Raw genomic sequence first — 72,089 nt, 5'->3', positions numbered from 1 at the left:
TTTAGGTACCTACTTACGGCCCAGCCACGACATTCAATTGGTCTAACGCCGTGGCTTGCGTGGGCGACGGTCGCGCGATGGTCGCGCGACGGCGATGCGACGCACACGAAATCAAACCTTATCGATATGGAAGTATGAAATGCGACGGCGACGGTCGCGCGACGGTCGCGCGACCGTCGCCCACGCAAGACACGGCGTAAGCGCGACAGCGAGGAGCGGCGGCCATGCATTGGAGCGAGACACAGCGATGGGACTTTTCACTCGCACGTATGGCTGCCGCTCACCGCTGTCGCGCTTAGACCAATGTCGTGGCCGGGCCGTTAGTGTAGCGGGGCAGGGCGTACGGCGTGCATGGTACAAAATTAAAGTTCATACAAGTGTCCTCAGTTGACGATGCATACGGTGGACGGAGGAACGCTCGCACGCCCCGCCAAACGCTCCGCTCCGACCCACTCAGGTGACTCAGGTAATAATCTAACCACAAAATTAAAATTTAAAAAAGCCCCCGACCGCGACATAGTGGACCGATTTTCATGAAACAGTGCTAAGAACACTCCCGACTAACTCAGCTTTCATACAAAAAAAAACCGGCCAAGAGCGTGTCGGGCCACGCTCAGTGTAGGGTTCCGTAGTTTTCCGTATTTTTCTCAAAAACTACTGAACCTATCAAGTTCAAAAAATTTTTCCTAGAAAGTCTACAAAGTTCTACTTTTGAGATTTTTTTCATAATTTTTAAACATATGGTTCAAAAGTTAGAGGGGGGGACGCACTTTTTTTTCCTTTAGGAGCGATTATTTCCGAAAATATTAATATTATCAAAAAACAATCTTATTAATTTTTAAATACCTATCCAACAATATATCACACGTTGGGGTTGGAATGAAAAAAAAAATCAGCCCCCACTTTACATGTAGGGGGGGTACCCTAATAAAACACTTTTTTCCATTTTTTATTTTTGCACTTTGTTGGCGTGATTGATATACATACATATTGGTACCAAATTTCAGCTTTCTAGTTCTAACGGTTACTGAGATTATCCGCGGACGGATGGACGGACGGACAGACGGACAGACAGACATGGCGAAACTATAAGGGTTCCTAGTTGACTACGGAACCCTAAAAACTAAATCTAAATCGGTTCATCCGTTCGGGAGTTATGATGCCACAGACGTCTGTCTACACACACACACAGACAGACACGTCAAACATATAACACCCCGTCGTTTTTGCGTCGGGGGTTAAAAACTGAAAAAGAATAGAAAATGAATAGGTATCACTTCTGTGCATCCTTAAGTGTGCTTCCTAGAAACACCGCAAGTCTGGCATGTCGCTACAATCTACCACCGTTAAATCTTTTAAATGACGTATAATAAACCGTATTACAAAGTTATAAAGACTACTTGTTGTCAACTAAGAGTGTTAATAGTATGATCTTTGTTTAGACCGGCGAGAATAAACTATGGACTAAACATTACAGAGTTTGAGTAATGTGTCTCCTATTCAACAAATCAAGGCAATTGCAAGGAGTGTACAAGTTTCTAATGGGTCGGCAACGCGCATGTGACACTCCTTGAGTTGCAGGCGTCCATAGGTTACGGTGACCGCTTTCCATCAGGCGGGCTGTATAATAAAAAAAATTGTACTAACTTTAAGACTCTACAGGAACGAAAATGCTAAAATGGAAAGGAGCCCCCCTTTCAATTTGGGAATTCTAGTTTAATATACTAGTGTTACTAGATTTATCGAAAAAATATTGTCCATTAAGAACAACTCAGTTAAAAGATATTGCAAAAAAATCTTTGAAATCGAGGTTCCGCTCTCGACTGTTTCCTTTTTCAAAACTTATTCAATCGTATTTGAGAATCTGAATAACATTGAAATGATCTGTGTCGTTTAGTTTTTTTGGCTAGTACTCACCAATTTTGAATACCACACCTTTTTGACGCCGTAATCAATAACGCCGTTTTTGGACATTTTTGATGGGCGTTTTTAAAAACAAGAATATCAAAAAAATCAAAACGGTCTGACATAGATAATAATCTGTGTTGAAAAAATCATTGCTCTATCTTCAAAAACCAGGGAGGAAATAGTCGAGAGCGTTTGTATGGACAATTGGCCCCTCCTGTATCGCCTTAACATTATTTATGAATACTCTTAGATACATTTACTAATCCCCACAGCTCATGAAGACTTGCCTTGCCGAAATCGTTCAAATTAATAATCAAGACTAAGTAAAAATAATGAAAAATACACGCACAAATGCTTTTTACCACACAAACTGGTAAAAGCGCTCTTGATACTTCAAAGACGAATAGCAAAGTTGCTTTTTATCCACAAGAGTGCAAATTAATGTCATACCTACAGATTTTAACTTGATGTCCAAAGCTAGTTGTTAGAATTCACGTATAAATTATGATTTTGACTCATAAATGTCAAATGAAATTGAAGTAACATTTGATTTAGTTTGATGTTTTACAGTTAATCATTTTCATAGTTTTTGTGTGGTGAAAAAATTGTATTTCAAATGGTGGCAAAATTAGTTTAACCTACGTGCCTGGAAGTGGCTTAAAATAGAGAAAAGTGGTCAGAGCTGGAGGAGGCTACACCCTGAAAGGTGTTCATAACTAAAGAAAATAATTAAGAAGGAAATGGAAAACTCAAAAACATGTAAAAAAAAATGGTTATGAATAAAGGGCTTTATAATAATTATAATAACGTGCCTTGAAACCACACAACGCTCAAAATACCACATTCTGAAGCACTCGTTACTCTCTAGGTTCATATTTAGAATCTTTCACTTACTCAGGTATCAATATTGGCACGTGCGGTCAAACAACAACTTGTAAAACAAATAACGGGAGTGTCGCAACAATGTGGGTATTAATAACTAGGTACTATTATTAATAGCCAATCTCACTATTAATAATTATGATCTTTACCGATGATGCATTACGTGCTCTGTCAGGCGTTGCGATTAAAAGGTGTAGATTTATCGTACAGAATATATCATCAGAGTAGATTATCTACCTATACATTGCAACAAGTAAGTAGTGATAGGTCAGCAGTTCTCAAAAAGTGTGCACATAGCCACGTCAGCAAATTTTAATTGGTCCTATTTTGTTACCAACATTTAGTGATATATGTCGACAATCGCAAGATATATACAGGATAATTGTTATAATTAAGAAAATATAGGTACTAGAGACCTTAATGACGAAATAAGACTTACTAAAATCTCAATTCATCAAAAAAATCTTGGTAACAAAATAGGAATAAAAAAAAACAAATTTAACTTTTTACTTAATTTTTGTATAAACTTTTCGAGAACTGCTGTGGTATTTAATTTGTTTACTATGCGGCAGATTCATTAAAATGTGTCATTTGGCAAATATTTTAAGGCTCAGGTAAGTGAACTATATGAGTATTAATAGTACTTAGACATAGACATAGACATTTTATTAATAATATTATAAATATTACACGTTCATCAATAAAATTATTAAAATATAATAATATAGTGTTATTGCTGCAGTTTTCTGTAAGGTTGAGGTACTTCGTCAGTTGCCCCACGTAAGATCTCGTAAGTTTAATGTTTGTTTAAATATATGTACTGACACGATCTCTTGGACAGGTCTTCATCGAAAACCAGCGTTAAGATAAGAGTAGGTAATTTGACAAAATGCAGAGACCTTTTCAGTGACGGTAATATCAATACCTATTAATGTGTATCATAGACATAAGGAAGGGACTTGTTAACGAACTGAATAAATTTGTTTTCGTTCTTTCTAAAATCTACATTGACATCCGCTATACTGTGCTTTACCATAAGTTTTTTGCAAAAAAATCATTTTTGGCACAAGCTATTATCGCTGACTGTACCTTTCTTTCAACAGTCATCTATTGCTCTCCGAGACATTTCTAAAAACGCCTTACTCGATGGGATACCAAGTTTCATGACAGAGTTCCTATGACCACCTTTTTACTCCATCATCAGATCAGCTCCATGATACCATAATATTGCATTGTCACGTTAATTTACATATGTGTGCAAAATTTCAGCTAAATCGGAAACCGGGAAGTGGGTCAAATTTAGCTTCTTCGTTTTGATGCACACTAACATACTAACAAGGCAAGTTGAATTAAAAGCTGGTAACAAAGAGTAAAATGTTATTTCCAGTTCTTTCAGCTCCCTTAGTATTATAACAACATACGCTCCCAAGAAGCGTGATAACGCGTGACCATTCTGTAATAGTACATTACATCAGAGGCCGGGAAAATGAGGATTTCCGGCCAAGTGGGTATATACGGATAGGGATACGAGGCCGGGAATCCGTTTTCACGCCGAGGTATGTATAGTGCTTTTCTCAAACATACAATGAAATAAAAAAAAATGCTCTAAAGGACAATATTTTATAAAAAAAAGTTACTTTGCAGGCCTAGGCCTAAAAAATAATATGAAATCCCTTTACAGTCCTCTCGAGTTGTTGCCCCCAAAAAGCGATACTTCCCAGCCCATTTTAAGGAACGTAAAGACAATATTTCATTGCATGTTTGAGAAAATAATAATTATGATTCGAAAGACCCGTATATTGTGAGTAATTTTATAAGATAAAAGCCTAGTCTATCATATCCACCGATGAGTCGACAATCTTACCAACACAAAACAATAAACATTAACTACAAACGCCAATTAGGTGCCGCATCATTCTAAGCCGTCCATATCCCAATACTTCAACGTCAGCAGCCGGTCTAGCCAAAATGACAATTGTTGACGCTAAACGCCGATCCAAACGCAGTCTGGCTCTGTCGCGCCAATACGAAAGAGCGGGATAGTTAGTTGGGCATTTCTTTTTTATGTGCCACTTTTATGGAATGTGATATTTATGACAAATTTTATCTCATTTCTACTCAGAATCACGAGCTTTTTAAATCCTAATAAGTAAAGAAAATGACCCATACGATTTTTTTCTTATTTTGTTACCATTTTCCAAACACTGATTTAAACTTTCACGATTTTTACACATATTTTAAATTGTAAACGGGACTTGCGTCCCTCCCTAGTGCACAAACTGTACAAGTGGGTAGTGATGACCGAATGCGGGTAGTTCGAAAAACTCGTACAGCTATATGTTGATGTTAATAACTTTAGCCAGTCTGCTCCGAGACCACGGGGACAATAGCGTCTTTGAAACGTCGGAGGTTAGTGTTTAAAACATAGTACTACGCGCTTAAGTGCGTTTTCACATTATTTTGTGTGGGGTAACAAAAGAGGAAAGTAAAAAATGGTATAGAAATTCTGGGTCACTTTACCCATTGAGATAGGAAGTTCACGTGACTTTGTGTACAAGTGACCTAAAATTCCCTAAAAATATAAAAATAAAAAAAAAATGCAAAAAAAGAAACGCTCAGTTACGAAATGAAATGAAATGAAATGAAATGAAATGAAATGAAATGAAATGAAATATTTATTTTTCAAGTAGGCATATTACAATGCGCATATGAACGTCAAATAAAGCTACGCCGGCTCTAACCCTACGCCTCAGCCTCGAGAAGATTTCAGTCCCCCCTCAGTTGGGAGGGGGGTATCCACTATGGGACCGGCAAGAAACTCGGCGGGCAACTTCTTTTCAAAACATTACATCTTATAATTAACATGCATTAAATAACAACATACAATTTAACATGCAAAAGTATTCATCAAAGAATATGAACAGACTAGGTACTCTATGGAAATCAATTTCAATAAATTATATTATTGCTTAATAATACGTCGTTCTTCTTCAGAGAAAACATATCAAATTGTCATAGAAGAAAAAGATAATATGAATCTCAATATCATTAAATATGTAATTTACCTACACAACATAAAATATAAAATATTTGATGTGCTTTCTTATCTGAACTGTGTCCTCTATACATAATACAATTATTTTAATTGCTATTCGTTTTTTGTAGTTTCTGGTTCGGGCCATGCATGTTTTTCTGTCAAATAGTCCTCGACTCTGTAATAAGCCTTTAACATCAATGATTTTTTTAAGTAGTTCTTAAGAGCTGGGAGGGGTAATCTCAAAGCAGTGTCAGGTAACTTATTATAAAAATGAATGCATTGCCCAACAAATGACTTCTGTACTTTACGGACACGAAACTTCTTTATGGCAAGCTTATTTTTGTTTCTAGTGTTATAATTATGGATATCAGAATTCTTAGTGAAACAGTCTAAATTCTTAACAACATAAATTATACTATCATAAATGTATTGGGAAGCTACAGTTAAGATATTAATTTCTTTGAAGAGTTCTCTTACTGATTCACGTGTTCCTAAGTTGTAAATAGAACGAATGGCTCTCTTTTGTAATACAAAGATAGTCTGTATGTCAGCTGCTTTGCCCCAAACCAGAATACCGTATGACATTACACTGTGAAAATAACTATGATACACTAGGCGAGCTGTCTCAACATTAGTCAGTTGCCTGATTCTCCTAACGGCGTATGCGGCTGAACTTAATTTGCTTGCTAGTTTCTTTATATGAGGACTCCATTGTAGATTTTTGTCCAATGTTAAACCAAGAAACAGTGTTGTATCTACCATCTCTAAGCATTCATCATTCAAAAGTATTTTTGTATCGATTGGTTTAACATTCGGCAGAGAAAATCGAATACATTTGGTTTTCTTAGAATTAAGAAGTAAATTGTTGACAGTAAACCACTGCAGTACATCAGCTAACGTGCTATTAATTACATTGTAATCCGTAGATTTTCGGTCAACATTAAAAAGCAGTGATGTATCATCAGCAAAAAGTACTATTTCACAAAAGTTTTTCACTATACATGGCAAATCATTTATATAAACCAAAAACAGGAATGGACCTAAAATTGAGCCTTGTGGCACTCCTAATTGGACTACAGTCCCGCTAGAGCGAGTTTTGTTAACAACTACTGTTTGTGTTCTATTGCTAAGGTAAGAAGACATAAAGTTTAGGGCATTTATAGACAAACCATAGTGTTCTAATTTCAAAATGAGCGTTCCATGATCCACACAATCAAAGGCTTTTGAAAGATCACAAAATATGCCAATTGCATCACAAGAATTTTCCCAAAAATTATATATATGTTTAATGAGTACCGAAGCAGCATCGGTCGTGGAACGGCCCCTTGTGAAACCGAACTGTTTGCTTGTAAGTAATCTATGTCTGTTGAAGTGTCCCAGTAGATCATTTAACATTAGCTTCTCAAAGACTTTACTTAGTACAGGAAGTATTGATATGGGACGGAAATTGGTTATATCACTCGAATCACCCGATTTAAAAAGCGGTATGACTTTGCTACATTTCATAAGATCTGGAAAGGTGCCTTGTGAAATTGAAATATTATATATTACGGCCAAGTAAGGTGCTATTATATCTATGACATGACTAATTACTTTAACTGATGTTCCCCATAAGTCTTCCGTTTTCTTTAAATTGAGTGACTTGAATGTTTTAACAATATTTACAGAGTCTACTTGACTAAATTCAAATGAATTATTACATTTCTTAACATTAGCACAAAGTAATGAATGGGCTTGAGCCGCAGAAGAATGTAAACATTTTGTGGTGTTAACGGCTATATTTGAGAAATAATCTTCGAATGCCGAGGCAACATCGCTGTTCGACACTATTTGTTGATTATCTGATACAATGTTGACTTGACAATCGCGTGATTTACATTTACCAGCTTCTTTATTTATAATACTCCAAGTTGTTTTCACTTATATTTCACGATAACGATATTATAATAAGCGTTTGTGCATTTGGCTACATACAGGATTAATATTCCTCTGTTACCTTGAGATAAAAGGGCTTATTCACTCGTGAAACAGGTTGTCTTAAGTTTAGCTTGACAATAATAACATGCATGTGACATACCCTTTAGTAGTAAGGGGGAAGGTCGAAAATGGAAGATGTTAGGGTTGGGTGGGAAAGAATAAACAGTGGAGTGTATGGCGGGTGTGTGCTCGTTGTATAATTTCGTTTTGTGACAACCCTGATGGCTTTGTAGTGCTGTACTTGTGTCGTCGATTAGAGACATTTCACTTAATTTTATTTTATTTATTTAAATAACTTAAATATACAGTTAAAACAGACATGTAACGACTATATGTCTGAAATAATATCGTATTCAATTCAGTATGTTTTAAAAGCTTTTATTTATTTTATTCTGAAAGCAAGCAATCTTGGTCAGTTTAAATTGTTCTAAACGATATTACTTAAAACAAAATATAAATGTTTGTAGATACTTACATGTAAGTAACTAGACATATTCAAAAATGAAATGGTATGATTTTTACCGGTATAAAAACATACTTGTTTAATGTATTAGTTTAGTTGTGTCATTTAGTAAATAATCTAGACATAAAAATATTGTATTATGTAAACTGACAAATATTATACATTAAAATGCTTTTAAATGAGTCTAAAAATGCACATTTCTTCCAAATATTTACCTTTTGTCAGCTACCTCCTGTTTACCGGATCCACTGATTTATGTTTTACAAACTGCACGTCAGCTGTCATTCAAAATTCTCCATTTGCGAACGGATGTTGTAAAAATCACTGTAAAATTATTTTAGTTCGTTGTGTTGAATTCGTGGGTAGTGAGAATCTCTAGTAGTCTATTTTAGTAATTTCAAAGATTTTAAAAATCGCCGTCAATAGAATTTGTGAACAATGCAAACAAACCTTGTAGTCTAAATGTCTTTAATTTCCATTTGAACTCATCAGATACTGGCTAAATCCATCATCAATTCATATCAAATTATGATCCTCAACCTTTAAAAAACTGAAATTGTGCAAGAATATTGATATTTTATAGAATGGTTTGTTTAAATTGTTGACAATTTCTATTGACGGCGATTTATTGTAAAGCATCGTAAAATACAATAGTGAAATTAGCTGAATTTTGATACGTACCTAAACATATTAATTCCTAATGGAGCCAGCAGGGACTGTGTGTAGAATTACATTCAATTATTTTATTAAAAAAATTATTGAAAAAGTGACGTCTTCGGAAGACTCATTCTGAATGGGGTTTTTGCACCAAGCGAGACGTTTTGAAAACAAATGAAATTGGCACTAGGGGTTCGGTTCTTTGTGTTGTACTTACGCTCCTTTGATTTAACACGAAAAAAATGTTGACATAACTTGGAATACTGTATAACGTAATATTGTTATTAATATATTACGTATAAAATTACAAAGAAGAAAACTACGTTAAAAAAGTGTAAGTGTAACTAGATTTCTTATTACAAGTAAACGATACGCTGTCATTTCCTTTTTGGTTTCTGTCGAGCTCGAATTTTTTTTTCTACGTCGGTGGTAAACAAGCATACGGTCCGCCTGATGGAAACCGGTCACCGTAACCTATGGACGCCAGCAACTCAAGGAGTGTCACACGCGCGTTGCCAACCCATTAGAAACTTGTACACTCCTTTTTGCTGTGCTTTTTGATATATATCTAGTATCGATATTTCTAATCGACCTAGCCCCATCACTACTAGGTTCATTAAGGACGCAGTGCGGAGTGCGTCACATCACTCGCGTCTTGTTTTGTTTTGCGAGAAACGCTTCAGGTAATTGATTCTGAGATAAGTAGTTACAGTTTTCAATTACATTTACTATTGTTTCAATCCTGTTCCAGAGCTTCTGTGAGTAGGTTTATCTTTAGGGTTTCGTGCCAAGAAGGTACAAAGGAAACCTTGTTTTAGAATGGCGAAGATTAAAAAACATTGATATCAATTTAATTTTCAGTCTCCAATTCAATTCAATTCAAATGATTTATTCATATTTACATTTTATACGTCAATACTTCAATAGGTACATCCAAATTTGGATTTGTGGCCACCTGATTGTGTTTTGTGTTGCGGATGAATTTTCGCATGGGAGTAAAGTGTTAAGTACTGTTTTATTTTAAGGTTGGAAGTGTAATTTTTGTACATGTATTCTTGTTTGACCCTAATAATTTTTTTTTTACTGTATTACACTTACAACTAGGGAACACCCCTGGCTCGGCCACCAGTGGGCCTTGCCGTTTTTTCTTTCGTGTATGATATCTATTTCAGTTTGTATTACACTTAGTTAGGTACATATTTATGTTAACATCTTTGTTCAACATCTAATGTTGAAGCTCTGGAACAGGATTGAAACAAAATTAACTTTGCAATTCTCATTTCATTTATTACTAAGGTATATTTTGACACAATTTGATTTCATGAAAAAGTCAACCAGAAAGATTAGTTTCATTATATTAATTAGAGACAATTTCTAAAGCTTTGTTTGTATATACAGCGTGTGGATTCCATACGGGCGAATAATGTACCCAGTTATAGTATCTGATGGTACGAATCGTGTAGGATAATCATTTTGTTTAAAAGTGTTATTAATTAAGAGTAATTAATTTTTGAAATCTGGCCAAGCACCAATGTACACCATCCAATTAATTTGACATGACATGAACGTCATGTCGTAATGACATTTAGGTAGGTACGCTAATTGATGTGGACATAATACACTGCGTGCTGAATTATTATGTATGAAAAAATATATCTCATCTATTCAAAAAAAAAATCATGGTTGGGTTCCTTAAATCCGATACTAATCGTCATTAAGATATTCGCCCGTATGGAATACACACGCTGTATATAGCTGTAAGTATATTTGCTCACCTTCTTTATACCATTAAATCCTACTTAAATAATATTTTTTGGTTGTCTATTGTTTGCCCGACAGTCATTTAACATAATATTCATTTGCCCGAATCTAACTTGCCTGAATTTCATTTGCCCGAATGATTTGTTTACCATAAAAATCATTAGACATACTCGTTGTTTATCCGAATATTACCTTCCATAATCATACAATGCCATACTATTTGTTAGCCATATTATTAAGTGCAATAATATGGTTTCATAGAATATTCAAACGCCATAAGCAATTATTGCCATATTAATTGTTGCCCATATTATTACCTAACCTAACCTACTTTCTGATAGCAGTTTCATTTTCCAGGGGTCACAGTTCTAACCTAACCTAACCTACTTTTCCAGCAGTTTCATTCTCCAGGGGGTCACAGTTCTAACCTAACCTAACCTACTTTCTGATAGCAGTTTCATTTTCCAGGGGGTCGCAGTTCTAACCTAACCTAACCTACTGTCTGAAAGTATTTTTATTTTCCGGGGGGTCACAGTTCTAACCTAACCTAACCTACTTTTCAAGCAGTTTCCTTTTCCAGAGGTTCACAGTTCTAACCTAACCTAACCTACTTTCTGATAGCAGTTTCATTTTCCAGGGGTCACAGTTCTAACCTAACCTAACCTACTTTCTGATAGCAGTTTCATTCTCTAGTCCTTCTAGTACCTATTATAGTAGTTTTCGATTCTGCCAAAGCACATTATGGAAATTGACTTTTCTGGACGCTAATTTGTATGACAAATGATGGTATGGAATGTGGTAATTACGGATTTCGATGATTCTGACAAATGACATTATGGAAACTGACTTTATGGGAAACAAAGTTTCTGGCACTAGATTAATATAGTAAACAATGATTATGGCATAAGATGTTATGAAAAACAATATTATGATTGTTGAATAGGATGGCAAATAAAATTATGGCAAATGAAATTCTGGCAAATGGGGGTATCCCATATTTTTTCAGTACAAGATATGGTGATTTTTACTAGTTTGTAAAGGAGGCCATTTCTTATCTGGTCGCAACTTCAAAGGGGCATGTGTATGCAACCTACTACAAAAAGTCGTACGATAACGTAATAAAAAAAAAAACAATTATCTCACTTGATATGATACTATTTTCAATGCTTCTTACAAACCAGACCAAGATTGCGAAACGTTTAAAAAATATTAGAAAATTCTCTCAAGTCAGGTTTCTCAATATTTTTGTTATGGCATACGCTGAAATAAAAGCTAATCAGACCGAAATATCGCACACGAAAATAAACACCCGCCGGCTGTGAATTACCTGGCCGAGCTGATCGACAGCTCAGGTCGAGCCTTCTTGATACTTGACGAATATTATAATATGAACACTGTTAAAAAACTGTAGCCACATGACATTAGACTATTATGTTGGGTCCCTCTGTGGCTAAGGTTGCTCGAGACGACATCAACGGAAGGCTCGGCATTTTAGGATCAGCAATGCGCGTCTGGTGTTGCAGTGGTCTATAGGCGACCATCGTAAATTTGTTTGCCACCGACTAAGTATAAACACTAACTTAACAAAAAAGTTTGCAGTACCAAAGTTTAAAAATGCCATTTTAATCAACTGAACGCCGACACCATCAGCTGTGGTCGGGTATCCAACTTTTTCTAACCGGAATTTATTTACCTACCTACATTATTAATAAAACAAAAATCATTTAATCATTTATTCATTTCATAAATAATTACTTTGCGTTATAACCAAACCAAAATATCTGCAAGACGCTTCGTCAATACACAAAAACTGGCCAAGAGCGTGTCGAGCCACGCTCAGTGTGGGGTTCCGTAGTTTTCCGTATATTTCTCAAAAACTACTGAACCTATCAAGTTCAAAACAGTTTTCCTAGAAAGTCTTTATAAAGATCTACTTTTATGATTTTTTTCATATTTTTTAAACTTATAGTTCAAAAGTTAGAGGGGGGGACGTACTTTTTTTTCCTTTAGGAGCGATTATTTCCGAAAATATTAATATTATCAAAAAACAATCTTAGTAAACCCTTATTTATTTTTAAATACCTATCCAACAACATATCACACGTTCGGGTTGGAATGAAAAAAATTATCAGCCCCCATTTTACATGTAGGGGGGGTACCCTAATAAAACATTTTTTTCCATTTTTTATTTTTGCACTTTGTTGGCGTAATTGATATACATATTGGTACCAAATTTCAGCTTTCTAGTGCTAACGGTTACTGAGATTATCCGCGGACGGACGGACGGACAGACAGACATGGCGAAACTATAAGGGTTCCTAGTTGACTACGGAACCCTAAAAAACAATAACTATATCTTAAATAGGTACACATTCGGCACTACGTAAAATTATCGTCATAACATTCTTAACCCAGCACGAAGTCACTCCACTATTTTTTTTCTAATTATTTGATATGTATACTCAGCTCAAGTACCAAGACTGTTGTAGTCGCTATGCTAGCCATCTGTTTCTCGTCGCACGCGCACGCCGCAATCACCATTACCTGTGTGTATTTTTACACGCTTGATCTCGAGGTAAACTCATGTTCGATTACTTACGAAACTGCTCTAATACACGGTGAAATTAAAAAAAAAAAAACGGTCAAGAGCGTGTCGGGCCACGCTCAGTGTAGGGTTCCGTAGTTTTCCGTATTTTTCTCAAAAACTACTGAACCTATCAAGTTCAAAACAATTTTCCTAGAAAGTCTTTATAAAGTTCTACTTTTGTGATTTTTTTTATATTTTTTAAACATATGGTTCGAAAGTTAGAGGGAGGGGACGCACTTTTTTTTCCTTTAGGAGCGATTATTTCCGAAAATATTAATATTATCAAAAATCGATCTTAGTAAACCCTTATTCATTTTTAAATACCTATCCAACAATATATCACATGATGGGGTTGGAATGAAAAAAATATCAGACCGCACTTTACATGTAGGGGGGGTACCCCAATAAAACATTTTTTTCCATTTTTTATTTTTGCACTTTGTTGGCGTGATTGATATACATATTGGTACCAAATTTCAGCTTTCTAGTGCTAACGGTTACTGAGATTATCCGCGGACGGACGGACGGACGGACGGACGGACGGACGGACGGACGGACGGACGGACGGACGGACGGACAGACAGACAGACATGGCGAAACTATAAGGGTTCCTAGTTGACTACAGAACCCTAAAAACAAGCTTATTCTGTTACCTTGTAGCTGACAAACGTAGATTTAAAAATCGAATTAAAAAAAAAAAAAAAACTTTAAACTGTTTATTTCAAATTAATAATATTACAGTTTCTTAAACCTAGTAGTAATCTTTAAAATCTAAGATTGTAGTAACTAGGTAATACATACTATATTATAGTAATTATTATAATTAGTCTATATCAGTGCTTCTTCATTGATATTTTTTAGCATAAATTTTTTTATGATATGTTTTATTTGAATAGGCTTCTTATCTATATCTTTTACTACTTGATTAGGAAAGCTGTTTAGTGAAGTTGGTAGATATGAAGTCCAGACTCTATTGCCATATACGTTGTTTGTTTTTGGGACTTTAAAGTGAGGTTCATTTGGCAAATGGCGGAGATTGGTCGGTCTATTGTATCTATCCAGCTTTCCTAATACGTCTTTATATTCTAAGATCACAGCCAGTTTTACTTTGTTAAATATACTTAGTACTCTACAATGTTGAAATAGTCTATTATAATTGTGCTTATATTTATGTTTTATTTTTAGCGGAACTATAGTTTTTAAAATTCTTATTTGTAAATTGTAAATTCTGTGTAGATAAGTATTGTAAGTTCGTCCGTAGCTGGATACCCCGTAGTTGATTATAGAGTCTGCAAGGGCCATATAGAGCAAGCGGAGAGTAGCGTACGGCATTTTATGTTTGAGTATACTTAAATTGCTGAGGATTCCTCTAAGTCTGTTGCAAATCTGGTCAATATGTGGTCCCCAGTTGAATTTACTGTCAATTTTTAGGCCAAGGTAGGTATGGGTATCAACTACTTCTAACGAATCACATTGACATTGTAATGGACGAGAGTGCATGCAAGAATGTTCGTGAGCTATTATTCTAGGAGTGGATGTAATCCTAATATATGGTGAGTGAACATACATAATTTTAGTTTTTTTATAGTTCAGGGATAGTCCTACGTCGTGTGCCCATTTACACAGTTTATCAAATTCAATTTGCATTTGATACTCTGCAATCTTTATATTAGTATTGGCTGTGATTAGGCAAGTGTCATCCGCAAATTGGTATACAGAGGCATCCTGAAATATGTTATTCATGTCATTTACATATACTAAATACTCAGTAGGCCCTAATATAGATCCTTGCGCTGTGCCATGAAGAGATTGTATAAGTTCGCTCTGCTCTCCTGCTATGCTGACAGTATTATATCTCCTTATATGATAGTTTTTAAACCAGTTTAGTGTCGGTCCCTGTATGCCACTTTGGTGAAGCTTTTCATAAAGGGTTTCATGATTCAGAGTATCAAATGCTTTGCTAAAGTCTATAAGTATTAATATTACGTGTTTTCTGTCATTGAGGTGTGTGTTTATCTCATCAGTGAATTGTGACAATAGCTGTGTTGTATTTTTACTTTTTTGGAATCCAAATTGTCTGTCATGAATTATGTTGTTACTTGATAAGAAATCATTCATTTTTTTCCCAATATATTTTTCAATTATTTTATCTAAAATGGAAAGAATTGTGATTGGTCGGTAATTATTAGTGTCTGTATAGCTTCCTTTTTTGTGTATTGGTCGGATTAATCCTATTTTTAATTTATCTGGATATGTAGAATGGACTATGCACTGGTTTGTTAAGTGGGTAAGTGCTGGTGTTATTTCCTTACTAATAAATTTAATATCTTTTGCTCTTATGCTATCAAAACCCGCGCTTTTCTTTTCATTGAGGTTGCTAATAATTTTATGCATTGTGTGTTCATTTATTTTATTCATTTTTAGTGATACCTTGGGAGTGTTAGTATATGTGTTCCTATCAAGTAACGACATACCGCACGAGCTCATTACCTTTACTACGTTACTTTCAAAATCCCGAGCAAACTTATTAGATAAATCTTTAGCTTTCATTTTAAATGACTTAATTAACATATCGTCTACAGCTTTAACAAGTCTCCCCGTTAACCTATTTATTATTTCCCACATTTTCTTGGGGTTTTTATAATTATCACATATTTCTTTTTTTGTATAATTATTTCTAGCTTTATTCATAAGTCTATTTGTTTTGTTTCTATATCTTTTATATACTATTTCATTTTGCTTATTATTTGTATCCTTGAGGTGTATTTGTAATAGTTTATTTTTGGTACTCGACATTTCTATTAGCTTATCAGATAGCCAGGCTCGATTTTTTACAGTGCTGTTAACAATTGGTTTCTCTATCGTACATAACTCATAAACCTTATTAATCTCATTAGCTATAAATTCGTATAATTATGTCATTAGGGTTTTCTATTTTGATAACTGGTGTCCAGTCAATTTTGGCAAGTTCCTGTCTCACTAGACGGTTATCTATATGCTTGTGCACAAGGGTTTCACCCATTTTCGTACCCGAGACAGCAATTCCGATGATAAAATGATCAGCTAGGGCATCTTGTACTACTGTAGCGTCTATAATATGCATGTGGGTATTACTTGTTCTCTCAACGAGATCTCGAATAAATATATGGTCGATACATGATTTGGACGTACCTCTATTTGTAGTTTCGATTCTAGTATAATGTGATATACAACGGGCAAAACCCAGTGCTGCCAGCATGTTGAGATAAGAATTTGAGACAGAGTTTGAAATTCTTATATCTAAGTTTATGTCACCACAAATTAAAAAGTTAGTATTAGATGGGTATTTATACAAAAGTTGCTTAAGTTCACTTATAAACTCAATGAGATTAAGATTAGGTGGCCGGTATATTGCACACACACGAGTTTTATAACCACTAGGCAGTAACACTTCACCAAGTAGACATTCGAAGCTTTTTACATTAGTTTTATCCCGGAGCAAGGTGACACTTTTGTGGCTGTAAACAATAATTCCGCCTCCTCTTCTATTATGTCTTAATTCACTATTCATTGTGTAGTTTTCTATGTCAAATAAATGTTTAGTTGTGTCGTTAATGTTTACTTCAGTGACTACAATCAAATGTATAGTTATAGGACAAGTCATAATTATTTTTTCTAGTTGAACATGGTTTTTTATTAGTGATCTGATGTTTGTGTGAAATAAGAGAAGCTTATTTTGTGAATGTGTCAATTCAGATATAAAATCGTTCCACGTATTATGTGTGCTTTCTATTAGTGTGTTATTTGTGTTATCCATAATAGGTATAATAAAAGTAGTATATAAGACGTTGTTATTTAGTTTGTATTGTTTTGAGTTTTAAGTGTTTCGATGTCACTCTCAGTACGAATGTAGAAGATTTTCTTGGTTTTCTCATCAGTGCGCGCCATAATCACGCCATCCCGACTCCAAACAAATTTGCATATGTTTTTGTCTCGTAGTTCCGTTTTCGCCTTCCAGAGTAAGTATGCCGTAACAGGAGTTAGTGCTGCTCGTACATATATTTTTGAGTCGGCCCCTCTCGTGCCTCGCACGTTTATGTCGTTACTCGTTATGTTAATACTTTTCGAGGCCTCAACCCATGAATTACGGCAGCCCTCTCTGAGGGTTACTTTGATCGGCGCGTCATTATTAGTACGCGCTGCCTGTGCTACGCCTGGGCGTGCTGGTTTCTTCTTCCGATAAACTTTCATAATTTCATCTGGCTTTTGGTGAAGAATTTGACCCACTTTGCTCGCTATTGATTTTAGATCCTCACCTTCCTCTTCAGCGATTCCGCATATTTCAATTTCGTTGTTGATATGTGCCTGCTCTATTTTATTAACCTTTTGCTCAAGGGCTTCGTTTTTGAGTGTTAGGTTTTTGCACGTGTTGTTAACATTTTTGAGTTGGTTTTCCATGAGTTTTACTCTACTTTCGTAGTTCTGTATTTTTTCTTCATAGTCATCTATTTTATCAGTATAGTACTTGAGTGAGTTCTGGAGTTCTTCTCGTATGATGCTACGGACCGTCTTCCTCATTTCGCGAACTTCATTTCTTATTTCGTATAAGTATAGGAATATTATAGACGGTGTAAGTATAAGAATATTATAGACGGTGAAATAATAAGGTTCAGCTAAACTTTGCATAGAGACTTTTCAGTACATAATGAACAACTTTTATCAGGGAACCAATATCGAAATTTAATTACCCAGAATCGCCCAGAATTTAATTCTTTCTGTCCCCTCCTCTACTTCAAAATTCTATAATCATTCTTTTACTTTTCAAGCTGTGCGACTTTGGAATTCCCTACCAAGACGTGCTCAGTCTCCTAACTCTTTCAAGAGACTACTTAAACTCCATTTTTTATCTCTTCCGTAATATTTTTGTCTGACTACTCCTTTTAAATAACCTGCACGGGAAGCATGGTCGCGCGATAGACGATAAAATAGCAGGCCGTCCCTATCGCACTATTTGTAAGTGCTGGTACTGTTATATGTGTATTTATTTATATATATTTTATTTATATATTTATGCATTTAGTTATTTATCTTTATATATGTATGTTTATGTATAATATATTTATTTTTTTGCCTATATTGTGCGATAAGTTTATTTCTTCGAATTTGCTGACACCTACTGACATTATGTAAATTTATCAATTTCCGCTACCTTAAGGTTGTCTGGAAGAAATCGCTCTTTAGCGATAAGACCGCCTGTTGTTTACCTTTGTTCGTGTTTCTTCCTTGTTTTGTATTGTTGTATTTTATCAAGGTGTGCAATAAAGAGTATTGTATTGTATTGTAATATCGAAATCGCAAATAAAATGGCTGTTCCGTAGAATGTATGGTACAGTTAATTTTTTTTCGCGATTTCGGTATTGGTACCATAATAAAAGTTGTTCATTATTTATGACCTCAAAAGTCACCATGCAAAATGTGACTGGTCCTTTTTTAACCGCCGCACTCAAATCTCAAGGAAGGTGGTTCTCAATTCGTCTGTATTTTTTTTTATGTTTGTTCCACGATATCTCCGTCGTTACTTTTTTTTTTGTTCTAATGTATATGCATACAGATTGGTTCCATTTTATTTCACCGTGATATTAAATTTTGTTTTAAATTTAGACACTTGTTTGATACAAGGCAACAACACTAGATCTGTTGATGGTCTGATCCATAAAAATTGCAGTGAAAAATCGTACCTCCCGCGGTGTGGTGCCAAAAGTGTACAAGGCATACAGAATCCTAGAAATATGTTTTGAATTTGAAGCGCTTGATTTCGCCACTTCAAAAAAACTGAAAACGATGAAATGCTATTACCGAAATGCGAGCGATAAATTGAATAAAAAACAAACAAACAAATCTAGTTGTAATGGGCACTTCTTTTCAAATAAATTAGAATTATAATACCTAGTAGCAGATTTCGGGAGATCGCGGATTTAATCCCGGTTCGTACCACTAACTTTTAGGGCCTGGTTTTCCCTACGGGTTGAATCAGTTAGCAGTCGCATTCTTAAAAACTAGTATCTTCGTCAAATCCTGGGATAAGTTGCCAAAGTGGACCCAAACTCTCAAACCCCGTGGCAAATTGCCGAGATTACGGCAGGAAGATTCAACGTATGAATCGTTTCAAAAATAGACCGCTGCTGTATGCAATCAGCTCACCTTAGCATATAATTGCCAGAGCTGACACCGATCACTCGCTCCTAGCGCCGGACACCAATGCCTGGTATTCAGGGTTGGTACAGGCACATTTCTTTTAATATTATTGGTAGCGAACAAGAATATGGGCAGCCTGGTAAAGCCCATATTATCTTTATAATATAAAAAATAATCAACTAAATTTCGAGGACAGTGGTGTTCATGGTCTTCAAGAAAATTCACCATCATCAGGATGTTTTCGAAAACACGTGGTCCAAAGATCTCCATGGGTCAGTGTATCTACGGAGACCTTTAAAATGGATACACTGACCCATGGAGATCTTTGGACCTATTAGAACCGTGGAGATCTCAAGGACGGCGTTGTCCACGTGTTTTCGAAAAAATCCTGATGATAGTGAGTTTTCTTGAAGATCATGAACACCACTATCCTCAAAATTTAGGCGATTAGTTTTTTCATCTCACCACTGGTAAACGGCAGGTCGGCCCAGATACTGCTGGGGAGATAGTGTGATGGCAGATCACGGAATTATCAGCTTGTACCTGACACAGGTCAGTTACAAGCCCATTATTGGCAATTGGCAGGATCGGGATAAGTGGCGTGCTCTCGTTTTGGAGGCCAAGATCCTCTTAGATCGCGGAGCCATATTAGTTAGTTACCTGGTAAATGCTCTCTTGATGATTATTTGAAAACGCATGAGACAGATGAATTTTATTCACAAAAGTACAAAGTAATTTCATATGAGTAATACCTACTGTTACTGCTACCCCTAACCACCTAGCGCGCGGCACTCCAACTACGCACGTGGCTACCGCAGCAGCACGCAGCCGGCACGCAGCCGGCACGCAGCGAGCACGCGGCGCGCGCGACGACAGCACGGGCGTCCTGCGATTTATCGATCGAATGCCTCGGTAAAGGTGAGAGTTAAATCGGCTGGAGAATCGGAGTGGGAACGATTGATTTAGTGCTTGGTAATTGATGCAGGTGGAATGCTCGCCCTGTGGCAGGAATGAGAGCACCTGGGACTATTTGTGTGGGGATCAGGTGACGATGAGCTGTTATAGCACAGGGCACTGTTACATGTAACCAAGCGTGCAACCGGTCTATAATACTTATTTATTAATGTTAAGTAGGATAAGTTTATTTCAAAATCCAATATTGTACACCCTAGCAGGGTAATCACATACCTACCTGACCAAATGTAAGACCAAACTGTACAAATGAACATGATTTACAATGGAATAAATGAATAATGGAGTATAGATGACCTGACTAGTCAGTTAAATTCTTCTTTTTAGTTTAAATATCTCTTGAAAATCAATGTCTGCGAAACTGAATAATATATGCATGTTTTTTTTCGTAGGTTTATATTAGGTACAAAAACAGAAACTTAGCTACTTTTTGATCTCAAAACTCTCAGGAGGTCTAAAACATCCACATTTATTTTGATCATAGTTTCTGATTTTGGTAGAGGTCCAATTCTCATCATACAGAGAGGGGCATCTTAGGGCGCATCAGAGAGCGGAAAAGAATATGAACCCAAATTAGAGACTGCTTGCACTAGAACATACAGTCGCTGTGGCCAAGATCAGTCAAGAGGTATACTTATCATAAATATACTTATCAAAGATATTTATCAGGCAAAATAAGAGATTCATTAATTTGGAGCTTATAGGAGTGTGCACCTTCCTTACCAGTTTGTACTGAGTAAGCGTAGTGAAAAACAATATTATTTCTCTAAGTGTTTCTCAGTAACAGCCCAACCTTTGTTTTTATTTATAAGTCGTCAGGTGTGCGCTATATTCCGAGTGTGGCAGTACCAATGTGCCGCACGTTTGGTTTCTCATTGTTTCTGTTTTTAGTTGAGAGTTACGCACCTTTTATAGGCATAACATGTGGGTACAAATAATTCTATTGCTAACCCGAGTTAAAACAAGAAAAAAACGTAGGTTTTAGCAATTAGTAGTAAAACACTTCATATAAAATGTATTATGGTAGAGGACACAGTTCAGATAGAAAGCACATCAAATATTTTATGTTGTGTAAATTACATATTTAATGACATTGACATTTATATCATCTTTTTCTTCTGTGACAATTTGATTATGTTTTCTATGAAGAAGAACGACGCATTATTAAGCTATAATATTCGCTACGCTCGCGGTTCAATATTGGAATCTTTCGCTTGCTCGGGCTTCAATATTAGCACGTTCGGTTAAACAACAACTTTGCCCCTTGTAAAACAAATAACTATTATTGAAATTAACTTAGTCTTAATACAGAGTGGGGCCTGTAAAAAAGGCGAAGAATTGAACTCTAGGCTATTCTCCTTATACTGATCAACATTTGTTCGGCGACTTTTAAAAATAACTTGTATTTTGATTTTTATCACCCTTGAAAGTTTTTTCTAAGAGGTAATGTATTGCGAATTCTGTTAAGTCTAAAGTGTGACAGACAACGTCAATGACAACAATAATGGCGTACATTGAAGCTAATATTTATTTTGTATGAAAAATTAAAATTTTAAAGACTTCATAATTTTTAAAAGTCACTGAACAAATGTTGATCAGTATAAGGAGAATAGCCTACAGTTCAATTCTTCGCCTTTGTTACAGGCCCCACTCTGTATATTTTGATGAATACTTTTGCATGTTAAATTGTATCTTGTTATTTAATGCATGTTAATTATAAGATGTAATGTTTTGAAAAGAAGTGGCTCACCGAGTTTCTTGCCGGTCCCATAGTGGATCCCCCCCTCACAACTGAGGGGGGACTGAAATCTTCTCGAGGCTGAGGCGTAGCTTTATTTGACGTTCATATGCGCATTGTAATATGCCTACTTGAAAAATAAATATTTCACTTTCATTTAGATTCTCAAAAAAAAAAAAACTAAATGAAAAGGAGAAGTTTAATGACTGGCTTGTAGATTTTACCTTGCCTGCAAAGCCGATGGGTCTAGATTCGAATGCCGCGTAAGGTATTTGTGAGAGAGACACTGATATTTATTTTGTTTCCAATGAATAATCGTATAGGAGAACTTGACACGGATATTTTTTTTAAATATTTATCGTCTATAAGTATTTTCGTCGGCCTGTGAGATATACCCCAGGTGCAAATAGCGCCAGTAATAATTAAATTATTTAAGTATGTATTTCCATATCTTTGTAGTAAATTAATGATGAAACCTATATGTAATACTCGTGCCGTGACAACAAACAGTAACCACCAAATTTCTGTCATAAATGACATGATGTAGCCTATTTCACATTCATTATTTCCCCAATTTTCCAACAAAATTTAACTGAACCGCAACGTCAACCCTCTCGCCGCTATAATTTTTCGGCACTCTTCGTAGGTAGATAACGTCGGTACTTTGTAAATTACCCCCCACAACGCCATCTTGATAAAACTTAAACCATCCGCGGAAAATTCACTTACAAAATTGTAATTGCGGACGCAGTTAAAAGAGGGTCAGTATGTTGACTTTCAAGACAGCGGATTATTCACCGCTCGACGACCGGTGTGGCGTAGTCGGTAGTGACTCTCCCTGCTAAGCCGATCTTATGAGTTCGAATCCGGTAAGGGTAGTTATTATTTTTGTGATGAACACAAATACCTATTTGTTCCTAGATGTTTAGTATTTAAATAATATAATCATCGTTGTCCTGAGTACCCACAATAGAAGCCTTCTTGAGCTTACCGTGGGACTCAGTCAGTCTGTGTAAGACTTTCTTGTACATTATAATTACGAAATGATTACATTTAAATATCGGTACCTAATATTGGCAATCATTAAGATGCCACTAAATGGCCAGAGGCATGTTTCAGAGACTGGCTACATTAATTTAGGCATTCCTCAAGGGTCGGCGGCCGGAAATACGCTATTTTTATTGTTTGTGAATGACTTACCCTCTGCCATCACAAATGGACTCTCAGTGTTATTTGCAGACGACACCACTGTAGTTGTTAAGGCAAAAACACACGCGCAGTTGGCCGAGGGAATAAATGAAGCTTGTGACCAATTACAGACATGGTTTTCATCAAATGGCCTACTGTTAAACATAACAAAATCCAATGTCATGATGTTCTCGGGCCGCAACACCACGGTACCGCCATGTATCAGTAGCTGCCCAATGCCGTTATGTAACGAAGTAAAGTTTCTGGGTTTTGTACTTGACTCGAATCTGAATTGGAAGTGCCATGTCGATCAGCTTTGTAATAGGTTGAGTAGTTCTATATTTGCGTTGAAAAAACTACAACCTTTGATATCAAGGAAGTCGCTTAAAAACGTCTATTTTTCACACTTTCACTCCTTGATGTCATACGGTACACTGATTTGGGGAAACTCAACAGATGCCAAGAGAGTATTGATTCTCCAAAAACGTGCCATCCGTTTACTGGCTGGGGTTGAACAAAGGTGCCACTGCAAAGAACTCTTTAAAAAGTATTCCATAATGACGCACTTTTCCCTATACATGTTTCAAGTTTTGATGTTCGTAAGAAGAAACTTGTCTACGTTCAAACGTGTCGAAGTTATAGGCAAACAGATAAGATCGACGGGAAGACTGCGAACAGTGCCGCGTCGCATGGCACTTTCATGCAAGAATCCACGAGTGATAGGCCCTACCTATTACGAACGCCTACCCGCCGAATTAAGAACTGAAATCTCTGACGAAGCATTTGAACTTCAACTGAGGAACTTTTTATTGAAAAATCCATTATATTCGGTAGATGAATATATGGAATTAAAATTGTAATAATTTACTTGACATTTTGAACTATTATTATTACCAATTGCTCATAATTTCATTTTAATATGACGATCATTATGAGATACCTAACTATTAGACTTTTAATTTGACTTGTGCTATATTATTTATTTAGTTTTTAATGACGGTGGTTTTGAAAACCACATTTACAAATTGTTAATTTAATAATTTCTATTGTTTTTGAGTATTATTGACGTTATATTATTGTATCTTTGCATGCCAAATTATTATAATTGACGATCATAATGTAAATTCATATAGGTTAACGTAGAATAATTTATACTGTAATTTACCATTATGAAATAAATAAACTAAACTAAACTAAACATTTAATTAAATTATTGTCATCCGACCACGACAGCTACCTTCAAATAATAGGGAAATGTGTATCCATAATTTATTCAACCTCATTTCTTATCCTCTACCTATAAGCACTGACTATCAGTCCGCTGGATGGCAAAAGTCTGTCAGTTTTTCAATGCTGCCCCTTTTTACTTCTTACAGGCTGTTGCTATCCAGCGGACTGGTAGTCAATGTGAGTTCTGACATTTTTAAAAGTTAAAATACTGTTTTAAAAACTTTAACTATCGCAACGGACGCTGACGAGATTACCTTATCTTTGAAATGGTAACTTTTCCCGAAACAGGTGAACTTTCGGGCAAATTGAAACTCCAAGGTTGGAATTAATTGTGTTATCAGATATTAATGGTGCCCGTTTAATTACCGTACTGGAAATTGTTTACTTTGGGTATCGGGAGTTGAAAGTAATATTTTTCAAAATTTATGAAAAAATTGCATAATACTGATCAGCCGCAATACTTAAAAGTATCCATTATTTTTTTTTTATACTACGTCGGTGGCAAACAAGCATACGGTCCGCCTGATGGAAAGCGGTCACCGTAACCTATGAACGCATGCAATGCAAACAGTGTCACATGCGCGTTGCCACCCCATTTGAAACTTGTACATTCCCTTTTGCTGTGTTAAGTACACAGCAAAAAGGAGTGTACAAGTTCCAAGGAGGGTTCGGGTTGCCGATGACTCTAAAGGACAATATACGGAACAAGTTAGTTCCGTAAGTCCTCCCGCCATCAGCACCGCACCCTCGTTGAGCTCTGGCAGCCTTACTCACCGGCAGGAATACAACACTATGAGTAGGGTCTAGTGCTATTTGGCTGCGGTCTTCTGTAAGGCGGAGGTACTACCCCAGTTGGGCTCTGCTCTAGATTCGAGCGAGACGATATCCGCTGTGCTGTGCCCTACCACACAAAGCGGAATATCATTCGCTATGCCCTACCTCCTATATTTCCTCCATTTGAGGAATAGGTAGGTACCTAATTTAAATTCACTCTGCAAGTACGGGAAATGAACAGTTTTGGCATATATAAGATCAACGGGTTTCTATGTAGGAGACGCATGCCCATATGAGACCTGGCAAGCAAGTATGGTCGCGCGATAAGTGATAAAACATCTGGCCGTCCCTATCGCACTTACAAATAAAGACTGTATCGTTAAGTATGAAGACAACTTTAAGTAGCCGTATTTATTTGCTATTATTTTTTTTTTCTTATAACAAGACATGGGCTTAATAAGGCACATAATAAGGTACACATTTTGTCCTAGAAACTCGACGTAAAGCATAATTATGGTTTAGACAGTATTGACTTAATCCTCCCGAGTACCAATTACGATTCCGGACAAATGCTACTAGAAAATTCACAAAGTGCGTAAAAGACGATACGATTGTGAAAAAAAATTGTACGGTGCGAACCTCAACGACACATGATCCACAAAGCAGAATATCTGGACATAGTCTAGCCACTGTTATTTTAAAAATATAAAGTTCAGGATCTGTGTATGGCGGTCATTTAGAGAATGTGGCATGGTGCTTACTCTAACTCCGACTTTGATGTCGAATTTGACTATCATACACTGTTTATATCGATCTGGTTTAGGCACTGTTCAAACACCACGAATATCAATTAGACTTTGGCCTATGGCTAATTTTTTTATCTGTTTCTCTTATCCTGCTCTCATCAAAAATTTACGGCAATCCGGAACGTTGCTCAAAAATGCGTTTTTTTAAATTATATAAATTCACCGCATTCATTCTGCAAGTACCCAATTGAAAAACCACGAAGAGGACTCTTAAAGAATATATTTTAGCAGCATATTAACCTTTGTTTGTTGAAATCGTACGTGTCGAATCGTAAAGTACCATAAAGTCCCTAAAATAAAAAAAATATCAGACCTTCTTATATTAAATAGTGCTTACCAATACCTTCAGATCATACTCTCGGAACATAATAATACAAAATTATGCACATGTCAACATTTAGACGAGGTTTGTTTTGTCCTTATACTTAACGATACAGTCCTTAGTGCGTACATACCATTGGCGGCTGGTGAAAATTTCTGCTAGGCAATACCGAGCAAAAAGAAACCTACCTTAACATTAAGTACTTTTTCTACTCCCGTACTGTTTAAGAGAAAAAATTCGTGAGTTACAAGGTCGTGCATAGAACTTAAAAACCCTACATGTCTATACCCTGAAAACATTTAGTAGAAGTAGCACGATATAGCTGTTACAGTTCAGTAAATACATTGCTACCAACTTAACAAACCAATTCGCAGAGTCGAGACTCCTTCGTTTTCTGCTGCGTTCATTGGCGACGCGTCGGATCGCATTCAAATGTATGAGAACTCGATTCAACTCGGCTCGATTCGTCTTAGTGGCCAGGCTTCAAAGAACCATACCATAGACAGTTTTATTTTCATGTTTGCACTCAAACTGCATATTCAAAATGGTAGGCGGTCCACTAGATAACTAAGATGACTGAAAGTAGGTATTGATTTATAATTTTCTTTCAAAATAAGTGCTTGGTCGTAGAAAAAGTATTGTATGCAACGGTGTTTAACTGAGTCAAAAAATGCTCGTGGCGTCTTTATTAACAATTTTCGGCTTCGCCTCAAATTGTTACCCACGCCACTCACCTTTTTTGCCCTCTTTTAACCACCAGTTGCATAAAATACTATTACTGATAATCAATTTTAGGCAAGCCGGTGGGAATCGGCTTGTATGGACCAGCCGCTGATGCTACCATACTTGCCTGCCTGAATCGCCTCATTCGCCTCACGACATTAACTGCTAGACGATCTAAAGAAGAAAAGCATTCGTCGTGCGGTACCTCTACATACGTGTACATATCTATCTATAGGTATCTGCAATTTAACGTAATTACTATTGTTCCTTAGTGTTTTAGATTGGCACCCTTTAGCTCCATGGGTGTTCTGAAAGTTTATTTTATATTTGAACCCCCACAAAACATCCTGGCTGATTCACACTCTCAAAATAACCAGGTAACGTTCGTTCAGAAACCGTTATTTTAAAATCGCGGTTCGAATTATGAAGTTCGCGAGGTACAGTCGAACGAATAAAGACGTTAAATTTAGAGCGGTCGGGACACCTGGCGTCGAGTGCACGTTTTGACTGTATTTCGAATACCTACTTAATTCATGGAGCTGTTACAACAAGAAATATTTTTTTAGCAACGAAATCTAATTTGGTCATAGCGTCATAGCGGTTGCATCGTCAATGCAGTAGGTCGAGAGTTCAAGTCTTGCCGGAGGTGTGATTTTTTTCTTTTTTTCTCTTAATTTAAAAATATTAAGTACCGTAAATAAAAAAATGATGTAAGTTGGTATAAGAGTTTTATTGACAGCGCCATCTATTATGTTTCAATAGATCGCAATCAACTCAACCAATTGCAATCAAAAACGCAACAATCAACGAATTCTGCAAGGCGGTTTTGTTCTACCTTAGGGGACATCGCAAGCCTTCAGGGAATTGTCATATTATAAGTACTTGGAAATTGTTTCGAGTAAGACTGTATAGACGTAATATGTCATCTTAACAGAAGACCTTGGTTCAATTCCCGCTCTGGATTCTGAATCCTGATTGTCAGGGAAAGATATAGCTACGTGGGTTTTACATTAAATATTTAGACCTAACATTGACTAAAATGGTTATGGTGCTACCACACTGGGCTGTTATAAATGTTATATAACATGGTATGACAAGGAGGGTCCCTGCCACACCATTTTATATAACATTAATAACAGCGAGTGTGGGAGTACCATTAGAAAACCGAATTAAGTTTGCACAGGGGGTACTATGAGCTCTATAAACATGTATCACGCATTCCACATTTATTCCGGTAACCATACCGAGAAACTTTCGCGGCGCTGTAAAACTGGATACACTTACAGTATTTACTGCTTTATTTGGACGACTGTATTTTTGTTTCGTAGAATTTTATTGGGTCGAGTGTATTTGAGTACACACTGTACAGTCGGCGGAAATATAGGTATTTATTTAGGTAAATTAATAATCTTGCTATCAACGTATCAATCTAGCACCTAATGGAAATTCTGATTTATTTTTTAATTATATAAAGTAGATAATCTAGAAGGGTGGATATCTAGCTTTAACCGTTATTTCATTGGAACTGACTGATGCTATACAGTGTTTCAAAATCTTAATTCATAATTTCATTTATTGTCTGTAGAACATGGGTAAATACAATGATGAAGCATAACAATAAATACATAGAATCACCATGGTCTTGCCAATAGGCATACAAATAGTGAAAAACAGTGAAATAATTTCATACAATCCTTGGATCTTACTTCAATACGACTGTATGTGGATTAATGCGTTTCAAATTCCTGTTGATCATCAATTTTCCTTCAAAATAACTAGAAATACAACATCGTTAAATCCAGATTCATACGATATAAATGTCACACCATAGGTCGTCCATAAGCTTGCCTAGTTAACGACTTCTTAACCTAGGCCATAAAATCTAGCACATTGATTCTAGGCTTGTGTATTATATGTACTATTAACTAGTACACAAGTTCCTTCCACTGTACTAGACCACATCTCGGACAAAGACGATGAAATATTATTATGAAAGATCGTTCCTAAATTCAATCGTCTAAACTGCAGGGTGAGCACATGATTGCCGCGAGAGTATGTCGCCGCGAGATAGACTAGACTACCCGTCTTTATGTCATTAATACAGTTAGAAGACGTGTCATCTATCTCGCGGCGACATACTCTTACGGGAATCATGTGCTAGGCCTACTGTAGGTGAACGCGTACCATGCTTGTACGACAGATAAGACAGTTCGACTGGCGTTCTTGAGGTTATCGAGAGCGGGTGGGCGGCAATTTCAGCGGGAAGCAGGGAGTGATTATACTATACCACTCCGAACGCTGTCTGTCTAGTGCGTGTTAAATGTACTAAAATACCTAACTAGAACATTTGTGAGATTGTACTAGTTTGAAGCGATCTTCTCAGTGAATGGCCACTATGGCCAGAAACAACTCTAATTGATTCAAATCACAATTTTAGTTCTCTTAATATAGCTTGTAATAATTTAGTATCTGGTTTATGATTATTATTCATATTCATATTTATTAGTTTTAAGCATTTATGTTGTCAAGAATATTACAGCTATATACATATGTCATCATTATTACTCTTAAAATACTAGATTAGAGAATAAAAACAATTAATAACACACAACGATCAAAAATTTCATTTTTTTTAAATTAATATTATTCAGTCATGAATTCAGTCACGGAATAATAGGCCTTCTGGACTAAAAAACCTTTTAATTAGGCTTATTATTAGATGTTATGTGAATTTTGATGGAGGAATAGTTACAAATTGATACAATTTATTGCCGATTCAAAACGATAAAAAAAAACAGGTGATTCCAGCATAGACACACGTGAGTCGTACGACATTTTTGAACTTTTTACCTGACAAGAAATGAACTTCTCGCACTAGTACCAAAAAAAAACACCATTTGTAGGTACTGAAATAGTATATTACGATACAAGTTGTGATAAATTAAAACACGACCAAAGGGAGTGTTTTAAATCGACACTTTTCGCACGTGTATCGTACGACGTTTTTCAGTACAAATGGCCCTCCGAAGTTTCGACCTGACTAGAAATGAGCCACTTCTCGCACTAGAGTGTAAAAAAAACACCACCTGTACTGAAATATAAGTTAATCGTATCCAAAATACGTCCATTCTCAAACCACAACAAAACAGCTTCAAAACCGTTAATTGCAATGAAATAAATCGTTCCAACATTTTCACGGTCGAAGCCAGATCAAAGAGTCTGTACAGCCCTCCACACCTGTGCACAACTCAGGGTATTACCACTTTTATGTGTAAGGTAGTAGGGGTGATAGTGATGGGGATAAAGGTGAGAGTAGTGATGGTGTGTATTATAGGGAGAGACCCTCTGGACTGTCCACCCTTGTTTTGAGGTATAGTTTGTACAAGCAATTAAGGTGCGTGATTTAAGAACTGGTTGATTGTTGATACCTACTAATAAAAGGAAGCTAATAATGAAGCGATACGGAGCCCAGCCCACTCTTCCGATTACTTGTTTTCTGGCGGGTGATCAGAGATTAGTTTTATAAGAATTCGAAATGTCCCATGTCTTCTGCCGCCTGACTCCGGACCGTTGTAGCATGGTAAAGTGAAGGTACTTCATCAGTTATCCTCTGCTCTAAATTTGGAATGGCATATCTGTCCTACTACATAAAGCGAAATGAAATAAATAATTACAGCAGCTGTAGGTGTCCATGATCGACGTTCATGTTGAAACAGTTGTAACACTAACATCGTCCAATGATTTTGCTAATAAACAACAATAATAAAGAACGTTTCTTCTAAATAACGACAGGCAGAGCATACAATTCAATCGTGCAATTTATTCATGCTAGGATCATAACATAAGTTTTTGTTTTTAGAAATGGTAATTTTATAAGTTTCTTTTAAGGGACTTATTTATGTACCATTTTTAAATAAATACACAAACAATACGAAATCCAAGTTTATCAAAACGCGCACTACGTTTCCGTGAGCGTACTGTACGCAGTCCGATGCACGCATCTCGATACGACACCTGAGTACACTGCACCCCTGTAGGGGAACGTGGCACGAGTGTGGAGGCGGCTTTTTGGTAGGTTTTTTATTTAATCGTTGTTTAATCGAGTTGGGAACTAATTGAAATTAGTGCCTTATAGGTACTAAAATGGCCAAGCCATTGGAGTGGAACAGATGCCTTCAAGCTTAAGTAATAATTCGCACCTTTAGAATTGTACCGACCTAATGTTCATACAACTTGTATGAGGATTAGGTCGGTACAATTCTAAAGGTGGATTTTTTTAAGAAGTCTAGGTGCTTGTGACAAAACATGCGGCAGTGTGCTTGTCCTAATATCAATTTCAGTAGGGTTGCAAGTTGCAACCTGTCTGTGTCATCAGTTCTAACTCTGTGAAATGGTAAATTATTATTATTATTCAGAGCCTACTGTGTCCCACTGCTGGGCAAAGGCCTCCCCCCTCTTTTTCCAATCTTCTCTGTCTAGTGCTACTTCTGGCCAGCCAATCAAAAATGAGTCCAGGTTATCCCACCATCGCCGGTGTGGTCTGCCGGATCCCCGGGTCAAATGGTAAATCTTATTGAAAACCGAAACTTGTACCATTTAAAACTGTTACTCGAAATATACAATAAAGACCTACACGTGACACATCTAGTTATTACACGAATGAGAGAAGATACATGCCTACTCAAATACTTATGGTATATTATAAGTACTTATTCTGTAAAATGACTTCATAATCCACGTAAAATGAGATTCTGATTTAGATTTCAAAGCGGTTAGTTGCATCTCTCTCGTGTAATTATGTTGAAACTTCTATTATACCATTCTATTTATTTCACTATCACACTCCTTCTGTCAATCAAAATGCCAGCTTATCTCATCATCAGATTTACATTGTACTCCTTCCGCATCGCCAAACCTGAACAGTAAACACAATCCTCTTCCACACTAGCCATTTAAACATATTCTATCACACATTAGGGGTGGCCAGCGAAAAAATTGTCGTACGAACAATTATGCGGCATCTGGCAACCCTGATGCTATGCGTCGCTGACAGCTGAAACAAAAACATTCGAGTTTCAACTTTAAGTTGCAGTCTTAAGGTTTCTTTTGGGAAGTGATTACGAGATCTTGGCCACACGTAAACACGTTGTTAAAATTCTTGGAGTTTAAGCTCTAAGTGACACTGCTATGGTTGTTTTTAGATTAAGTTTGGGAGATCTTGCATTATCAGTCGATATGCTGGTTGGATTTACACTGCATGAGTAGAATAAATTAAGAGAACACACGGGGGATGGTAATGGGTTTTTTGTTTCGAATTACAGACACATGTGTTGAAAAATGTGATGATTCACCTTTGGAGTCTTTTTCTCTAGTTTACTTTTTGCATTGCAGATTGTTGTCTAGAAATTTCTTTTTCACATTAAAGAAATAAAGAAGGAGCTGTGATATTATGCAGTAATTTTGGGCCTATACGACATCTAAGCTTTCAAAAAAATAGTATAGGTAGGTAGCTAGCTTCCAACTCCTCTGATATTGGAGGTGTCTATACTTATTTTCTTGTATTATTTTTAGGACTATGAGTGAACCTTGAACAGTAATTATTTTTTTAATCAGTGTTTAAGACCGTTATGTATAACTACCTTGACAATAAAATAATTATTGTTAAAATTATGTTATTGAATTCGTTTTGCTTTGCAACATTACTAGAGTGTTCGGAAAGAGGAGAGTCGTGAAATGTTTGGGGTCCAATATATTTCACGACTCTTCTCTTTCCGAACAGTCTAAGTCGGTACATCCACATCCTAACTACCTATCTATGTAGTTATATAGTAGGTACCTATATATTTACCTAATTAAGTATCCAGGCTTACAACCTAGAACATGACTAGATAAGGTCAGCATAAGGTAATTAGGCTCAGCAACACTCGGTGTTTGATTAATGTGTGCTAATTACTGAACTGCACCTGTGCACTATGTTGCCTTATGACCTAATTTTGAGGAAAGCGTTCTATTTGGTATATTACTATACAGATGTATTACGTTAAAGAGCGATGGAAAGAAAAATGGTCGGAATTTCACTTAGGGATAGAAAAACAAATAAATGGCTTCGGGAACATAGTAAAGTCACTGATGTAACCAGACGAATGGCGAAACTGAAATGGGAGTGGGCTGGGCATGTGGCCCGAAAAGACGGTTCATGGTGCAAGAGGCTGTTGGAGTGGAGACCGTGGGGAGAGTCACGCCCAGCAGGGAGGCCAAAAATGCGTTGGTGTGACGATATCAAGGGAACAGCTGGATCAAAGTGGATAGAAAGGGCCCAGAATAGAACAGAATGGCAAAAAATACATCTCTAAGATTGAAAAAGGCTAAAAAGAAGAGAGAAGAAGAGATGTAGTACGAAAAGATTTTCTTTCGTATTCTTACGGACGTACGAACGTGTCATACTATTTCAGTTAGTCTCAGTACAAGACGTACTGACGCCGTGTCTTGCGTGGGCGACGGTCGCGCGACCGTCGACGTCGCGTCTCATCGCATCGTCTACTTCCATATGGAGTGCCTCAAGGTTCAATTCTCGGTCCCTTCCTGTTCTTAGTATACATTAATGATCTACCGAAACTAGTGCAAGATAAACATGATATAGTGTTATTTGCTGACGACACTTCTCTTATATTCAAAGTTGACAGAAAGGAAAGCAGCTTCGATAACATCAACGATGCACTGTCTAGCATAACAGACTGGTTTACGGCGAATAACTTACTTCTAAACGCCAAGAAAACCAAGTGCATCAGATTTGCGCTTCCGAACGTTAAGCAGGTAAATAACAGTAAGATCCAAATGAAAGGTGAAACGCTGGAATTTGAAGATCGAACGGTTTTCCTTGGAGTCACTTTGGATTCAAAACTGCAATGGCATGCACATATAGCCACTTTAGCTGGCAAACTTAGTTCTGCAGCTTACGCAGTAAGGCGAATCAGACAACTAACAAACGTAGAGACGGCCAGGCTGGTATACTTTAGCTACTTCCACAGTGTTATGTCATATGGGATCCTGTTATGGGGAAAAGCTGCAGACATTCAGGCTATTTTTGTGCTGCAAAAACGAGCAGTCCGTTCAATCTACGGATTGGGCGGTCGAGCATCTTTAAGAGAAAAATTCAAAGAGGTGAACATTCTTACCGTTGCCTCTCAATACATATACGAAAATATTATGTATGTTCGGAAAAATATCCACGAATTCAAGCTTAACAGTGACATCCATAACTATAACACAAGGAACAAACATAAACTTGCTGTGACCGCCCACCGTCTCCGTAAGGTTGGTACGTCTTTCGTCGGGAACTGTACACGTTTTTATAACAAAGTACCAACCGATATAGTGGATTTGCCATTTGACAAATTTAAGGCACGCATTAAGCGTTTGTTGTTATGTAAGGCGTACTACACTGTGAAGGATTTTATAGATGATAGGGATGCCTTTAAGGTGGTTGCTTGTCAATAGATGAATGAAGTCGTATATATTTTTTCATTTTCTCTGCATTGTGTAATTAAGCATACTAGTGTTCAATTGACGTATGAGAACATATTCTCGTCTGATTATATTGTTTTTATTTAAGTTTAGTTGTGGACACTTGGAGACCTTATACATCTCCAAGATTATGTGTTTAATGTTTAATGTTTATCTTACTTTAATTTTATTGTATAAATCTATATTTCCTTCCTTTGTAACATACGAGCACAGAATATAGTGTCTTACAGCTATGTTTTATTATTTGAATATTTAATTTAGCCTGGCAGCTTGAACATGTCATGCACACTTAAAAGTCTTTGCTGCGGTGGCGTCGTTGATCGGGTCGCCACCTTCCCGAATAAAGGTTGAGGGAGGCGATGGCTGAGATACGCGTCATACTCGTGAACGGGTGCCGTCTGTGAAGACCGGTCTGTTTAAGCTTACTGGGGCTGTTATAACTTAGTAACTTTAATTCTAATTTTTATTAAATTAGGACACTTTGTTCGGTTGTCGTTTGTTTCCTTTCTTTTAGTGAATATTTTAAATATATGATTTTGACTCATGGAGACCATATACATCTCTAAGGAGAATTAGATTAAGTAGATATACATTTTATTTTTAGTTGTGACATTTAGAGTCATTTGCACCTCTAAAGTAATTTTAGACTTTTTTTTTTGTATTTGTACTTTTTATATTAAAATTTAGTGTAGTTCTTGGTTGTAATTCGACATTTAGAGACCTTCTACATCTCTAATTAATTGTATAGAGTTAACTTTAGTTAGAACTTAGAATTAGTATATAATAGTATCAATTGTAATTTCAACTCAATTTTAAATATTTTTTTAAATACCTATGTACATGTGACGTGTAAAAGTGCCCCTGTGGCCTATTTGCTGAATAAATTATTTTGATTTTTTGATTTTTGATCGATAAGGTTTGATTTCGTATGCGTCGCATCGCCGTCGCGCGACCATCGCGCGACCGTCGTCCACGCAAGCCACGGCGTAACGCTGTCTGAACTAGCATGACAAATTATTGTTGTTGAAAAAATGGCCATTGAGCAAATTATCGATTGGGTACTTTATTTTTTCAATTTAAATTGCTCGAAAGTAGAAAGTATATACCAGTGCACCATCAGGAAAGCAAATTATTTTAAAAGAAAATCAAAGTACTTAGGTACCAATATAGAAAACCTATATAAAGAAGCTTGGCACAGCAGCTAAGAACAGAAAAAAATTTCTATTTTACAGTTGGTACTATCAGTGAAACCTTTCATAATACATACATACAACATACATACAATCACGCCTGCATCCCATAAAGGGGTAGGCAGAGCACATGAAACTACTAAAGCTTCAGGGCCACTCTTGGCAAATAAGGGGTTAAAAGAAAACCTTTCATAATAATCGGTGCTTAACTACTTAATGTCTAAAATGGATCATTTATACGTGATATGTTCATACAACTTTCGCATTAATAATAGCATTGTCGTATCAAATACCACGCAGAGTTAACTTTGTCTTCTAAGTAAAAAATAAAATGACTACAATAGCAAATGAATTTCCCGTTTAGAGTCTATCGGCGTCCGCAATGAATCAAAGCGTCGAGCATTCGCGCTAATTAAGGAGACAAATAGCGTCGCACGCGCACAAGCTTCGAGGAAAAGTGACGGGAATTCATACGAAAGTAACTTTTACTTCAATTGAAATATTTTTTAACCACGGACGCAAAAACCGTCGGGGTGTTATAAGTTTGATGTGTCTGTCTGTCTGTCTGCTGTGTGTGTATGTGTGTCTGTCTGTGTGTGTGTGTGTGTGTGTGTGTGTGTGTGTGTGTGTGTGTGTGTGTGTGTGTGTGTGTGTGTGTGTGTGTGTGTGTGTGTGTGTGTGTGTGTGTGTGTGTGTGTGTGTGTGTGTGTGTGTGTGTGTGTGTGTGTGTGTGTGTGTGTGTGTGTGTGTGTGTGTGTGTGTGTGTGTGTGTGTGTGTGTGTGTGTGTGTGTGTGTGTGTGTGTGTGTGTGTGTGTGTGTGTGTGTGTGTGTGTGTGTGTGTGTGTGTGTGTGTGTGTGTGTGTGTGTGTGTGTGTGTGTGTGTGTGTGTGTGTGTGTGTGTGTGTGTGTGTGTGTGTGTGTGTGTGTGTGTGTGTGTGTGTGTGTGTGTGTGTGTGTGTGTGTGTGTGTGTGTGTGTGTGTGTGTGTGTGTGTGTGTGTGTGTGTGTGTGTGTGTGTGTGTGTGTGTGTGTGTGTGTGTGTGTGTGTGTGTGTGTGTGTGTGTGTGTGTGTGTGTGTGTGTGTGTGTGTGTGTGTGTGTGTGTGTGTGTGTGTGTGTGTGTGTGTGTGTGTGTGTGTGTGTGTGTGTGTGTGTGTGTGTGTGTGTGTGTGTGTGTGTGTGTGTGTGTGTGTGTGTGTGTGTGTGTGTGTGTGTGTGTGTGTGTGTGTGTGTGTGTGTGTGTGTGTGTGTGTGTGTGTGTGTGTGTGTGTGTGTGTGTGTGTGTGTGTGTGTGTGTGTGTGTGTGTGTGTGTGTGTGTGTGTGTGTGTGTGTGTGTGTGTGTGTGTGTGTGTGTGTGTGTGTGTGTGTGTGTGTGTGTGTGTGTGTGTGTGTGTGTGTGTGTGTGTGTGTGTGTGTGTGTGTGTGTGTGTGTGTGTGTGTGTGTGTGTGTGTGTGTGTGTGTGTGTGTGTGTGTGTGTGTGTGTGTGTGTGTGTGTGTGTGTGTGTGTGTGTGTGTGTGTGTGTGTGTGTGTGTGTGTGTGTGTGTGTGTGTGTGTGTGTGTGTGTGTGTGTGTGTGTGTGTGTGTGTGTGTGTGTGTGTGTGTGTGTGTGTGTGTGTGTGTGTGTGTGTGTGTGTGTGTGTGTGTGTGTGTGTGTGTGTGTGTGTGTGTGTGTGTGTGTGTGTGTGTGTGTGTGTGTGTGTGTGTGTGTGTGTGTGTGTGTGTGTGTGTGTGTGTGTCTGTGGCATCGTAGCTTCCGAACGGATGAACCGATTTAGATTTAGTTTTTTTTTTTTGAAAGCTGAATTGGTCGGGAGTGTTTTTGGCCATGTTTCATGAAAAATCCGTCCACTAAATATGTCGCGGTCGGGGTTTTTTTCAAAATTTTGATTTTGTGGTTAGGTTAGAGGTATTATTTTACAGGATCGTTCACATATACAATAACTACAATATTTACGGGATGACCTTCAAAACCTTCAAGAACACACTGGTAAAGGAAGGTACCTTATAGTGGTGGCGCTCAGGCACTGATAAGATTGACTCTAATAGGTGTAGTGATCTTGATTAAAACACTTAATGATAGAAAACTTGTGTTTATTTTAGTATTATGTAACTTAATAAATATTAATACAATTTTGTGTTTAGTGCAACATCCATGCGTCGCCGTGGCTAGCAAGCAAGAGAGCTGTCAAAAGTGACAGCCACAGATATGACATTTAAAGAGTGCGTTCATAAACGTCACTCTGCTACATCATCCCCTTTTTGAAAGAAGATCAATTATACAGAACTACGATGTGATTTTGCAAAGATGAAGTACTCTAAGTACAGTTAACTACATTTATCATAAGAAGTTAAAGTTATACATAATTAATTTCAATCTTGGCAAGCCAAGTAAACTTTGTATCATAATATATCAAATTACAAGTTAATGTTATACATAACTGACATATAAGTTTGGTAAAGCTACTTATCAATACAGTGAGTTACATTTAGAGAATGGTACACAGAACTACTACAATAAATACTATGTTAACAGGAACTTTAGGGTTATCTAAATCTTATCATTGAGATCAACATTTTACATTTGCACTCTTACATTCTTTTTCTTCCCCTTTCAGGGGAAAGTACTCTACATAACACTATTATCACACAAGACACTTGGTAGACTTAAATATAAACTCCACATTCGACCGATTGTGGCAGACCCAACTGTAGAGTCCGGTGAGGCACCCAGCACAGCTAAGGTCTAATGTGAAAAGAGGTTCGGTCATAAATTACATTATTCTTATCAACTACAATATATGCTCTATTACCATTACTACTAACAATTTTTCCTTCAAGCCAAATATTTTTATTTGGGTCTTTCTTAAACCATATTGATTGGCCGACTACAAATGGACTTTTATACCGACTTGTTTTGTTATAATTTCTAATGTTTCTACTTCTCGTCCTGTCAAACTCTTGGTGTACGCTATAATTTATTTTTGGTTGCAGGTATTGTCTATTTACTATTAATTTTGTTTTCAAATTTCTATTTAACATTAACTCAGACGGAGACAGGTTTGTGCCAGATACAGGTGAGGCTCGATAATGAAGTAGTGCTAGTCTATAATCTGTATTGTCTTCATGACACTTAGTTAAGATCTTTCTGGCAACCTGCACCCCCCGTTCCGCCAATCCGTTCGACTTTGGGTACCTAGGGCTAGTGTACGTGAAAACAAATCCATTATCACGAGCAAAGTCTCTACATTCTTTGGAATCAAAAGGTACATGATCAGAGACAATTTCTTTAGGAAAACCAAAATTAGAAAATATGTCAGTTAATGCCTCAATAGTACTCTTAGCACTTTTATTACGTATATATTTGATATCTAGCCATTTCGAGTAGTAATCGTAAACTACGAGGTAACTTTTGGTTTTAAAATCCATAATATCCGTGGCTATCTTCGCAAAAGGCAATGAAGGTACTTTATGTGGGAGTAAAGGCTCCTTTATGTTATTATTTTGATGTGTCTGACAAGGAAAACATCGTTTAACAAATTCTTCAACATGTGAATCAATATGTGGCCAATAATACAATTTTCTAGCAAGCTGCTTCATTTTTGTCATACCTATGTGACCTTCGTGCAATGTCTTCAAAAATGATGCTCTTAAGCTTTTAGGAACAATTAGTCTGTCATTAAGAAATACTAGACTGTTATCTACTGAAAGTTCACCTCGTAATTTATGATAGTCATGCAACCCATTAGGAATATTTTTATTATTAGTAGGCCAACCATTTTGTATAAAGTCTCTTAATATGTCTAACTCACTATCAGCTGCACTTTCATTAATTAACATTGTTTTTTGCTCTTCAGTACATTCTAAGTTTTGTGCTAGTCCTAGGGGCAAGTGTTCAACCTGTGGACGCGTGTACCTTTGGACACTAACAGTATTTAAAAAACAAAAGGCCATAGACAAATATCGAGTACGTATTCAAATAGTATTTTTCTGATATGGCAACACTGGTCAGACGCCATTTTTATAAATGGACGGAATTGTGTCTCGTGCGGCTGTTGAAAGTTTTTGTGCCAAAAAGTAAGTTTATACTTGCATTTTCAATGTGATTTTTGCAAATTATGTAATTAATACGACTATTTTAGTGCTCACATATATAAATTTAATGTTTGATCTTTGCTTTCTTTGGTTTTTACTTCCCGCAAGTAGTTTTAAAAATAATCGGTAACGGTTTAAAAATAAAAGTGTCAAATTTGTACCTGTGGACAGTTTCTTGAATGTACCTATGGACTGTCCACAGGTACAATATTGCTTGTTGTATCTGTGGACATTTCAAAATTATAAATATTTTTATTTTATTTCAGTGCCTCATAGTAAAAGTGCACAAATACGTAGCAAGATATGCCCCGATACTTTAAGGGATGCAGTTCGGGAAGTAAATAATGGATGTTCTGTGCGGAAAGCTGCTGAAAAATACAAAATTCCAAACTCAACGATTTTTAAGTACCAAAAATTATATCTGGGCCAGAATCTCGACCAAAGTCGCTTGGACAGTTCAACGTGGAAGAAAACCTGGTAAAACTAGGATACTAACTGATACGCCAGTGAAAAACTCAATTCAGATGGAGGAATTAAAGCGAGAAATTAATAAAAGAAAGAACACTGCTAATAAAAAAGGAAATAAGGAAGAACTACATCAAGAGTTTTGAATGATTCACGGTTATTTTCATTAGACGTATATTGACCGGGATATAGACCGTGATTACCTTTTTGATTTTTGTCGAGCTCCCGATATTTCGACGCAGTTGCATGCATCATGATCACGGAAAAACTGACGAAGTCGGGTGGATGTTAAAGTTGTATAGACAGCGCGCGATCTACCCTCCTTCGCGCGCGTCGGCTGCATTCACTTTCAGCATTACCACTGGTCGCGTTCACACTCGATGGTCTGTCCAAACACACTACACTCACAGTGTCACTACGTTTGTTCAATTCTGACTTCACCGGTTTTTTACACAAACAAATCACTGGATTCCATACATTAGATAGTTTGAATCCATCCTCACGATTGAAATTTTTATATTTGTGAATCTCAATGGCTTCTCTTACCAATCTCGGTATGTAGTGGCGTTCCGTCGAAATTAACTTAGGACTATGCAACTCGATCCAATGATTTGCACCCGACTCAATGAGATGTTGAGCAATAGCAGACTTGCGAGTATCGTTCTTTTTGACTGCAGCAATGTGTTCTTTAATTCTGCAGGCAATAGTGCGCTTGGTCTGCCCTATGTAAGAACTGTCACGGTCTATATCCCGGTCAATATAAGTCTAATAGAACTACATCAGTCAAGTACAAGTAAAATTAAACCAAAAAAAGCCATGAATCCTACCAAAGTTAAGCCTAAAAATGTGCAAGAATCACCTAATAAGAAAGACGTAGCAATACCTAATTGTAGTAAGTCTGACCAGGCATCAGACACAAAAAAAAATTGTATCTTAGAGAACACTAAGTTATCATACAAGATGTGAAAAATATAGCAAAAAAGCTTTACTTGTGTGCAGTATTTGTAAGGCAGAATACCATGAAAAGTGCGTATCAAAAGCTCACAAGGACAATATAGATTCTGGTAATGAATCTAGTTTCATTTGTCAAAAGTGTTACGTGCTGAATGATGATTCCGATGACTGTGTTGATCGTGGAAACTCATCCCACTCTGACGAGTTTGCTGAAGAGTTGTATCAAGAATATTGCAATGCCAAGAAGCAAAATGTCTATTAAAATATAACCAACGTGTTATTTAGTAACTTGATTATTATTTTATTTTGTTAATTGAGAGTTTAAAAAGAAAATATTTTGTTAAATCTATATTGTTGATTTTATGTCCTTAGGTACAGTGCCGTCCATAGGCAGGATATTAAAGTCCACAGGTACAAACGCCTTATGTACCTGTGGACAAAAACTGCATTTTTAAAAAAGAGCTCATATCTTTTGTTACTGTCTAGCTAGCACTATAAAAGTCTGTGTTGATTAAAGACTGATTAGTTGTTCTTTGGAAAAAATAAAGAGTGTAATGATACTGTCAGTGGTGTTTCATTAAAATTAAAAAATATATCAAAATCTGGAAAGTGTCCACAGGTTGAACACTTGCCCCTACACTATGAACTATGAAATAGTCGTCAAAAATTTGAATTACTTCGGTCAGTTTATCTTTATTTTCGTCTCTTAGCACGTTGAAGTATAAGTCCTGGGCCTGTTGGCCTATGCAATTAATTAAAATAGCAGCTTTTCGGGCTTCCGACAATCTTTCAAAGCCCGCTGCCAGTATAAAGTTTTTGAAAGAAAGCTTGAATTTTTGCCATTGCGGCCAGCAATTATCAATATCGTCCAAATTTAGACTCGCCGGCATTTTATACTCAACCGCAATGTTGTCGACTCTTAGTTGTCCAAGCTCTTCTTTCACTTCTTTGTCTTCTTCGCCCATGATGTCTGGCCGGCCGGCAAAACGTGGTTTCCGTAATCGTGTTTAATCTTCGTCAGGTATCTTCCGTTACGGCTGCGCCATGTAGTGATCTTGATTAAAACACTTAATGATAGAAAATTTGTGTTTATTTTAGTATTATGTAACTTAATAAATATTAATACAATTTTGTGTTTAGTGCAACATCCATGCGTCGCCGTGGCTAGCAAGCAAGAGAGCTGTCAAAAGTGACAGCCACAGATATGACATTTAAAGAGTGCGTTCATAAACGTCACTCTGCTACAATAGGTACTATTGCAATACTGTTCTACTTAAGCACCGACATTTTAAAAGCCAATAACTATTAACACAATCGGATTTGTAATAGAAATTAAAAGTTAAATTTTTATACTAATTATGTGTTACCATTGTTGATAACAAACCATTTCATTAATTAAAATAATAAGCTTATCAAATACATCAGTTTGATTGTAACTGTTGATTATAACAGTCTACATCTAGTGACGAAAAATACATAAATTTGACAAAAAGTGACGAATAAAACAAATATTAAAATGTCCGAAACCCTCACAAACAAGGATACTATTGAAAAGTTTTTGATTACTTTTATGAATATCAGTGAAAAAATGCAACGGACATTGATGCGTATATAGAGAAACATTTTAATCTAAGTTTTTTGGACGAATTAATGAAATTAAATAAAATTATAGAAGATGAGTACGTTAGAGAATCACCAAACTGGAGTGAAGCAATAGAAACGATCGTGGTAGCAATACTGTGGTTAGCTGCTGCGATTTCTTCTCTTCTGGCATTCGTTTTCAGTGTTGTGTCATGGATATACATAATCAAATGGAGACGTTTCAGAAACTTTGTATTCGCCAACATAAGTTTTGCGGCTACAGTGTGTGCATTAATCATTCCCTTTGTTATTTTTGATTTTTATTTAATTACCTTTATTCTTAATTGTAGTATGTCATCATTTATTTATTGGTTACTAGTAGCTTGTATTACTTTTTATATTGACATTGTGAAAATATTTACATCTTCTTGTGATCATGTATATATCAAAGCCAATATTTTTGCGTGGGTTTTGCCAGGGGTTTTTGAAGCAGTGGATAATTTCTCTGGATTTCAATATGCTAGCCAGTATGCAGTATACGGAGTAAATTTAGTAAATATTGGATTATATTTAAGAGTGTTGATAGCTTTAGTCTGTAGAAAAAAGATTAGCAGCAACTCGAGGTTAAATGCTTGGAAAAAGATACGAGTAGCTACTTTCATAATCTTAATAAGTGGTAGTGCAACGATGTTTATAATACATTTGGCAGAAATGATAATGATAGAGGACCTGGCTACGTTAATATTAGTTACATTATTTATGCTGCAGATTATAATGGTAAACATGTTGTTCTTAATGATGAAATCACATCGGTTGCTCTGGAAGGAATATTTAAGGCTTAGACGCTTTAGAAATAACATTGAATTATAAAATAGATGGTATTCTAATAACATAATATAGGATATAAATATAATGTTACTTGTATTGTTTTATTTATCCAAATAGTTACAAATATTTCATAATTATGGTTTTATCCTGTCTATTATTATTTTACTGTATGAATATATTTTAACAAGTAACTTTTTAAGCAATACAGTACAAAATCTTACTCTAGTCTTTTGAATGTATGTAGATAAATTAAGCTGTATTAAATGGTTAATTTTTTGTAATTTTTATTCCAAGATTTGACTAGATAGTTTTATTTTTGTATTATTAAAACAATAATTTATTTACTGGGCTAGGATACAAACTTCAGACTAAGATTTTTTTTACAAAATACCGTGTACAATCAGAAAAAATAGTTAAATAAAATTGCAACCATTATGACTCGGCCTTAGTATCGGTTCCAAATTAGAAAGCATTGTCTCGTGAGTAATCAGGTGTCGGCAGCGGAGACGCATCTACACGGGACGCGCGTTTCATTAATAACTGCTAAACTGGTGCGTTGTGCTTTTTGCAAGTCTTGCATTGTCTTTATTGGCCTAAATTTCTGAATAAATTACTCACTTACTTCTTACTTCCTGTGGCGCTACAACCCTTTGGTGGGTCTTGGCCTCATCTACAGTGATTTTTCATTTACTCCGGTCCTTTGTCTAATTCCTCCTATTTGAGTACCTACTTTCCCATTTTTTCCTCAGGACCTCTTTCTTCTGCGTGGAAAAAACGGTGGAAAGACTGCGTAGTCTTTCCACCGTTTTTTTTAATGTGTCAGTAAATCATAAATTATTTAAAAGATTTTTTCCTGAAATCTAACCTCAAAATACACAAACTGCAATTAAATATTTACAGCAACCTGGCAAAAACAGAGCAGACATTAAATAATGGGAACGTCGTAATATTGCCCTTGTCATTATTTGTAAGAAAACGATACGACATTAAGTTTTTGCCACTTTTTAGGGTTCCGTAGTCAACTAGGAACCCTTATAGTTTCGCCATGTCTGTCTGTCCGTCCGTCCGTCCGTCCGTCCGTCCGTCCGTCCGTCCGTCCGTCCGTCCGTCCATCCGCAGATAATCTCAGTAACCGTTAGCACTAGAAAGCTGAAATTTGGTACCAATATGTATATCAATCACGCCAACAAAGTACAAAAATAAAAAATGGAAAAAAATGTTTTATTGGGGTCCCCCCCCTACATGTAAAGTGGGGGCTGATATTTTTTTTTCATTCCAACCCCAACGTGTGATATATTGTTGGATAGGTATTTAAAAATGAATAAGGGTTTACTAAGATCGTTTTTTCATAATATTAATATTTTCGGAAATAATCGCTCCTAAAGGAAAAAAATTGCGTCCCCCCCCTCTAACTTTTGAACCACATGTTTAAAAAATATGAAATAATTCACAAAAGTAGAACTTTATAAAGACTTTCTAGGAAAATTGTTTTGAACTTGATAGGTTCAGTAGTTTTTGAGAAAAATACGGAAAACTACGGAACCCTACACTGAGCGTGGCCCGACACGCTCTTGGCCGGTTTTTACTTTCTACTATTTCTTGACAGGCTGCACGAATAACATAAAAATACCACTATTTACTACGTTCCACATTTAAGTATATTGGTTGTACATCGCCGCCCATGCACATAAGCAATATTAGAGGAGCCATGCGTAGCCGAGGTTTTAGAACCCTAAATACCTGCTTCTTGAAGAACCTCTTGTCATAAAGAAGGAACACTTTAGAAGGCAGCTCATTCTACAACTTGCACGTTCTGGACAAAAACGAGCAAGATAAATAATATGACGATAAAATCAAAGTAATAGATTTTATCGTCATCAATGAATACAAACCCCAAACTATCGCAACCAATACATGCTCAAACACCAATACAATATTTATGAAACACACCCTTATTCTGATTTTATCGGGAACTAAATCGTTTTTCGGCAAAAGTATCGTTTTTACAACGACTGAAACTACCAACAGTATTTCACTACACACCAAACCTCAACCAGTCTTTATTTCCCTCTATCTAAAGTTCCTTGTCGCTTGTTATAAATTTTTTGAGACGCAGAGTTAAGTTGGTGTTTGTGTGTAATTGTCTAATGCCCCTACAGACGTTGCATTACCATTTTAACGCAGTTATTGGAGAGATCGCGATATAAAAAGCTTATTTAGCTGCGTCTAGACGTCACGGGACGGAGGTGTAGTAATGAGCTTTGGAATTAGTTGATGTCATTTAGTTTTATTGCCTTGTGGTTTTGTATTTAGCTAAGTTGTTTTGGCAGTTTCCGTTTTACAGAATATAAAATTTCCTTGTTTAAAGTATTTTTGGGCGATATAAGCGGTATAATTTTGAAATAGTCATTGCAATATATTTATGCATTGTAGTTTAATTGCATATGGAATCTCTAAAAGCCTGATAGGTATTATGTTTTGGCAACGCAAAAATTTTGAGGCTTACGTTTTAACAAATCTGTTTTTGATGTAATAAAAATACAGTTCACAAATTTTGTCGTTTCTTGTCGATTTACCACTACAGCCTGTGCAAACAAACAAGCACACGGTTTACAAGTACTTTATCGACCCTAAGACACCTTCACCTCCTTGAGTTGTGGCAGCTTTACAAACCAGCAGGAGCACAGAACTAATAGTAAGGTTATTCTTAAATTTTGACCTTTTCACTGCTCAATATTAATGCATCCCAACTGTCAAGAAGCCACTTACTAACCTGGTGACTAACAATGTACTTTAATCTCCCATTAAAATCCATCGAACAAATCGCCTCTATTCACAAAGACAGATCATCGATAGGTGCAAAACATCAAAGTCTCTCAAGGGGCGCGTTATGCAGACCAAAAGCTATCAGCGTAAAGTCGAAAGTGCCTCACGCAGTAGTGAAAAGCGGTGTAATGACAGATTAGAAAAGTAAGAACAATTTCAAAGATGTCTTTTACAGCTCCGATAGCTCTTAGAACAAACGGGTAAGGTTTAAAAGTGAATGGTTGGTTGGTTAAAAGGATCTCATTTGACCAGTGGCCCATCAATCAGTTGGACAGTGATGGAGGCGTGTAATCCAGTTTGTCGGCTGTCTGTCCGTACCTCGGCAAACACCTCGTGATGTTATTTTGAGCAGGTGCCTTTTGGGGTATTGCAAAGTTCAGGGGAGTCCTGAACAAATACCGTTATGTTGGATATTAATCTGATAATCTGTCTTGTGTGACATGAAAACTGATGAGTTTGGTGTCAAAAGTTTTTACGGAACTATTTTTACTTGCATTCGTTTCACACTTTTTATTACCTTGGTCCTTCAAAATATATATCATTAACAATTATCTTTTTGCTATGCTAATAATTGTTTTGTATTGATTTCGTAAGAAATGGTTTTTTAATAATTGCCTACGTAGCTAAATTATTAAATACAATTGTAATTTTCTATCGCAAAACGTGTAGGTAGTCTTTCAGTTTCCGGTAATCGACAAGAAATTAGACTATTTTAATTAAAAAATTCTAAAATTATCTATTTAGCGAACAACAGACTAGATACTTTCTAAAAACATTAGTCACACTCAATTTAGTATGAAAATTGTTCTATCGTCCACATATATTGGAAGCAACCAAACGCCACAGCATTCAAAAAGCTCAATCAACCCTTGTAGGGCTAAACGTTGGCAGCCCCGGGCAATCATATCGAGTGCCATTGTTGAGATAAAAAGGTGAAAAACCGGAGCGAGGGGTGGGTGAGGTATTCTCAATATGCTCATGGGCATATGCATGTTATTGCTGATGTCCTGATACGTTCAGATTGTTTTTTTTAAGGTTACTCAAGCACAATTTTATTTTCCTACCGTGTGGCCATTGATGAAGCTTAGTCTATATCTCTTTTTGATAAAAGTGATTAATTTTCGAGTGTTTTAGATACAATTTAAAAAATATAAAGTCTCCAAATATGTACTAAGTATTGAATTGTTTATTAAGATCAATGCAGCCATCATTTTTTATCGTAAGTACTTTTGACTGTTGAAAAACGACCGTTTTGTCCATTAAGAGCTACACGAGCTTATTCCACCGTCCCCATTCTACCATCGGACTCTTAGACGCACGGCAGGTCTCCATCCTTACTTGGTGGATATTCCACGAATCCGCACGAAGCGCTTTGCTTCTTCTTTTCTTATGCGCACTGCCAAGGAGTGGAATTCCTTGCCGGCGGCTATATTTCCGAGCTCATATAACCCGGCAACCTTCAAATCAAGAGTGAACAGGCATCTTCTGGGCGAGCTCACTCCATCGTAGGCCACGTCTTTGCCTTTGGCTAGTCTGTGGTCAAGAGTAAGCCCATTTATAATAAAAAAAAAAAAAAAAATTAAGATAATAAGCTAGTCGGTAGAATGGTAATCTTACTCTATATTTGCAGAATAACCGTCATTAAATAAAAGAAATCATCAGTGGGGTCCCCATATTGCTACCCTCTCGAATAGACTGAGCTCTGCAGCATTTGCAGTGAGCAAGATCCGTCAGTTAACAGACGTGGAAACAGCTCGATTAGTTTATTTTAGTTACTTTCACAGCATTATGTCATATGGTATTTTACTATGGGGCAGTGCTTCAGAGATAAATACCATATTTGTTCTGCAGAAGGGGGCTATTCGAGCAATATACAAAATGAACCATAGAGACTCACTTAGAGATAAGTTTAAGGACATTAATATAATGACAGTGCATTGTCAATATATTTATGAGAATATTATGTATGTACATAAAAACATTTGTAAATTTAAGAAAAACTGTGATGTACATAATATAAACACTAGAAATAAGCATAAGCTTGCAGTGCCCTTCACTCGGCTCCATAAAATTAAAAAATCATTCATGGGTAATTGTGTAAGATTTTATAACAAACTTCCTAATGCCATCACTGAACTGTCTTTTAATCGATTTAAACATTATGTAAAGCGTATACTGATCTCTAAAGCCTACTATAGCACACAAGACTACATGAATGATGAAACACTGTGGGATACAAGTATTGCTGAAAACCATTAATTATATAGCTTATTAATGATGATATTGATAATTCAATGTATTTTTACACAATTTTTTTGACATTTAGAATTTATTCTAGAAGTTTTTATACTAGTATTTTTTTATACAATTTAGATTGATATCATTTTATTAAATCAATGTAGTTTTAAAACAATATTGTTTATTGCACCAATAAATTGCTCTGATATTTAGAATAAGATAAATATTGTACACTGTTGACAATTTAAAAGTGCTTATTGTAAGCCTATTTGAATAAAGAATATTTTGATTGATTGATTGATTGATTGAAAACCGGCCAAGAACGTGTCGGGCCACGCTCAGTGTAGGGTTCCGTAGTTTTCCGTATTTTTCTCAAAAACTACTGAACCTATCAAGTTTAAAACAATTTTCTTAGAAAGTCTTTATAAAGTTCTACTTTTGTGATTTTTTTCATATTTTTTAAACACATGGTTCAAAAGTTAGAGGGTTAATATATTAATATTATCAAAAAACGATCTTAGTAAACCCTCATTCATTTTTAAATACCTATCCAACAATATATCACATGTTGGGGTTGGAATGAAAAAAAATATCAGCCCCCACTTTACATGTAGGGGGGGTACCCTAATAAAACATTTTTTTCCATTTTTTATTTGTGCACTTTGTTGGCGTGATTGATATACATATTGGTACCAAATTTCAGCTTTCTAGTGCTAACGGTTACTGAGATTATCCGCGGACGGACGGACGGACGGACGGACGGACAGACGGACAGACAGACAGACATGGCGAAACTATAAGGGTTCCTAGTTGACTACGGAACCCTAAAAACAGAACATGAAAATTAACTGAAGATGAGGAATCATCATCATCCTCCTTGCGTTATCCCGGCATTGGCCACGGCTCCGGGAGCCTGGGGTCCGCTCTTGACAACTAATCCCAAGATTTGGCGTAGGCACTAGTTTTACGAAAGCGACTGCCATCTGACCTTCCAACCCGAAGGGTAACTAGGCCTTAATGGAATTAGTCCGGTTTCCTCACGATGTTTTCCTTGATGATGAGGAATATTAAAACCGATTACTTATTTATATTCATTGAGAAAATGTTATTATAGTCCATCCATCTATCCGTCAATCTTGATTCAAAAATGAAAAAAAAAATAAGAAAAATGGGTCATAAGCGTAACTTATGGTTACAATTTCAAAATGACCGCCGATTTTGCTTTGGCATAGCACTTATTTTTAGTACATGAATGATAAAACAACGTGGGATTAATTGTTATTCGAAATGGTTTCTTATTTTTACGTTTATTATTATTATTATTGTTGATGAAATTAATATTGTATTTTTTTGGACATTGGATTTTTCCTAGAAATATTCTAGACATGTATTTTTATATATACATATACCTAATTATATATTTTTTGTTTAACGATTATTTTTATATGAAATTGTATATTATAGACTCAATATTATTATGAACAATAATTTACAACAATAAATTGCTCTGATAATTAGGTTAGATTAAGATCATAATATATATGTAATGAACTATTCATAAGAGCTTGTAACTAGGCCTACATGAATAAAGATATTTTGAATTGAATTGAATTAGTACGAAAATATCACCTCATCCAAAATTACCTTTCATGCCCTACCAGAATTACCCACGGTATACCCGCGCCACGCGCCGTATTGGCCCTCAGGCCACGGTATTGTATTAGACGGAGAGCTGGCAGGATTTTGGAGTAGGTCCTTGAGGCAACCTGGAAAGGTGCTCAGATGCTTCTCTGATCATAGCCAACATCAGGTCTGCAAGTCTGGCAGCTGGGGAGCGGGGCTTTATCGAGCTATGAATTTTTAAAGATTTAATTTTTTGAGGCCCAAAAAAGGTGTTTGAGGCAACCTGGAATTATTAAAAAGTGAAAATAGAGTTCCTCAGAAGTCGCATAGTATTTATGCCAGATCATTTGGCCGGGTCCTTCACCGTGCCAGAACGGTACAAAGTGGTAAAAAAATAATTCCAAAAAAGGTTCTTGAGGCAGTCTGTCATTTTTACCAGTGAAAGATGAGGGTCTAAATAGCCATGGAAAAATAATGCCATGACATGAGGTGGGGTCCGTACCCTGCTATTCGATCTTGAAAGTCAATTTTTTAGTTTTTCGTAAATAACTCGTAAACGGTGGCCCACAGCAAAAAAATATGTTAAACAGAAAATATCTACATAACATTTCCTACAAGAAAGGTTATGTACGTTTTTTCGATAGGATCAATATATAAATGGATAATTTAGTAAGAAAGTTTTTTTTAATCGATTACATGCTCCGTTTTTCGTTAATACCTCGTAAACGGTGGCCCACAGTAAAAAAATATGTTAAACAGAAAATATCTACATAAAATTTCCTATAAGAAAGGTAATATAACTTTTTTCGCTAGGATCAATTTTTTAGTTGGAAAGTATTTTTAAATAGATATTTGAGCCGTTTTTTGTTGATAACTCAAAAACGGCGGCTCACAGCCAAAAATAATGTTAGACAGAATTAATCTACATAATATTTTCTACAAAAAAGGTTCTATAAGATTTTTCGCTAGGATCAATATTTTAGTTGGAAAGTATTTTTAAATAGATTTCATGGGCCGTTTTTTGTTAATAACTCGAAATCGGTGGCTCATAGCCAAAAATAATGTTATACAGAATTGATCTACATAATATTTCCTACAAGAAAGGTTCTATAACATTTTTCGCTAGAATCAATATTTTAGTTGGAAAGTATTTTTGAATAGATATCATGGGCCGTTTTTTGTTAATAACTCGAAATCGGTGGCTCACAGCCAAAACTAATGTTTCACAGAATTAATCTTCATAATATTTCCTACAAGAAAGATTCTATAATATTTTTCGCTAGGATCAATATTTTAGTTGGAAAGTATTTTTCCAACTTCCCGGACCGCCGGCGAGTCGATCAGGGACGCTCCGGGCCTTAGGCCCTACGCGGAGCTCGGCCTTCGGCCTTCGCTCGGCTCCGAAGCTCCACCGTCGGGCCTTCGGCCCGCCGGTTACGCTTGTTTAAGACACTTTTGTAAGGAAATTGTATGGGAGCACTTTATGCCCGCAGTGAAATTACTTGGATTTGGCCCGGGTGGGAGCCTAAAGGTGAGCTCCGTTCCTGCGGCCCTCCGCGGGGTCGGCCTTCGGCCTCCCACCCTGAAGCTCGCCCTTCGGGTTCGCGAAAATACTTGAAAAATTTATTTTGCCATAACGGCGGCCATCTTGGATTTTCGAAAAAATTTTTTTGACATTTGTATTCTAGGGGCCCATACAGCCGCATGCAAAAGTTCAGCGCGCTCGGACCAACTTGAAAAAAAAAAAGTCGGCCATTTTGAATTTTTTGATGCAACTTTTTTCTACTCGGGCTCCTGTATGACATTTGATCGAGCACCCCCCGGCTATCTCTTACGGTTTAAAAGTTGCCATACAAAAAGTGGAAATTTTTTTCACATTTGTAGCATTTTTCAAAATTTTTTATATCATTCTAATCTAGACCCTAGAGAGATTCTATGACCAAAATTTGAGCACTCTAGGATAAACTTGAAAAATCTACAAAAAAAAAGTCGGCCATTTTGAAAAAAAAATGGCGGCCTCAAAAACTGCCCAGGGTCTTCTATGACATTTGGTCGAGCACCCCCAATATCTCCCCCGTTTAGCCAGGCCGTCCAACATTTTTTGACCCAAGAGTCGCAGACCAGATTCCATATTTTTTCCACACGTCTCCCCGCTCCCTCTATACAAAGACACTTCGACCGTCGAAATCGGTTTAGCCGTTCTCCAGATATAGGGAGAGGTTAGAAATCAGTGGGGTTGCAGCTATATATAAGACCGTATGCCTGTTTGCCACCCACGGGATCAAGATTTGTTAAGTCGCAGTATACAGCATTTCTCGGAACTATCTAGCTACTTACGAAAGCAAGGAGCGCCGGACGATCGAACGCAAGTCCGTTGTCTACGAGCGCTCGGCGCAGACTGAGCGGAGTGAGCGGGCCCGTATCAACACAGTGTATTTTATTCGAATTTCAGGTGCTTTAAAAAAATGACTGTCGACAGAAAGGTATGTCCTATATGTATAATTTTTTTCTTATATGTCAACAAGAAGTTCTAGTTTAGGATAATATTATTTAAGAGTTACAATAAATGCAGGAATCGCAGGAAAAATACATAATGTAAACCTCTTTTTATCGAAAAAACCGGCCAAGAGCGTGTCGGGCCACGCTCAGTGTAGGGTTCCGTAGTTTTTCGTATTTTTCTCAAAAACTACTAAACCTATCAAGTTCAAAACAATTTTCCTAGAAAGTCTTTATAAAGTTCTACTTTTGTGATTTTTTTCATATTTTTTAAACATATGGTTCAAAAGTTAGAGGGGGGGGGACGCACTTTTTTTTCCTTTAGGAGCGATTATTTCCGAAACTATTAATATTATCAAAAAACGATATTAGTAAACCCTTATTCATTTTTGAATACCTATCCAACAATATATCACACGTTGGGGTTGGAATGAAAAAAAATATCAGCCCCCACTTTACATGTAGGGAGGGTACCCTAATAAAACATTTTTTTCCATTTTTTATTTTTGCACTTTGTTGGCGTGATTGATATACATATTGACACCAAATTTCAGCTTTCTAGTGCTAACGGTTACTGAGATTATCCGCGGACGGACGGACGGACGGACGGACGGACGGACGGACGGACAGACAGACATGGCGAAACTATAAGGGTTCCTAGTTTACTACGGAACCCTAAAAATGGGGAAGATACGGAAGGTTATTTATCCACCATTTCAAATAAATCTTAAAATGTCAAACTATGATTACCTCGTACAGCACGGGGAGCATGGTCGCGCGATAGATTTTATCGTCTATCGCGCGACCATGCTTCCCATGCTGGATATAACAAATAGGATTGTGATCATTTATTACCCCAAATAACATATTTTTTCTACTCCCGTGTTGTTATTCGTCATTTACCGTGTCGTGCATAGATCGTTAAAACCCTACATAAAAGATGCCCGCCCCCGGCCGGCGCCCCGCGCACCCACGCATACGATATAGCTCTTACAGCATTGTTAGGTAGCCGTTAAGGGATATAGCGGGCCGCGGGGCGCCGGCCGGGGCGGGCGGCGGCGCGGGGGAGTGCGAGCGACAGGGTGAGTGCAGAAACATTGCAGAAGACAAGTCAAAATACTTGTAGGAAACAGTGCGGATTTCACGAAAGTTATTCTAGAAAACTATTCAAAAGTAAGTGCATGGTCGTAGAAAAAGTATTGTATGCAACGGTGTTTAACTGAGTCAAAAAATACTCGTGGCGTCTTAATAACAATTTTCGGCTTCGCCTCAAATTGTTACCCACGCCACTCGTCTTTTTTGACCTCCTTTAAACGCCTGTTGCATAAAATACTATAACAGCACAATCACGATTCTAAACGAGTGATCCCACTACGAAATTTGAAAACGTGTACCGAAAAAACTGATTTCTTTTAAGTATAAAAAGACATATTTTAAAATATTATATTATGATTAACTAGCTTAAGATATGTTCTTTTAGGAACATTATCAGTTTTTAGGGTTCCGTAGTCAACTAGGAACCCTTATAGTTTCGCCATGTCTGTCTGTCCGTCCGTCCGTCCGTCCGTCCGTCCGTCCGCGGATAATCTCAGTAACCGTAAGCACTAGAAAGCTGAAATTTGGTACCAATATGTATATCAATCACGCTAACAAAGTGCAAAAATAAAAAATGGAAAAAAATGTTTTATTAGGGTACCCCCCCTACATATAAAGTGGGGGCTGATATTTTTTTCATTCCAACCCCAACGTGTGATATATCGTTGGATAGGTATTTAAAAATAAATAAGGGTTTACTAAGATCGTTTTTTGATAATATTATTATTTTCGGAAATAATCGCTCCTAAAGGAAAAAAAAGTGCGTCCCCCCCCTCTAACTTTTGAACCATATGAAAAAAATCACAAAAGTAGAACTTTATAAAGACTTTCTAGGAAAATTGTTTTGAACTTGATAGGTTCAGTAGTTTTTGAAAAAAATACGAAAAACTACGGAACCCTACACTGAGCGTGGCCCGACACGCTCTTGGCCGGTTTTTTTTAATAATCACTTAAGTAAAGTTTCTTTATAGTTTTGAATGAAAAATGTTACATTTTGCAAAAACCGCTCTTCTTTAGGAATAAGGCCTCTTAACCTTGGTTGATTCCGTTTCGCGCTACTTAGATAGAGGGATGCAGGTGGACGTGCTGTACTTTAATTTCAAAAAAGCCTTTGATCGCGTAGATAACGACGTACTCTTAAGCAAATTATGCAGCATTGGTTTCTCGCCTAAACTGCTTTGCCTTTTTGCTAGTTATCTACGTGATAGACGGCAATATGTGCAGCACGGATGCTTTGTGTCGAGTGCCTACCCCACCCGTTCCGGGGTCAGTCAGGGCTCTATTCTGGGTCCTCTGCTCTTTGGTGTTATGGTCAATGATCTGGCCTTGGTGCCTAAGCATGCGCAATGCCTACTCTATGCTGACGACCTGAAACTAATTTTCAGGGTCCAGGAAGATTCTGACTTACAATCTTTACAAAGTGATATTGATCGGGTTTATGAATTGAGTCTTGTAAACAAACTTCTGAAACTTCAGTTCAATGTTGACAACTGTGCGGTTATTACTTTTTGTAAAGCGCGTAGTCCCCTGTGTAGGCAGTATCTCCTGGGGTGGAAACCCATCGCCCGTGTCACGTCGATACGGGACTTGAGGGTTGTTTTAGATTCCCACCTTAACTTTCATGAGCACATGACAATGCTTGCTGCAGACTGTTACCGCAGGCTTGGGTTTGTTGTCCGCAACGCCAAAGAATTTGACAATCCCAGGGACATAAAGCTTCTTTATACTGCCCTCGTGAGAAGTAAGCTTGAGACAGCCTCAGCCGTTTGGAATCCCCATGACACATCTCGCTACATCGTGCTGCTCGAAAAGGTCCAAAAAATATTTTTGCGTTTCTTTTATAAAAAAATGTACGGGTATTACCGATTCTTGTACCCAACAAAATTCCTTTTGGGGACGTTGGGTTTCTTCTCGTTAGAAGTTAGGCGTAATGTCGTGCTGATGTCTGTTGCATGTGGTATTTTGAAGGGGGAGTCAGATTGCCCGGTTTTAGTATCCCAGCTGGTCCGTCTATTTGTTCCCTCTGTGACGAAATATGCTTTTCGTGAATGTAGGCACCCCCTACTGGCAGTGCCGGCCGCTCGAACCGTGTTTTGCCGCAAGTGACCGCTAGTTCGTGCACTGCAAATAGTGAATGAGTTTTTAGACGTGGCACCTAATGTTGATATTCTTGCGAGCAGATGGGCGTTTATACGTGACGAATGCATGAGGTTTTGTGTGGGATTGGATGCTAGGCCTTCATCTGTTATTTATTAGTTATGTTATGGTATGTAATGTTTTGATTTTGCTGTTTATTTAATATTTAATTTTGTGCTACTTGTTGTAATGTTTATTTAAAATTCACGGTGCTTTAGTTTTGTATACTGTCATACTGTGTAATTTTCTTTGTGTAAATAAATAAAATAAATAAATCTATTTAAATATTATTGATCCTAGCGAAAAAACGTACAAAACTTTTATTGTAGCAAATTTTATGTTTGTTATTCCCGTTGAAGATTGATTTAGCTGTGGACCACCGTTTTCGAGTTATTTGCAAAAAACGGCTCGTGTAATCTATTTAAAATACTGTCCTACTAAAATATTGATCCTAACGAAAAATCTTACATAACGTTTCTTGTAGCAAATATTATATAGATTATTTCTGTTTAATATTATTTCTGGTAATGGAGCACCGTTTTTGATGTTATTAACAAAAAGCGGCCCATGTAATCTATTTCAAAATACTTTCCAACTAAAATATTGATACTAGCGAAAAAACGTATAGAACCTTTCTTATAGGAAATTTTATGTAGATTTTATTCTTGTGAACATTTTAATTAGCTGTAGGCCACCGTTTACGAGGTATTTACAAAAAACGGCCCATGAAATCTATTTAAAAATACTTCCCAACTAAAATATTGATCCTAGCGAAAGATATTATAGAACCTTTCTTGTAGGAAATATTATGAAGATTAATTCTGTGTAACATTAGTTTTGGCTGTGAGCCACCGATTTCGAGTTATTAACAAAAAACGGCCCATGAAATCTATTTAAAAATAATTTCCAACTAAAATATTGATTCTAGCGAAAAATGTTATAGAACCCTTCTGTAGGAAATATTATGTAGATTAATTTTGTGTAACATTAGTTTTGGCTGTGAGCCACCGATTTCGAGTTATTAACAAAAAACGGCCCATGTAATCTATTTAAAAATACTTTCCAACTAAAATATTGATTCTAGCGAAAAATGTTATAGAACCTTTCTTGTGGGAAATATTATGTAGATTAATTCTGTATAACATTATTTTTGGCTGTGAGCCACCGATTTCGAGTTATTAACAAAAAACTGCCCATGAAATGTATTTAAAAATACTTTCCAACTAAAATATTGATTCTAGCGAAAAAACGTATAGAACCTTTCTTGTAGGAAATATTATGTAGATTAATTCTGTCTAACATTATTTTTGGCTGTGAGCCACCGTTTTTGAGTTATCAACAAAAAACGGCCCAAATATCTATTTAAAAATACTTTCTAACTAAAAAATTGATCCTAGCGAAAAAAGTTATATAACCTTTCTTATAGGAAATTTTATGTAGATATTTTCTGTTTAACATAATTTTTTGCTGTGGGCCACCGTTTACGAGGTATTGACGAAAAACGGAGCATGTAATCGATTAAAAAAAACTTTCTTACTAAATTATCCATTTATTTATTGATCCTATCGAAAAAACGTACATAACCTTTCTTGTAGGAAATTTTATGTAGATATTTTCTGTTTAACATATTTTTTTGCTGTGGGCCACCGTTTACGAGTTATTTACGAAAAACTAAAAAATTGACTTTCAAGATCGAATGGCAGGGTACGGACCCCACCTCATGTCATGGCATTATTTTTCCATGGCTATTTAGACCCTCATCTTTCACTGATAAAAATGACAGACTGCCTCAAGAACCTTTTTTGGAATTTTTTTTTTTACCACTTTGTACCGTTCTGGCACGGTGAAGGACCCGGCCAAATGATCTGGCATAAATACTATGCGACTTCTGAGGAACTCTATTTTCACTTTTTAATAATTCCAGGTTGCCTCAAACACCTTTTTTGGGCCTCAAAAAATTAAATCTTTAAAAATTCATAGCTCGATAAAGCCCCGCTCCCCAGCTGCCAGACTTGCAGACCTGATGTTGGCTATGATCAGAGAAGCATCTGAGCACCTTTCCAGGTTGCCTCAAGGACCTACTCCAAAATCCTGCCAGCTCTTGGACCATATGCTTTGTGATCGGAGGACAAAGGTGTATTAAATGAAACCACTTCAGTTCAACAGCACATCTGTCTGTAGGTAAGCTTGTTTGAATTGGTGCAATTTTTAGGGGTAATTATTTATATTTTACCGCTATGTTTTGATTATTTTCAACCCCAGTACAGATCTTGTATTAGACCAACGACTCATTTCAAATTTTCACCGTCAAAATGAAAATCTTATATCAAATACAAGTCCTAATCGCTCTAGCTACGGAGCCGATAATACAAAAAGACGCGCGGAAGGAGGTAAAACTTTTTACATCGCTCTTTTCAGCGTCAAAAATTAATTTTTCACGAAAATCAATAGCATAAGAGTAGGTATCAGATCTGTACCAAAGAAGAAGCAAGTATTGTCCGTCTATACATAATATAACATTTGTTCGGGCAAGTCACACCTAGTTACCGGTTAATAAATTTGATTCCTACGCCATTTCGTGCCTTGTCACAGTGAACGTCAATATGAAAGCCGCTTGAGATCTCATATCATTGTGATTGTGTCAGGGTTCTATAGTGGCCTAGAAATCAAATTGGTTCCGTACTTTCGAACCAACTGAATCATGACATGACAGTGTGCTTTCTGGTTTAATATTTAGGCTAGATATTAATAAAAGGCATATATCAAATACAAAAATTATTATTACTTAAGCATTAATCAACAATGTCCATTAAACTTCCAATCTTGCACCTAAAAATAAAACAAAGCGTGGGCCTTTAAACTATAGAGGTAGAAGTTCGTTTTTAAACAGTAAAAATTAAATTGCATATTTCTAATCTAACAAAACACAAAGTTACTGATTTCTCAACTAAATGTAATACTTATCATTAATATTATCTTTTATCTATTAGCATCCATTCACCAAGGCATGACAAAAGGGCTTATGATTTCTATGCAATGTCCGACAGAAATAACTTTTTCTTGTAAATCGTTTAACGCCGACTCAATTTCCTGATCTATCTCCGCATATTCCCTCTTTTCTTGTTTGTTGTTTGTTTTTTTTTTTAAATTGTACGATGATTTTTCGGAATCTAACACGTCTAGTAGATGTGCTAAAGTAGGATGTGTCCGTCCAACAAAACTGTTAATTTTGCGATGCTAACCTTCAATGTTGTTATTAGTTCTGATAATTTTTTTTGCACAAGAACAAGAATTGCCGAAATCATGTTTTTTAATCCACTGATTTTAAAAATATTTGTTGAACTTTTTAATTTGATTGTCTTTAGGGCTTCTTCCAATAACATATGTATACCCTTCATTAATGTCACTCTGTGGCAAGCGGGCTATCCTGATACATCTTGATACGTGTCTTTTCAATACTCTTGTAGTTGTCTTCAGGCATTTCGCTTTTTTCCACAAGCAGCGATTGAAATGATAGTAGCAGCCTTTAAAGATGATTTCAATAAATGTTTGCTGAAAGGCATTTATAGCAGCTACCTCAAAATCGAGTGTAATTTTAGCTGGTTGGAAACCAGAAATCTGCTTCTTGATCAATTTCAGTAACAATTTATAAGTTACTGTTTTCTTGTTTGGTATAAGGGCATAAAATATAGGGGTAATTATGTGAGTTTTATCATCATATCCGTGTATTGTGTACAATTGATGGAACCCCTTAGGACAACTCTTGAAAGTGCCATCAGCAAAAAAGTGACTAATATTCTTAATTTCCGTTTTCGTATTATTATCATTACAGAAAATAATCAATCTTAAATCCTAATTTTCGTCAATATAATCACAAAGTAGCATTTTTTCGTACTTCTTTGGCACTGTCACGTCAAGTGCACGTGCAAATCGTAATTTCTTAGCACCAACAACTTTGTTTCTTTCAGCATATAACCCAGTTGTTACACTATTAAATTTTGGTACATCAGCTAGTATTAAATCATATCCATCATTTTTTAAATCACGAATCATGTCATTATGTCATTATATTGTTTGGGAATCGATTCAAAATTGCTGCTTGTTTTCCGTTTGAGGTCATCCATTTTCTTTTTAATAATATTTTAACCGCTGTCACCCAAACAACCCAGTAGGTGTACACTATGGTTCACAATTTCGTTACGACTATTTAAAGTGATATTACCTTTGCATCCTTTTGTTGTGAAATATTTCCAGAACGAGTTCTTATTAACATAAATCTTTTTTCGGTGATATTGGCGATCATTGTACAGCATTGACACTCCTCCTCTTTTCGTACTAATAAATACAATATCACGTGTGGGATATACATTTGAAGTAGACATTATGAATACCCGTCCGATATGTAATGGTGTGATCACTGGACACTTGATCAATCGTTGTCGCTATTATTAGCAATAAATACTAGATAACCTTATGTGCATCACTGCAGAATAAAAAGAATATAAATTGTATAATGGAGCAGATGTCAAAGATGTCAAATAAACATTTATATTTTTAAATAGCACTATTGAACTTCTGTATATAGGTATTATTAAAACGTCTGTTTGATTTTAGGATATTCTAGGTGTCACGTGGTGTCACTATGCTAGTTGTGAAATAAGAAATAAAAGTCTTATTTGGTAACCAGTTGTAAACAAATACATTTATTTCCTTCTCGGCAACTTGGTTGCGAAACTTCAGTAATTATAAACGTTAGTTGTGGGACAGGAATATCATTTCTTTTTAGGCAACTAGTTGCGTAACAAGAATGTTAATTCTTTTTCAACAACTGGTTGCGAGACTTGGTTGCCAAAACGGCCGGAGGGCGAAAATCAATAGCATAAGAGTAGGTATCTGTACCACAAAAGAACCAAGTATTGTCCGTCAAAGTAAAAGTTAATTATTCCCGTCCCGTGAAACTCGAATGCATCCCAAAAGCCACATAAGATACGTGGACAGTTTACACGAGTGTATTTGCGACGAATCGCAAAAAGGTGAAAACCTCCGCCGCAATCACACACTTATTCAAACATGTCCTCTGGGGCTACATTCCGAATGCTGTGCAGACTTTGCAGTTGACATGTAGTTCGGTTGAACTTTGTTTTGGAGGGCCAAGCGATGTGTTTTGAGTAATATGTAGAAGAAGCTTGGCTTTGAAGATTTAAATTTTTTGACAGGCGAGACTTTAGACGCTCTCATCTAGCAACCATTTACAAAAACATGTTTTCGTGGAATCAACTTGTTCCTGATTGATCTTAATCTAAATTCTATAATTCTGTGTTGCTCTATAATTTTCACAAAATCTGAATTATGTTTTTAGGGTTCCGTAGTCAACTAGGAACCCTTATAGTTTCGCCATGTCTGTCTGTCCGTCCGTCCGTCCGTCCGTCCATCCGCGGATAATCTCAGTAACCGTTAGCACTAGAAAGCTGAAATTTGGTACCAATATGTATATCAATCACGCCAACAAAGTGCAAAAATAAAGACCTGCTATAATGAGGGCTCAAATTAAAATGGTTCTTCCATACATTAGACTAACCATATTCCTGAGAGTACTAAAGCTAGGCTACAAAGCAGTCTGCCGCGTAATAACGCTTTTGAATGCGCCATGGTTTTTTCGCGACATATCTGTAAAGTTGCGTATTAGGGAGTTAATTAAAAACTGGTGCTGTTTCCAGTGAAATTTTGGGCAACATAAAGAAACAAAATTAAACAAATACAAAACTGATGGAAATTATTGTACAAGCATAACGTCGCTGCGCGTGCAAATTTCGCTATGTGTTTTTAACCTACTTTACAGGAGACACAAAAAACTGTTTATTTCGGCAATTATTTAACATTAATAAATCAATATTTTTATGGCATAAGTATTTTCACTTTTGCATACATTAAGAAATTACTTGAAATTATATTTTAGTTATTATAAGGTTAAAAAAATATTTTTTCATAAATATGTTACATAGCGATTATAATTTGAGTCGTAAATACCGGTATGTGTCTTACAATCACATAACTAGATTTTATTCTTAAGGAACAAAATACAGTTTGTGCACTTTATCGTCACATAGTTATTTAATCATATGATTTGAATTAACTATGTTGTTGTTTATTTGTAATTTATCAATTCATTTTCGAATAAATTATTTCAGAAAAACCACGATTTAATACTATAAGCTTAATACACAATACTATAATAAAAAACTCGATTTAATTAATATATTACTTTACTACCAATATATTACAACAATAATAATATATTTATTCCATTAATTTTTATGAATGGAGGTTATTTCAGTTACAAAGTTGCTCAATGTGGTATTATGTAAACATTTACGTATTGAATAAGTTTTCATTATGCATGTTTAACTTGAAAAAACCGGATAATTCTAGTCTGTCTCGAACACCGAAGGTTACGTGTACATTTTACTATTTTTTTCTCACAACTATATATTAATAATCATGTACTGATGTATGGTGTAATACGATTTATTTTCCAAATTTTATAGTTTAGGTCAACCGGAAGTACCCTATTAATTTTGACTTCCTTGAGAGTGTAGATTTTTTTTCAACTCAATTAACCTATGTTGTATTTACTTGGAAATAAGGTTTTTTTACAGCTTCAAGGAACGGTACAGTACACTTGAGTATAGGGTTTTTCCGAAATAAAGAATATTGACAAATAGATAAACGGATTGACAAGAAAGTACATAATTGTATAAGGGTTCCATTTTTCCCTTTTGATCCGAAAAAGATAAAAATCTTTGTCATTCAAAACTTTATGTGATTTCTCAATTCAGCTTTTTTTCATTTATTAAACATTTCATTTTCATTAATTTATTGTAAAATGTTTCCAGAAAGGATAGGTAGATCTTATCACACAAAATTTCATACAAAACGATGTCTTGCCACTTCAAGGCAATGATAAATCACTTGCTATTTTTTTGAGTTACTTAGCATACATTTATCTTATTTCGATAGTTTGTAATATACGTTTACACAAACTGAACCCTACACGAAATTTGTCAGTATACTAAACACTAATAAATTTCTGACAGTTAATCTTAAAAATCAATTTGAAATGATTTATTTTTAACTAATATTAAAAAATAACTATTCGGTCAGAGTGAGTACTTTCAGACATAGTCTCAAAAAAAAGGGAAACTACACTCTGTCTCATTTATAGAGGTTATACTTGACGATAAACCCAGCTACCATACACCATTTAAACAAGTTTTAAGAGATTTTTATAAGAAAAGCCTGCTATGTGACGCAAAACACACGATCTGGAAACATTCACGATTTATACAAATAGTACTAAATTATCGCTATGTATGAGATTGTAAAAATCGGGCACAAACATCTAACACATCTTATTATACAATATTTCCAAAAATATAGCTATGTGTCATAATTCACATAGCAGGCGCAATTCCAAAACTGCTGTTATAAGATGATAATGTAGTTATGTGATTTATTGCAGTTAGCGATTATAGGAAGAACATTCAATGTATGGGCGTCACATACCTACTTTTGATAAAACCTGTAATACTGAAATGAGCTCGACGCTGTTTTTGGAGCATATGTATCTAGAAATAAGGTTTAAAATGGCATTGAAAACGAAAAATCGTTAAAAATCACATAGCGAATTTTGCACGCGCAGCGACGATAAGCAATTAACATTCGATGCTTTAAACACCTGGGGACTGATTTTGGAATTTTGAACTTACGAATTCGCAGTTTGAAAGAATCTGGAAATTGCCGAAATGCTATTTTTGAAAAAGGACGACTACTCATTTTTAAATCGAGTGGTAATGACCACTCGTTTTCGATTCTGTTAGTAGAAATCAAATCGCTGGTAGTGGAGATATTATTGAACGAATAGTCAACCAAACGATTGTTAACTAACCTGAGCTCTCACTTGTACGTATCTACCGAATCTTTACGAGAAACTTCAAAATTTTCGCAGCCTCTTGTTCTATTCTGTCTTTTAAACGGTTCTATATTTTTGTGAGGTCTATTAGCCTTGACTGGCAAACAAGATTTTATCATCCAAATAACATCCCCAAAAACAATAAAAATTATAAACAGCCAAAAATCTTTTCAGCGCAATTTAACACGGCATTTGCATACCCCAAACTTCTTAATTACCTGAACCGTAATTATTTTACCAAACAGACTTACCTAAAACTCATTAGAAGAAGCGACAATCTTCATTATTTACCTTAGACTTTAATTCATTCCTTGTCATGGTTTTTGCTTCGAGTTATATCTTCAGGAGACTGACAACACGAAAGAGACAGAAGATAGGAAAATTTATGGGAGAGATAAGGATGAATGCATGTCTCCTGTACCTGATTAACATCTTTTGGCAATTAGTAAAACACACAAAACTCCACCCTGGCCGTGTTCTGCTCCCCTGGTAGGTGATACTTAATATTCCCTCGTAAATTACTGGGAACTTAGTGAGGTAGTGTAGATTTAAATTTAAATGCAGTTGCGGAGGCTAGATAAGGTGGGCGAGTAATTAATGTAACAAGTTGTTGAAAAATTGCGACGGGTTTTAAGTTATGGTGTTTATTGAATTATGTTGGAAAGAAGTTTTAATTTTTAATTTAACGGTTGCAATTTTTTTATGAACTGTAGTTGTCGTTTAAAGTACCTATTTATTTTTGTTCACGCGCCTGAAACACCTAGTTTCACATTAAGCCATTTTTTTACAATTAAAAAACCTCAAAAGTCTCCCAGATTCCCACAACCCTGAAAATCAAATCAAAAACTTTCCAATCGTCCTAAATCCGTTTAATTAAACCAAAATGAAACCGCACCAAAAATCCCATTTCAAAAAAACCTTTTTATAACCGATCGAGCATTTTCCGCGCGGCCAAATGTGAAAAAGTTGCGAATTACGTACAAAAGTGGAATTAATTTGAAATTACTGGATGAGCGGCTCCGGAATCCCGTTGGGTATTGACACGTATTGTTTGGCGATGTTAAACAGCTACTTGTGTCAGTCAAATGATCATTTTATAGTATAAATCCCCAATGAAAAATATAGCTAAATAGGTACCTAACTATAATGTAGGTTTGTAAACACTAGGACACTAGGGCAGACAATGCGGTATTCTTGTTTACTACATGTTCCTTTAAAATTTTGCGTTTTTTTTTCTTCAATGATAAGTATGGTACGATTACAAGCAATTGTAGTAAATTGTTTGAGGATGTCATAGAGTGATTTCTTTAGTTTCCACATACATACAGACACTCCTGTATCCTGTAGGGGTAGGCAACGCGCATGAAACTGCTATTAAGTTTCAGTACCACCCTTGGCAAGTGAGTGTTTAAAAGAAAACTTTTTTTTTTTATTGTGACATTACAGTGACAGGTTGCCTCTCGCCTGTGCCACAATTTATCCCGTATCCCACAGTCGACATCTGCGACACCCGCGGTAAGAAAGGGGGTGGTGAAATTCTTTAGCTTCCACTCAGTGAAAGTAGTGAGTGAAATATATTTTTGTAAATAACTTCATTTTATCAATTCCAAATAAAACACAGGCTATCAATAACGCTATTTCCTAAAAAACTTCCTCCCGGTGTGGTCCCTTTCACAGGTAATTTCATCACTAGAATTCTCCATTTAAACTTCCAAAGAGTTTAACGGTTGACCAACTCGACTTGTCAACCGAATTCGAAATTTGAATCCAACGGTCCAGCGGATAGATGCGTCTACGGCGAAATGAGGCGTGGGCTACGTGTGTGGCGATCCCATTGATAGTAGAAATACCTAGATGACGGCTTTTGACGTCATCATGGAACCACTTTTCATTTGTCTGATTTATAACCTATGATTGAATTTATTTACTTCTTCATTAACGAATTAAAATGGAGTTGGGCGGAACATGTCGCTAGGCAGAGTGAAATCAGGTGGATCAAAATAACGAACTGGTGGCCGCTTACAGATGTAAGAAGCCCTTGGCATCCATTGGCTTTGGCTCGTTGGGTGGGTGTAAAATTGCGGGTTACAACTGAATGAGACTAGTTCAGGACCGGGACAAGTGACGTCATAAAAGAGAGATGATAATGATGATTGATTAGCCAGGTTGCTCACCAAAATTCATATAATTTTCATAATATTGGATCATCATCCTCCTTGCGTTATCCCGGCATTTGCCAAGGCTCATTTTTTTTTTTTTTTATGGGATAGGAGGCAAACGAGCAGACAGGTCGCCTGATGGTAAGCGATCACCGCCGCCCATGGACACCCGAAACACCAGAGGTGTTGGAGGTGCGTTGCCGGCCTTTAAGATGGGTGTACGCTCTTTTCTTGAAGATTTGAAGGTCGTATTGGTCCGGAAATACCGCAGGCGACAATTCATTCCACAGTTTAGCTGTGCGGGGCAGGAAGTTTCTGGAGAAACGCACAGTTGAGGACTGCCAGCCATCTAGATGATGACGATGGAAATGTTGTCGCGTAGGGCGATGGCGGAAAGAAGCGGTAGGGATTAATCCGAACAATTCCTCGGAGCACTCCCCGTTATACATGCGAGCCTGGGGTCCACTTTGACAACTAATCCCAAGATTTGGCGTAGGCACTAGTTTTACGAAAGCGACTGGCATCTGACTTTCCAACACGAAGGGTAACTAGGCGTTATTGGAATTAGTCAGGTAGCCAGAAAAGCGACTGGCAAATATCAAATTAAATGACATTTCGCACATAAGTTCCGAAAAACTCATTGGTACGAGCCGGGGTTGGAACCCGCGACCTTCGGATCGAAAGTCGCATGCTCTTACCGCTAAGCCACCAGCGCTTCTATAATTTTGGATAAAAGAACCAGTAGCACGGTACCTACTGATTGAAGATCGAGTAGCTCTCTTATCTGTATTTTACATTAGGTATATGGTGTGTTGCTTGAAAGTGTAATGGATGACGGTTTTTTAGATCCTTCTTGACGACCGGTCTGGCCTAGCGCGTAGTGACCCTGCCTGCTAAGCCGCGGTCCAGGGTTCGAATCCCGGTACGGGCATCTATTTGTGTGATGAGCACAGATATTTGCTCCTGAGTCATGGATGTTTTCTATGTATATAAGTATATGTATTTATCTATATATGTATGTATATCATCGCCTGGAACCCATAGTACAAGCTTTGCTTAGTTTGGGGGCTAGGTTGATGTGTGTAAGGTGCCCCCCAGTATTTATTTATTTATTCTTAATACCCTCGGTCTATATTTTCTTAGTCTATAGCCGTTCCTTAATTCACTGGCAATCAAATTAGACACTCTATCCTCAAGTATTTTAAGTAGATTCTACAGTGCGTTAAAGGAAAATCTAGATGAGTTACTAACAGTTCTCGACTTTAAGTCACTTGCAACAGAGTTGCGCAAAACGAAGGTGAGTTTGAACTAGTGTAAATATAATTAGAACTCAGGTGATTCGTAGAAGTTTAATTTGATGCGTAATGGTTGATGAGGACAGATTTCATGGTTATTTGTATGAACTGTCGGATACAAAGTATTTTGACGTATATTCTCATTAAGTTGATTGGATGACTAGTGTTACAAGACCAAACCTAGAGAGTAAAATACTCCATAATATAGTAGTGTAAATGAATTTTGTTGATTACTATTTGTTTGTACTTATAGGCCAATGAAACAATTACGAGTGATTGCCACCGATGCGTTTTCACATTATCCGATCCGGATGCAGAAAGAATTTCAAAGGCAGAAATCAAAGATGGCGGCTTAAATATATGGGATATCGGTCCTATATCCGATATTAGATCGGACAATGTAAATAAATTTATTTTTTCTACTCCCGAACTGTTATTCGTCATTTACAGGGTCGTGCATAGATCTTTAAAACCTTACATAAAAGTCTATTCCCCAAAGCCAGCGTCCGCCGGCTACCCGCGCATGTGCGCAGTAACGAAAAAATTGAAAACGCATTGTTTGGCTCTGTAACCATGGCAACGCATTGTTATAACGATACTGCGCGCGTGCGCGGGATAGTTTTGGGCAGCTGCGCTGGCAGTGCAAAACCTTTGCGTCAAAATACAGGAAACAGTGTGAATTTCACGAAAGTTATTCTAGAAAACTATTAAAAACTAAGTGCATGGTCGTAGAAAAAGTATTGTATGCAACGGTGTTTAACTGAGTCAAAAAATACTCGTGGCGTCTTTATTAACTATTTTCTTGTTCGCCTCAAATTGTTACCCACGCCACTCATCTTTTTGACCTCCTTTAAACGCCTGTTGCATAAATTACTATCATAACATGCAGAAACTTTTGCTAGCGAAATATGTATTTTAAAAATCCAAAAACAGCACGCCCTTTCGGTTTCTTTCTTTACTACAAAAATGCCACTGTAAATACCTATAGTGAGTACCTACATAAAAATCTAGTTTAAATTTGTCCATCGTCCGCCATCCGGAGGGCATGCTACTATTACCCGCTAGGGGGCGTTATGACGCGTGTCCCTGCCCGGAGCTTGTCCGCTTCCGGCCAGCGATGTCTTGTGTTTTCTTTGTGTCTTCCTGCCGGGCTATTATGCTTCCAATTTTATCATTTATCCACGTGGATAAGACGTCTGTCACTCTCGCTCTGATGTACTTGACAGAACGTGACAGATGCTTGATCCACGTAGATACGTGATAAAATTGGAAACATAATAGGCTTGCTGGCAGGCACGGTCGCGTGATAAACGATATAAGGGCAGGCCGGCCTTTTCGCACTATTTATAAGTGCGATAGGGACGCATCGATGCCATAAAGTTTATCCAACTAGTGTGCTACTGCTGCACGCTGGACACTATTCATGGGCAGCTATTTTGGTAGCATGGTGGGTTTAAACATGCAAAATATTTTTGTTCTATTCCCCATTCCCCAGACGCAAAAACGACGGGGTGTTATAAGTTTGACGTATCTGTCTGTCTGTTTGTCTGTCTGTCTGTGTGTGTGTGTCTGTCTGTGACATCATAGGTCCCAAACGAATGAACCGATTTAGATTTAGTTCTTTTTGTTTGAAATCTGAGTTAGTCGGGCCATGTTTCATAAAAATCGGTCTCGCGGTAGGAGGTTTTTTCATCATTTTAATTTTGTGGTTAGGTTATTTTTTAATGTCATTTTGGAGCTAGAACGGATTTGCTGTTTTTCGTACAAATAAGTATTCAACCAGAACCTTACAGTGGGTGCATGGCTATTTAGTTAGCTAACCAAGTCTACTACTTATCGCTCTATTTTTTCCACAACCGGAGAGTTAATAATTATATTAAATCATTTATTGGACAAAAATAACACTAAACATTTTACAACCGAGTATCCGCAACGCAGGCTTCGTCACTTAATTAATCTTTCAATATAAGTTGAGTTTTATTATTATAGCACTGTTCTCATTCTATTGCTATCACTTGAATGTACTTAAATCTAGTTATGTAATAAAAAAAATAAGAACTGTTTATTTCTTTAAAAATTAAAATTTATTTTAGATTGTTAGCCAAGACGAGTAGGTTCTCTTTACATACATTAGAATAGTTCTTAACGCTTTAAATTCTCGCGTTTTGTACACATTTTTAAAGTCACACACCTCCTCGGGATTTCCTCGTTGACACTTTGCTAGGACATCAGTCTTCCGGGACCACACGTTGGAAAAACCTAAAAATAAATATTTTATCGCGTTCGACCCGTATGTGGATTTAAAAATATGTATTAGTTGTAACAGAAAATGACGTACCTTACGCAAAAAAATGTGTCAAAACAACCTAAATCTGCATAAATCTAAATCCAAAAAACACACACACTTACATGTTAATCCTGAGAACTATCAAAACAGGGGTGACCCTCCTTTCATGTCGGACAGTCCCGTAATAAACTGTCGGCATTTGTCAGCGATACCTTTGCCTCGACTTCTGAAAAACAAAATTTTACGCAACACATATCATAGTGGACAGGGGTTTGGGTACGCACTGTGCGGGTTTTGCTAGTTTGAGAAGGATGACTGTAGAAAGGAAGAATTCGTAAAAATATAGGTAGGTACCTACCTAATAGACATTTTTGTAAGTGCAGTAAATAACTTACATAATATAAAATCATGCCCATCAATCAATGCGTCAATGCGTCATCGCCCAAATCAATTGTTTAATTTTATTTTTAATTTTGTTTTCTTTATTTTCTGTGTTTTTTGTTATCTAAGTTTCGTGACGCATTGGTTTTACTGTAAGGTCATGTAAACATGTTTTTACTAATAAATAAATAAATAAATAAATAAATTATGTACCTACCTACTTAATTAGCGGGTCCAATTTATTTGAAATAACATTGGTAAAACGTATGTTTATGTTCGTGAATAACAAGAATCTATCGCCTGTACAACGGGTTGTGTTCTGAACTGTTTGACATGATGCCAACGGCCACTTTTCATCATCGCACCGCTCGCCATCGACAGGGCGCCCATCCACATACCTTCCAACCTAAATGGTCGCTGGACCATTAGAAACGTGTACACTCCTTTTTTGAAGAAACCTATACCCTTGAGTTGCAGGCATCCATCATGGTAGGTTATACGTGTCCATATAGGTTACGGTTACGGTGACAGCTTTCTACCAGGTAGCCCGTTTGCTTGTTTTCCACCAACGTGGTATAAAAAAAAGAAATATTTTCACGTTCCGTAAAATCCCAGTGCGTATGTCTGGTAGGGTCGGCACGCGAGGGGCGATCGTGGCCACGGTCAGTGCGCGCGCTCTAAAGAAGTGAATAAATCTGCCGCGACAAGGTGAATATAAATATAAGAAATCTGCGGACAAACTTCCGGTCATCTAGGGCTGGTAACAGAATTTTGAAAAAAAAAAATACAAAAAAAATAATGGGTGGAGTCTCTCCGCGCGGAAGAAATGAAACTTCGTAAGTCTCTTATACTGCGCTGGCATGGAAAAAATAAATAAAAAATACAAAATTTTATGAGATTCGAATTTGCGACCTCCACAAAGCCTACCATTTATAACTAAGCCACGGTAGGGTGGGACTTACGTAAACTGGTGAAATTTCGATACATATTTTCAAGAACTAACGCTTAACGTTTAACGTTACGCTGTAGGTTTGAAGTGATGCATGATATGATAAGTGACAGAAATATGACCACGATACGGCCACTGGTGTCTAAAAAAGAGCAAAAAGTTATGAAAAGTAGTATTTTTTGTGTTGGCAGCCCTGAGTAGCGGTCACCGGAGAGGTGATCATAAACCCGGCGCATGTTCTTACATAATCATATTCTTGGAGGGTGAATTCAGGCCGGCAATAACTTTGACTGGAACTTTCTAGGCTTGGGTTGCAGAAAAATACAATGCACAGCAGGCTATTTTTAAACAGGGTAAGTTTAAGTTCTGACTGTTTAAAATGCAATATTAGTGAATACTCATCATTTAAATCATTTAAAGCAATTTTTGTACTCAAAGTGAAGTTGTGCTCGAGTATCGGTGCCTCCTTGTTTATCTTACGCTGATGTCCATTGCACCCGTCGGCCATATTGCTTTGTGTCGGACTTCTCCCTCGTGCACCTTGCTCCGGCCGCAGGGATCGAACCCGAGATCGCCGCGTAGCAGCCGCGTGCCCTACCGCTGAGCCACGATCCGCTGTTTAAGTAGGCTCGAATTTGCGACACGTACGACTGCTAAGCGTGTGCGGTTGAAGACAGTGTAATTTGAACTCTATCTACATCACCGTAAGAGTGAATTTTGTATAATGTCCTTATTATGTACAAATTGCAACGAAATTGTGGACCAGTCTACACTAATAAAATGTACAGTCTGCGGAAATC

The 72,089-nt window shown here is 36.6% G+C and overlaps 1 protein-coding gene across 1 annotated transcript; it reads left to right on the top strand.

Annotated features, from left to right (window-relative positions):
• The first annotated feature begins 40,298 nt into the window (after positions 1-40,298).
• LOC125224686 lies at positions 40,299-41,816 on the top strand. Its single transcript, XM_048128117.1, has 2 exons — positions 40,299-40,604; positions 41,251-41,816. The coding sequence occupies exons 1-2, from the start codon at positions 40,352-40,354 to the stop codon at positions 41,436-41,438; spliced, it is 441 nt and encodes a 146-aa protein (XP_047984074.1). The 5' UTR covers positions 40,299-40,351; the 3' UTR covers positions 41,439-41,816.
• Positions 41,817-72,089: the final 30,273 nt, after the last annotated feature.

The sequence above is a fragment of the Leguminivora glycinivorella genome, chromosome 3 (assembly GCF_023078275.1).
Source record: "Leguminivora glycinivorella isolate SPB_JAAS2020 chromosome 3, LegGlyc_1.1, whole genome shotgun sequence".
Lineage (NCBI taxonomy): Eukaryota > Metazoa > Arthropoda > Insecta > Lepidoptera > Tortricidae > Leguminivora > Leguminivora glycinivorella.
Note: the sequence above shows the minus strand (reverse complement) of the source record. Positions and strands in the feature narration are given on the sequence as shown.

Coding starts and splice junctions, on each gene's coding strand:
- LOC125224686 (XM_048128117.1), top strand. CDS start 40,352: ATGGATGTTCTGTGCGGAAAGCTGCTGAAAAATACAAAATTCCAAACT. Junction 40,605..41,250: donor AGGAAATAAGGAAGAACTAC/ATCAAGAGTTTT, acceptor TAATAGAACTAC/ATCAGTCAAGTACAAGTAAA.